The sequence below is a fragment of the Procambarus clarkii genome, chromosome 62 (genome assembly GCF_040958095.1).
Source record: "Procambarus clarkii isolate CNS0578487 chromosome 62, FALCON_Pclarkii_2.0, whole genome shotgun sequence".
NCBI classification, from domain to species: domain Eukaryota; kingdom Metazoa; phylum Arthropoda; class Malacostraca; order Decapoda; family Cambaridae; genus Procambarus; species Procambarus clarkii.
The window spans coordinates 23,358,164-23,430,252 of NC_091211.1; the positions used below are offsets into that span (position 1 = coordinate 23,358,164).

The following is a 72,089-nucleotide window of genomic DNA, read 5'->3' on the forward strand; positions in this document are numbered from 1 at the left end:
ATCAACTTTAATTTATTTTTCTCTGTTCCCTGAATAAATGACCAGAGCATGTCATGAGTTTTGTAGCAAAGAAAAACGATTCAGGAGCTGAAATATTTGTTTAGCAAAGGAAATGGCAACAAGATGCAACAAAAATTCATATGAAGGCGAATGAAAGACCCAATTTATATTTTAATGAATTTAAAATTAATTTTTTAGATATTTTAGTGCATTAAAAATTAAATTTTCAAGGTACTGTATACAGTGCTGTCACAACATTGTATACAGTACCTTGGAAAAGGATGACACTGACATCCGAAAATTTGATTTTTAATACACTAAAAAATTAAATTGGGTCTTACATTCACCTTCATTGAAACACTACGGCATTGTAGTAACTTTGTATTGTAAGAAATACAATACAATACTACGGCATTGTAAGAAATTGTTACCAACTGTTACAATGTCCGTGACTACCTTACAGCAGCGATGTTTACAGCTATGCTTTCTTTCTGAATAGGTGTAGGCTACATCCAGTTCTTGCACTGTAACTAAGCCAGATCTTGCTCTTATATGATTTTTTTATGACATTAAGTGGGAAGTAAGCCATGCCAGGTTTACGAATGCCACAGCGTGTTAGAAGGTATGCCAGAGCAGGGAAAGGCAAGCTATGGCAGGGAAAAACATGCCATGACACGGATTATGCTTGTCATAGCACGTAGACGGGATTCCAGAGCAGGGAAGGGCAGGCTGTGACAGGGAACGGCAGGCTGGGGCAGAAAATATGACCCATCGCCGTTTTCAGTAATTGGCATAGTTTCGGTATAAAGAGTCATAATTTGAAAATGAAAATAGGTGCAGAGTCAGAATTCGTCTAAAAAATCACGCTCAGGAGTCAAATTTCCCACATTTCAGATATTTTGAAAACTGCACGGGGGTTACGGCAAAATATAACCCATCGCCGTTTTCAGTAATTGGCATATTTTCGGTATAAAGAGTCGTAATTTGAAAATGAAAATAGGTGCAAAGAGTCAGAATTCGGCTCAAAGTATACACTGAGGAGTCAAATTTCCCACAGTTCAGATATTTTGAAAACTGCAGTGGGGTTTGGGCAAAATATGACCCATTGCCGTTTTAAGTAATTGGCATAGTTTCGGTATACAAAGTCGTAATTTGGAAACGAAAATAGGTGCAGAGAGTCAGAATTCGGCTCAAAAATCACGCTCAGGCGTTAAATTTCAGACATTTCAGATATTGTGAAAACTGCTCAGGGGTTATAGGAAAATATAACCCATCGCTGTTTTCAGTAATTGGCATATTTTCGGTATAAAAAGTCGTAATTTAAAAAAGAAAACAGGTGCAGAGTCAGAATTCGGCTCAAAACACCCGCTCAGATGTCAAATTTCCCACATTTCAGATATTTTGAAAACTGCTGGGGGGTTTGGGCAAAATATGTCCCATTATCGTTTTCAGTAATTGACATAGTTTCGGCATAAAAAGTCGTAATTGGAAAAAGAAAATAGGTGCAGAGAGTCAGAATTCGGCTCAAAATCACGCTCATGAGTCAAATTTCCGAAATTTCAGATATTTTGAAAACTGCAGGGGGGTTTGGGCAAAATATGACCCATCGCCGTTTTCAGTAACTGGCATAGTTTCGGTATAAAAAGTCGTAATTGGAAAATTAAAATAGGTGCAGAGAGTCAGAATTCGGCTCAAAATATACACTCAGGAATCAAATTTCCCATATTTCAGATATTTTGAAAACTGCAGGGGGGTTTTGGCAAAATATGACCTAATGCCGATTTCAGTAATTGGCATATTTTCGGTATAAAGAGTCGTAATTTGAAAATGAAAATAGGTGCAGAGTGTCAGAATTCGGCTCAAAAATCACGCTCAGGAGTCAAATTTCCCACATTTCAGATATTTTGAAAACTACAGGGGGGTTATGGCAAAGTATGACCCATCACCGTTTTCAGTAATCGAGATATTTTCGGTATAAAGAGTCGTAATTTGAGGTCTGACCTCGTCTCAGCTCAGTGCCCAGCGGAGAGAGAACCTCGCATCCTAGGGGGACCAAAACATGGATTTCCCCCCACTTCGCCCTGATGGCATCACCATATACTCCTAGAAGGGAGGCAGACACTTGGTGTGAGACTACACGTGTGTATCCACCCTGGCTGACACCTATGTACACTTCGGTGCTGATCAAGCAGGTGGGGCGGCCAATCACAGGGAAATAGCAAAATCAGTCAAATACAGGCGATTGGAAGGTCGATACACCTTTGTTTCCATAGCGTCTGAGATGCATGGCCCCTGGGGTAAGAGTGCTTTGGGATTTCTCAAGGAATTGGGCTCTAAGCTCATTGACGTCACCAGGGACCCAAGAGCTGCCAGTTTTTTATTTCAGCGCCTCAGTGTGGCGTTCCAGAGGGGAAACGCCTGCTGCATCTTCGGTTCCCGTCCTGAAGCGGAGGAGCTTCAAGAGATCCATAACCTTTAAGCACTCTTTGTATCAACCAATGTATATCATATTATATATATATATATATTATATATATATATATATATTATATAATGCACATCATGACCACGCATGGTGCATGCTGTCAGGATGACAAGCAGTTACTTTCGTTGTATTTACTGGCAAATACCAAACACTAAATGTTTAGAATGCTGGTAATTTTTCATTGCGTTTGATTCCTACTTATAACACTACCATTAAATATGAATAGATGATCAGCGAAAGCTTACTATAATGTCACCGAATTTTAATTCATGCTATATATAGCAATGAGAGATTTTAAGGAAGCTCTCAATTACGAAATATAATATATTTAACCTTTAATAGTTTAGCTATATTAAAAGTAGATTCATCTAGTGCATCGGTAACTTGTGAGGACTGCTTGAGGAAATTCTAGACGTCTGGCAGCGGGGTAAACAGGTCCTTGAACTTGTGGTCATCAGTGTGGCTACAACCTCGAGGGGAGGTGTACGTGCCATTTTCGGCTCCTACAATACCGTTACTTTATAGTATTGAGCCGTACAGTGAAGTGAGTGTTGATTCTGGTACAGAAAATACAGAATACGAGCTATATTCGTGTTGGAAACATTAGAGGGGCATTACCTCTGTAAATATATTCAATAAGTCGTTTAATTCTAATCACAGCATATCGGATATAGAAACGGATGTTTTGTTAATAAGGTGATATGGTTATTTAGTATTGAAACAAATGCAATTTAACACACACATATATATATATATATATAGGGAAGAATGTTTAAGATATACGCTATCTGGCGGAGAATGTACACAGACTCCCACTATACGCACCGGCAAGCATAGGAGTGCATGGCAGCATGTCCGGTTCTGGGTCATTCCATAAATATTGCGAGAGTGAGTGGAATATGTTCAAATATACCTTTCCCAGAGGAAGTTTGAAAATGTAAACAGAGATATAACGGTATAATATGCTGCAAAGTTTGGCAGCTACCATGCAAGGAACCAGTGCACGGCAATCACGTGTTGCAGAAGGAGACCTCTGATTATGTCTCTAAGTTATCTTTTCAATTATGAACGCAATATACAGGCAGCCATCTCGCCTGTAATTTATCCTGTGGAAAGAACTTTATTTGTCAATTTATCCAATGGTATACAAGTTACAAAAAAAAAAACAGAATATGGCGTGATTATTATTATTATTATGCACCCCACACCCATCCTGTGAGCGACGGTGAAACGGTGACGTCGCCAGAGGCACAAAGCGACCTCCATCCAGTAGGGGTTTATGAAGCTATCTGTACTCACCTCTCAGGTGACTACAGCCGAGAGGTCTAGAACTTGATGCTCCGCCTTGATAGCGTTGTTGTACCGGTTGTGTTATAAGTTCACTAGAACTTCGGTTTCAACCCTTTTTAACCCTGTCGTAGCTCAGTCGATTAATGCAGTGTCTGGGATGCTCCCGGACGCAGGTTCGAATCCTCGTCACGGCCTTTTGTGGATTTGTTCGGTTGTTATATACTTTCATTATTCTGGCATTCGGTATATTTTGTCGAGTCCGGATTTAATGTTGTCGTTGGAGGTGGCTTCCACAAATTATTGTAGTACAATCCACTTGACTATCCGCACAGGGTATATACGAACATTTCCTCTCATTTCTTAGACTCATTAATGTGAGTTTCCAGCTTCCACGTATGTCCTCTCGTTCGTCTTAGGACATAACTACCCTGGCAACTACACGAGATACATAACCATCCTGGCAACTGCACAGGATACATACCCACCCCTGGCAACTACACGAGATACATAACCAACCCTGGCAACTACACAGGATACATAACCATCCTGGCAACTGCACAGGATACATAACCACCTCTGGCAACTACACAGGATACATAACCAACCCTGGCAACTACACAGGATACATAACCATCCTGGCAACTGCACAGGATACATAACCACCCCTGGCAACTACACAGGATACATAACCAACCCTGGCAACTACACAGGATACATAACCAACCTGGCAACTACACAGGATACATAACCACCCTAGCAACTACACAGGATACATAACCAACCTGGCAACTACACAGGATACATACCCACCCCTGGCAACTACACAGGATACATAACCAACCTGGCAACTACACAGGATACATAACCACCCTAGCAACTACACAGGATACATAACTACTGTGACAAACTACACGGTCCCCCCCCCCTAATGTTCGAAGAACCCCCTTCCCCCCTGAAGTTGCCATTCTTTTTTAACCGGAATATACTTCTCTCTCCAATATACAATAAATGAAATTGCGTCACTGAGACACCTGCTATCCAGTGACGCAATTTCATTGGATCTGACACCTATATCGTTATAATGACGTCGGTGTGATGTCATAACAATGACGTTATGTAGCTTACGTTTAGTTAGGCCAAGCTACCGTAGGTTGGGGTTAGTTGGGTTAAGTTACCGTAGGTTAGGTTGGGTTGACTACTGACTGCACTCCTCTGTAGTAATTCCTGAATTGGACTATACATGTCCCGCTAATTCGTCTGCTTTCCCCTTTGGTGTTTTGCAGTATGCGATCTTGCACCTCAGTTGGTGGCTCTTTCGCTCGTCCCAAGCCGATGCGCTTGATGCAGACTTTGATACTTTGCATAACCTTCAAAGTCGCCATTCTCACTCGTACCGCATCATGACCCCTGTTGAAAGCCATGCTGCTTACTGTCCTTTGTATTCTCACTGTACGGATTGCACGCTTGCATGCTTCTATCACGGATTGCACGCTTGCATGCTTCTTTCTCTATGACCCCTCACTTACTCCTCATGAGGAGTAGTAGTCTTTTCAAGTAGTCAATACTACAACAATTGTAGTCTTGTGTTTATTTAGTTAAAATTACTTCTGCTCTTCCGTTTCGATTTCTGCTGTTCCATCCATCACGTAAATATTATCACTTTTTTTCTTGTTTTTTCCTTTTTTCAATTCAATTTATGCTTTGATTTCAGTTTTAATTTTTAGTCCAAGTGTTTTTCCCCACATCTTGCCAGAAACGCTGTGCGCATTAGTGGCTTTAGACATCTATCTAGAAATCCAAAATTCTGTTTAACTCTTCTTGTATGTAGGTACTTATACCTGAATAAATATTTATATAATTATTATTATTTATTTATGGTCCTTGTAAAAAAATTAAAGACGTAATCTTTGCGGTGAAGGCTTAATCTTCCCCCTCGCCCAACTCCCACCCTTTCTCACTGTTCTAAAACACCTTTTCATTGAACATTCTCAGTAGCTGCCACTCTCACTAGCTGCCACTCTCACTAGCTGCCACTCTCACTAGCTGCCACTCTCACTAGCTGCCACTCTCACTAGCTGCCACTCTCACTAGCTGCCATTCTCACTAGCTGCCATTCTCACTAGCTGCCATTCTCACTAGCTGTCACTCTCACTAGCTGCCATTCTCACTAGCTGCCACTCTCACTAGCTGCCACTCTCACTAGCTGTCACTCTCACTAGCTGCCATTCTCACTAGCTGCCATTCTCACTAGCTGCCACTCTCACTAGCTGCCACTCTCACTAGCTGCCACTCTCACTAGCTGCCACTCTCACTAGCTGCCACTCTCACTAGCTGCCACTCTCACTAGCTGCCACTCTCACTAGCTGCCACTCTCACTAGCTGCCACTCTCACTAGCTGCCACTCTCACTAGCTGCCACTCTCACTAGCTGCCACTCTCACTAGCTGCCACTCTCACTAGCTGCCATTCTCACTAGCTGCCACTCTCACTAGCTGCCATTCTCACTAGCTGCCATTCTCACTAGCTGCCATTCTCACTAGCTGCCATTCTCACTAGCTGCCATTCTCACTAGCTGCCATTCTCACTAGCTGCCATTCTCACTAGCTGCCATTCTCACTAGCTGCCACTCTCACTAGCTGCCACTCTCACTAGCTGCCATTCTCACTAGCTGCCACTCTCACTAGCTGCCACTCTCACTAGCTGCCACTCTCACTAGCTGCCACTCTCACTAGCTGTCATTCTCACTAGCTGCCATTCTCACTAGCTGCCATTCTCACTAGCTGTCATTCTCACTAGCTGTCATTCTCACTAACTGCCACTCTCACTAGCTGCCACTCTCACTAGCTGCCACTCTCACTAGCTGCCACTCTCACTAGCTGCCATTCTCACTAGCTGTCATTCTCACTAACTGCCACTCTCACTAGCTGCCATTCTCACTAGCTGTCATTCTCACTAGCTGTCATTCTCACTAACTGCCACTCTCACTGCCACTCTCACTAGCTGCCATTCTCACTAGCTGTCATTCTCACTAGCTGTCATTCTCACTAACTGCCACTCTCACTAGCTGCCACTCTCACTAGCTGCCATTCTCACTAGCTGTCATTCTCACTAACTGCCACTCTCACTAGCTGCCATTCTCACTAGCTGTCATTCTCACTAGCTGTCATTCTCACTAACTGCCACTCTCACTAACTGCCACTCTCACTAGCTGCCATTCTCACTAGCTGTCATTCTCACTAACTGCCACTCTCACTAACTGCCACTCTCACTAGCTGCCACTCTCACTAGCTGCCACTCTCACTAGCTGCCACTCTCACTAGCTGCCGTATTGTTTTCGGATGAGTCGAAGTTTGCCGATGTCATTGGCTTATTTTTTCTGATGTGTCTGATTTTTCCTTTTATGTGTAACCTTCTCTCTCCCTATTTTTATAGTAGAGCTCTATGCAGTTATGTTAATTAGTTGTAGTTGAACCCACAATGTTTTTATGGCCGTGGCGTCTTTTAAGCCCCACATCCCATGGTGATCTTAGTCCGTTAGTGTCGGTTCCTCACCATTATCCAATATAAGACAGTCGAGTTTTCCAGGTTCCCGAACTCAGAGTTCCTTTCAAGTTCCAACGATCTCGCAGATGCTGCTGCTAAGGAAGCTGTTTCTGCCTGTCCCAACTCCTAAAAACGAATCCCTTACTTGGATTTCGACCCTGTCATTCATAATGTGAATCGCAACTATTGGAGGGGTAGATGGCTAGCTATTGCGAGTAATAAATTACGTACGATCATATGTGATCTATTCAGTCGATTGGAGTCTTCAGTGAGCTGAGAAAGGCCTTTGATACTGTTAATCACAACCTCCTCTTATACCTAGACAAGAGACTCGACTTCAGCATACAACACATAACTAAGAAAGTCTCTAAAACAGTTGGCATACTCTAAAATCAGATATTATGTACCTAACGCTGCTCTCCTCTCACTATATTATGCACTAATCTATCCCTATCTTAATTATGGTATCTTTGCATGGGGTTCAACCACTGCAAACCACCTCAAGTCCATCATCACCCACCAAAAATCTGCTATCAGAACAATAACAAACTGCTTTCAGGCAACACTCAGCCCTCCCTTCCCCCTTGTTTAAATCTCTAAACATGCTAAACATCTTGGAAGACTAGCAAATGCACGGATAAATTATGGTTGGATATTTGGTTTTGTTATATCCAGCTCCTATATTTGTTGCCATGCTATTTCTTTATTTCGAACAGTCTTGCATCTCAATGTCAAATAAGAAAAGGAAAGATACCCCAGAGAGGTGATTTGGTCAAGTGAGAGAGAATTATTTGGTTTGAGGGCCAGCTGGGCAGTTTGCATGATATGTGGTCAGTCATTTTTTTATTATGTGTATGCGGGTTGGTGATGTGGGCTATGTATTGTGAAGAGATTGTGTGTATTTCTGGGTAATGTGTCATAGAGGAAAGTAGCGTGATATTCATGCGTGATATTCATGGTAGCTTGATATTCATTGGTCGGATGTTTCCTCTGTGATGATGTAGTCCTGTCAGTATATGTTAAAAATCCATTAAAATGTTTTTGAATACGTTATAGTTTCATTTGGTTTGTTTTGGCTTCTAGGAAGAGTGCAAGTGGTGTTTACGTTATGAGTGGATGTGTTAGAGTGTGGATATTCGTGCATGTTTGTGTCTGCAGGATCGAGCTATTAGCTCTTGGACTCCGCCTTTCTAACCAATAAAGTTTTCCTCTATTATATCTACTACATATATTTATCTCTTAACACACACACCCTCAGGAAGCAGCCCGTAGCAGCTGTCTAACTCCCAAGTACCTATTTACTGCTAGGTGAACAGGTTCATCAGGGTGAATCACCCTGTGCATTACCCAAGCGCTGTCCATTCAGCCGCGAGGCTGTGTATACTCACCTAGTTGTGCTTGAGTGGGTTTGAGCTCTGCTCTTTCGGTCCGCCTCTCAACCGTCTATCAACTGTTACTAACTACTTTTCCCTCCCCCCCCCCAACACACACACAGGAAGCAGCCTGTAGCAGCCGTCTAACTCTCGGGTACCTATTTACTGCTAGATAACAGGGGGCATCAGGGTGAAGGAAACTCTGCCCATTTGTTTTTTCGGCGGTGCCGGAATCGAACTCCGGTTCCTAGGTCCACGAGTCAAGAGCGCTGTCCACTCAGCCACCAGCCCCCTTCACTGCCTCTGTGTGTGTGTGTGTGTGTGTGTGTGTGTGTGTGTGTGTGTGTGTGTGTGTGTGTACTCGTCTAGTTGTGCTTGCGGGGGTTGAGCTCTGGCTCTTTGATCCCTCCTCTAAACCGTCAATCAACTGATGTACAGATTCCTGAGCCTACTGGGCTCTATCATATCTACATTTGAAACTGTGCATGGCGTCAGCCTTCACCACATCACTGTCTAATGCATTCCACTTGTTAACTACTCTGACACTGAAACAGTTCTTTCTAACGTCCCAGTAGCTCATTTGGGTACTCAGTCTCCACTTGTGTCCCCTTGTTCGCGTACCACCCGTGTTAAACATTTTATCCTTATCTACCCTCTCAATTCCTCTGAGAATTTTGGAGGTAGTGTTCATATCTTCCCTTACTCGTCTGTCTTCCAGTGTCGTGAGGTGCATTTCACGCAGCCTTTCCTCGTAACCTCATAAGGTCGGTGTTTTCTATGAAGCTTTTCAAGGTAAACTAGTATGTTTAGTATGTCACATGTGCACGTATTTAATAAGTCAATATTGACTGTAAGAAAGTGCGAGAACGGGTTGCGTAACTCATGCCTGTGTGTGTGTTTGTGTTCTTAAGTTTTTTCTCAAGCTTTAGTCCAATACTGTGGATGTTGGTGAAACTGGCATGTAAGTTCGTATGGGTGAGCGACAATAGTGTTCTAGTGGAATTGTGTTGGCGCGTTATGGTTGTTGACTTTGTTGAGTTTGTCTGGACCTGCTAGTTATATTACCATTGTGTGATTCGGTAGATTTCGTCTCATGCTTTACAATTTAAATTGTTGCAGCTCCTGTATGGAGTTGTGTGACGTCGTTTACATAGCGTATTGTCAGCGAGTTTATATACATGGGGTCATGGATGTCGTTTGTGTAAGAACATAAGAACATAAGAACAAAGGCAACTGCAGAAGGCCTGTTGGCCCATACGAGGCAGCTCCTATTTATAACCACCCAATCCCACTCATATACACTCATATGCATCGTGTATAGGATGCATAGAGTTGTAGTTAGGACAGAATCATGAGGGACACCAGCGTGTGGATTGAAATCTCTCATCTGATTAATTGATTGATGATGATTAAGCCCCCCAATAGGTGGCACGGGCCACCTATTAGTCTCCGTGGCGCAGTGGTAAGACACTCGCCTGGCGTTTCGCAAGCGCCTTGCCTTGGGTTCGAATCCTGGCCGGGGAGGATTGACCGGGCGCCAATCCTTAACTGTAGCCTCTGTTCACCCAGCAGTGAATGGGTACCTGGTTGTTAAACGATTCGGCGGGGTCGTATTCCGGGGAAATTAGGGTTAAGGACCTTGCCCGAAACGCTACGCGTAATAGTGGCTTTACAAGAATGTAATGTAAAACCAAACAATAAGATCATTATCACTGAGATTTGCCTGAAACGCTGTGCGTACGAGTGGCTTTAGTCATAGTATATACACTTGTGTTCTCTAGAAATCCAAGATTCTACTTATAACTCATTTTGTATGTATGTACTTTTCCGTAAATCAAATTATCATTATCAGTCCACCTCACTATGCCTATTCTTGTACAAGTTCTTCCTAATGTTCCTCCGACCTATCCGAGTGCTCGGATTTTATCCAGGGCCAAGAAGACACATTAAATCTGGACGAAAACACACAGACTGTAAAGTTACATAAAGTAACACATATTATTCGGTTGATACAGGTGAAAGATGACATGGAAAGCGGCAGCAGGCAGTGTAGCGATGCTGACGCTGTGGGTGACAAATGTGGTGGTGGATTACACTGCTGTGTTGAACATAATCCTCACCGATATCGTCCTGGGGAGTGTTCTACTGCTGTGGCAGCTGATCTTCCATCTCGTCACTTGTGGCTGGCTCCTCAGAATGTAAGTAATTCTGGCTTGGCTGCTTCTGTGTTGTAAGGTGCACTTAATGAACTCTTTATCCAAATGTTCATATTTACGTTGTTATTGGCATCTCTCATGGTGTTGATAGTATCAATTCAGTGTAGCACAGTGGTCTACGTCCTTGAAATATAGGTCTACAGCAGCAGTGAGTATGCAATATTTAACTATACAGTATGGCAATGCCTTGTACAGAACACAAATCCATTTTCTATTATACTGAACCCCATTCTTATTCGATATGTTTTAAATGGATAATATATATATATATATATATATATTATATATATATTATATAATATATATTATATAAATATATAATATAATATTATATATATATATATATATATATATATATATATATATATATATATATATATATATATATATATATATATATATAGTGTGTGCCGTCTCTAGAAACAATTAACAACTTCTGATATATTTCAGATTGTCAAACAAATTTAACAAGTGTGGCCTGACTGTGCTGTTTCTGATGATGCAGATACCATTCTTTCTGTAAGTACACTGTTTTGAAAGGTGTAAGTTGTTATACGTGAGATTACTGTACTTTATCCTGCATAGTATTTATTCTGTAAACATTAGAACACTTGTTATTATCGCGAGCCTTGCATTGTCATTTACATGGGAATTCTTCAATGTAGATTGAAGCACAGTGATCCACAGTGGACAACGCCTCGGATTCGTAGACCGGAAGTTCGGGTTCGATCCCCGGTAGAGGCGGAAACAAAATGGACAGTTTCTTTCACCCTGATGCCCTTGTTACCTAGCAGTAAATTGGTATCTGGGAGTTAGACATCTGCTACAGGCTGCTTCCTGGGGAGTGTGTAAAAAAAAAAAAAAAAAAAAAAAAAAAAGGCCTGTGGAGGACCGGGCCGCGGGGACGCTATTTTATTAGCCTGCTTTTTATCAACAAAAATATTCACCCATAAATAGCTATGTATTCTGAAAACAACAGTTACAATTTTCGACAGTATACAATAATACACCAAAAACTTCGACAAAATCTTGTAGATCTGAGGTAAAGTGAAATCGACACCAGTAAATCTAATGATTTGAGAAATACTATATAAAAGATTACACAGGGTAGATAAAAAAAAAATAGCTGTAAGTTCACCTAATAATCCCATCTCACAGGATGATTAGTCGTACATGGAATCAGGGGAGAAAATACAAGCCTCACTACAAAAAAAAATCAACTGACTAAAATTCAGGTGAGAACATACAACGTAATTAAGGAAGTTCTATTAGCCCCCCCACTAGCAAAATCTGGGTACAGCACAAGAATATCTTCCAATATTCCTGAGTATATGAAGTAATTACAGAGCTCAAAGTCAATACTGTATCCGGGAGCGTCCCATATAGTGGTATCTTCATCCCAAGTCACTGTATTCCGGGGAAAATTAGGATTAAGGACCTGCCCGAAATGCCATGTGTGCTATTGGCTGTAGAAGACTGTAAGCACTCTTGTATCCCAAGTCACTGACGACATACAGTATAGGCTTACATAGTTCTCTGGCTGGCCTATGCATCATTATTTCCTCTTTCACGAAAACTGTTTCCCCACCTTTTAGTCAGGCTTCTATTTAAACGTGGCATAACATGCGATTTTTACTAAACTTGGTTACAGGGTCAAGAATATTATAGCCCTTATGCGCGTAAGAAGTTAAACACTACAGTATATATAACTATAGTTGCAATGACTCCTTACATCATTGTAAACCAGCTTCTCAATCTACGTTTGATTAATGCACGAACCTTTGTCACAGCCTGGTATGTTCCTTGGCCCTCCGGCCATTAAAGCACCTCTTGCATATTAAGCGGGATGTGTTGGGCTTGGTACCCAACTCCCGCTACACACACAAAGCCACAACACTGATATTCACCTCGGCGCTAAGTAAACCAGAGGCGCCGGCGGCCTGGCACAACTGCTCACCAACTGAGAAGGGAGCAGCCCGTCTTCATAAACATTGGACAATGCTCGTTTATTAAGCTACCAAACCCCCTGTTTACGATTGAAAAACCACTTTCAAACATGATTCACCTACAATGACGTATGTACATTTCTCGAACAGGGCTTCATTCTCGTCCTCTGCTCGATTCCGACCTTTCTAAATGCTTCAATCACGTACTGCAAATACCAACAATTGCCAACGGAACCTAACCACCTATGCTAAGTTAGACCTAACTATTCAACACATTCTATTATGTAGTAAGTAATATTGACTAATATTTAAAAAATACAAATTTTGATTACGAAGTATTGTACGTTAAGACTGGCAAATTTTTTTTTTGGGTCAACCGCCTGTTATGCTAGCTTAGTCTTATCTTTATCAGTAAAGATAAAAAGGGATTATACAGGCACCAAATCCCGTTCATGAATAAAAAACGCTTTACACACTACTCACAATTAATAACATTCGAACATTTCTCGAACAGTGCTTCGCTGACGACCTCCGTTCGAATTGTAATGCAACACACCCACGTACTACAAATACAAATAATTACCAACAGAACCTAAGCACCTAATTTAACCTAACATAAACCCAACTATACACAATATGATAATACATGGAACAAACTTTAACCTTTAACAAGCCGCTGGCTTCCTGTCCTCATCGAGGCCACTAGTGCTAGTGACCCTCAGGAAAATTCAGGTAAATATAATATTGATTTATATTTGAGAAAATTCCTATCTTAAGTGAATAACATATTAAAATTGAAGAAAGCGTTTTTGGGGTCTGCTGCTGGATGGAATGAACATAGCGTATACCCATTCTGTGAGCGAGGGTGGAATGGATAAAGATGCCCACCACACACCCATCCAGTGAGCAGGAATGGGACGGACACAGACACACGCCATATGCCCATCCTGTGAGTGAGGGTGGTACTGATACAGAGGCAGATCATATACATCCTGCGAGCAGGGATGGACCTATACAAAGACTCATTATACCCTTCCTGTGAGCAGGGATGAAACGGATACAGAGGCACACCATATACCCAGTCTGTGAGGAATGAAATGGAATGGATATAGACAGATAGAACCCATTCTGTAAAAAAAAAAAAAAAAAAGGAGATGGAACGGATACAGAGATCATGCCCATCTATGAGCAGGGGTGAAAACGTTACCAGCAAATAGTGATGCATCTGCTAAATTTAACATAACGTTTCGTTCCGTCCTGGACCATTGTTAATTAAGGGGCAGGGAAGAACCACGACCTCATACAGTTTGCTAGCTCTAATTTGTTGATTTGTTGTGTATTTGTGGGTTTGTGGTACATTTGGTAGTTTGTTGTTTATTTGTTGGTCTGTTGTTTATTTGTTGGTCTGTTGTTTATTTGTTGGCCTGTTGTTTATTTGTTGGCCTGTTGTGTATTTGTTGATCTGTTGTGTATTTGTTCATTTGTGGTGCATTTGGTACTTTATTTGATAATTTGGGAATTATTATTTGTTGGTCTGTTTTGTATTTGTTAATATGTTGTGTATTCATTTGTTTATTGTGTCTCTGTTGGTCTGTTTTGTATTTGTGGTTTGTTGTTTATTTGGTGGTTTGTTGTTTGGTACCATGAAAGGAGAGTTGATTCTATATATGTTATAGTATTCTATGCAGCTAAAGATTTAGAAATCGCCTGTTTATCACTATCCCAATACAGAACTGATTCCAGGTAAAGGGATCATCAGAGAGGGTCAGATCTTTATCACATGTAACAGTGATGTGGTGGAGGCAGACTCCATACACAGTTTTAATGTAGATATGATAAAGCCCAATAGGCTCAAAAACTTGTACACCAGTTGACTGATGGTTGAGAGCGGGACCAAAGTGCCCAAGCTCAACCCTGTAATGGTTCACTTGATAAGAAGTTTCATTTTGTCTGTGATAATGGCTCGTCTAAATTATAGCATCAATTATTTATTTACAAGACAGTACATTGGGTTGAGAGAGTACATAATATTGATGTTCTCACATTCTTGCAAAGCCACTATCACGCATAGAGTTTCAGGCAGGTAATCTAACATACAAAGGTAAGATTATAAATAGGTACAATGTAGAAAAAAATTGAGTTCTACATAACTACAATATAATTTGATTGTACTGATTACACTGGTGAGTTTGCATGTCTTAACTATTAAATTTGGGGGAGTGGGTAAGTAATTATCAAAAAAAGGCACCGAGGGGTGAGTGGGTAGCACAAAATACCGTGTGAGTTTGAAGCACGAGGTAGGAAACTGTGAAGATGAAATAAGGTACGTTTTGGTTTTACTTTCAAAATAAAGCATTTAATATTTATGAATTATAGTTCACATGCAGAAGAACTGTGAATTTCATTTTAAACAAAAGTTTATCAATAGAATTCCAATTTTTATTGTGCAGTAAAAATGTTTCCTCATCTTTACACATCACAGGTTGTGTCGTGGAGCGTGGTATGGCCTGGGTGCATGCTTGGGCCACACCCAGACAGAAAAGTCACGCAAGGCTCTCCAAGCAAAATTTGCCTGTGTTTGTGAAATATGGAACTCCTTTGAGAAACTTCCAGTTGAAGGGCCAGAACACCGTGAGGAGAGTTGTGTTCATTCCCAGTCTAGGGTGATGCCTGTGGAGTCACATGTAGCCCTAGACACCAATGGAACTGCTAACATCACTTTTGAAGATCAATACGAAACTGAAGTCCCACTGAAAATGGTGGCAACCAAGTTCATTCAAAACACAAATCAAATTCAACTCAGTCCGGGTGCTCCCGAAGAGGTCTATGGTGGTGAACGGAGCGTGTATAAATACGTAACAAGAAGATTACGGGAGCTCTATGCAGATAAGACATCAGTTTCCTATCATATAGTAACAGATTCCACAAACACAAAAATAATTCATGCTTCATGTACAGATAAACGCATTTGTAGCTTGCCTGAGCGTGTCCTCAGTGAGAACCCTCGTATTATTTGCAACGATACCCACTATCTTTTGAATCTTCATAGGTATAATGGTTATGAAGTATATCCAATTACAAAACGATCGCTAGGAGAAGTCACCAGCTTCATTAACAGAGACCTAACAAAGTTGATCTGGCTTCCCACATGGCCCCTGACAGTGATCAAGTTCATCATCATAATGGATTTGTGGCAAAGACAAGGTACATTAATTATTAATTTTAATTTGTTTCGTACATCCGGTAGTAAAGGTATATAACAACATTGCAAGCACTGTGTAACATGTGCACATACAGTATGCACATAGCCCAGCCCGTCCACATAGCCTCATCTCAATAGGCTCAAGAGACAGGCTATTGGCTCAAGAGACAGGCTATTGGCTCATTGGGAAAATAAGCAGAGATATTCTTGGTTCATTGGTAAATATGCCCAGACATTTAGCCCAAGGGGTTAATAGGCCCAGAGACTCTTGGCTCATGGGTAAATAGGTTCAGAGATTCTTGGCTCATGGCATAAATAAGCTGAGACTTGATTTATGGGGTAAATGGGCTCAGAGACTAAGTTCATGGAATAAATAGGTAGTTGGCATCACTCTTGGCTCATGAAGTAAATCTATGCACTCATGCCTGAGTTAATTGTGTAATAAAATATTTGTTTATATGAAAAGTCATAGAATAGCCAGTCTAATATTACAGTACAATACCTTAGCATTGTGATTCATAAAGGAAGTGCTTGCTACCTGAGGATATAAGCTTTTTAATTATAATGAATACCACATATGCATTTATATGCTATATAATATGTAATCTAACTCAGGCTATTATTTAATTAATTATAACAAAATAGTGTGGTTGAAGAAAATGCTTGTAACAGAGAAATTCAACAATTTTGTTCCATGAACATAATAGAAATATTAGTCGTTTACAAGAATTGATTTCATAGTACAATATACAGTAATCATTATTCACTGTTATAATTATAATTATATTGTTGGTTAGGAGGCCTGGTTAGGGACCAGGCCACGGGGACATTGAGCCCCAAAATCAATGCAAGGCAAGGTAAAGTAGTAGCTGTTTCCATAAAGTAGTAAAGTGGTGTCCAAAGTCTAGATGACAATTACTTGAGAGTTAAATGAAGGAAAAAAGGGATAGAGGTATACATGCTAGCGGTAGTAAGCAGGTGTTAACTGTGTCTTTCCTACAGTGTGGTTAGTGCCCTCCATGGCATACGTTAGCGCAGTGCTTGGAGTCCTGACATGGCTGGTGACGCAGAGGTCTCTCTATCAAACAAACCATGACGTCCTGCTCCTCAGTGGTCTCAGGCTCTTCTTATATGGTAAGTTGTGAATAAACAAATGAAAGTTCCCTTACTAATTAGTGGTGTATGTAAACACACAAGTAGACAAACACACACTGTATAAACAGGCTTCTAGGAGAGGACTTTATGCCAAAGGAAAGTCTACTGTAGTGTTTTCCGGAGATATGTCAGTTACAGTGTATGGTGCCTCAGTGAGCCAGCCCATTGGTATACCAGGTAACTGTTCTGAGAAAAAAGGCATTTAGAAGATTAAATGTAAAAAGTGAGACATGGAGGACACAATCAAAATGACGGCAAATTCAGCTTCTTTTGGCATCACTTTTCTTATTTCTTTTTGCTCTTGTATTTATATCATAAATGATATCATCTAGGAAATTACGTACCAAGGGAAAGAAAGATCACACATGAGACTAGGAACAGTGAAGCAAATCTCACATTGTTGGAAACAGGAAAGAAATAAAGAAGACTTATCACATTAGGGTGCTGGTGGCTGAGTGGGCAGCATGCTGGATATGTAGACTAGTGGTTCGGGGTTCGATTCACGGTGCCAGCGGAAACAAAAATGGGCAGAGTTTCTTTCACCCAGATGCCACTGTTACCTAGCAGTAAATAGGTACTTGGAAATTAGACAGCTGTTACAGGCTGCTTCATATGTATGTGTGTGTGTGTGTGTGTGTGTGTGTGTGTGTGTGTGTGTGTGTGTGTGTGTGTGTGTGTGTGTGTGTGTGTGTGTGTGTGTGTGTGTGTGTGTGAAAAATAAAAAAAATAAAATAAAAAATTAGTTAGCAGTAGTTAGTAACAGTTGATTGATTGACAGTTAAGAGACGGGCCAAAAGAGCAGAGCTCAATCCCCCCACAAGCACAACTAGGTGAATACACTATATACAATAATTCAGAGGTATTAGCAAAGTTGACAAATAAAAAATAGGAATATTGAGAGTTCAAATGAATTAGGAAACACATGGAAATATTTCTTCAAGTACAGCTAGCGAGCAAGTGGGATGCATTAGAGGTGGTGATAGTGAAGGTTTACTCCATACATAACAATATTTAAAAATGTACATATGAAAAAGTACAAAAAGGGTGGAGATTATTGCACCAGAACAATATCTCAAGATTTGGGGCACATAAGCTTGAGCTCAATCCATGTAAACACATTTGTGCTTGCTCTGTCTTATGTCATCTAAATGTAATGAATCATTATGTAGACATAATGATTAATTTTTCTATCTATATACAGTACATATATATATCTATTTCTCCATATCCTGTGTTACTCCCTCCTTCTTGGTTGAAGAAACACAAAGTACTGAAAAATGCTCTCACTCTCATTTTTTTGTTTATATATTCTCCTTTCTTTTATTTACCTGCTTTCATAATTGTGCATTTTGTCATTATTACCGTGACAGTGATCACAACCTCTTGTCTTCCCCCCACAGTGGTGAGGACCATACTTTTGTGTGGTTCAGGCGTACTCATGGGCCTTTACCTCATCATCTTTCCTTACGTCTTAGCCAAGGCTGCAGGGTTCATCAGTTTTGTTGTTTACCTTGCCTTCATGAAAGTAAACAGGAATGTGGAACTCTTTGTGGATGTTGTGGAGAGGTATACATTTTACCCTGCACATAACCTTGTTGTGCAGGTGGGCGAGAGCTTTGTGTACTGCCTTTGGGCCATAATTGTATATTGTACTTCTACCTCGGGTAAGCATGTTTCATATAGTCTTATTTTGCTACTAATAACCTTCATTGGTCATGTGATTGGTTTGGTCTGGCTCTGGTTCATTAGATCACGATATAGACAGCCACTCCGTGACCCTGCCCAGGTGCTTGCCTTGATAAAGCAAATGGAATATGCTAGGACATAGAACTAAATTTTGTTCTTTTGAGATCCCCATTTATTGTTGTATTCTCTGCTTAAAGTTCATTAATTTGTTAAAATATTTTTAATGTTTAGCCATGACTAGTGTCAAAGAACACCTCATTGGTTCCTATATATATATATTCTCCATTCTCGTCTCATGATCTGTCTGTATTTGCATAATTTGTAATAGTTTGCGTTTTTAATGTTATTTTGTTAAATTATATTTTTGTAATACAATTTGCCTAAGAGTATTAAACTTTTGTAAATTATATATATGCTTTATTGTATAGGTGCTTTAATTCTCTGATGATTCCTTAACCAGGAATAATGATATTTGATCTAATGTATGTGTGAACAATTTTAAATTTAATGCTTTAATGAATGTGTGACACTTGTGTGTTTTCTAGACTTGGGATAATTAGTGAATCATAAATACTTGCATTTTCTCCCAACTAATTTTAATTATATTTTTAAAATTTATAATTTGTCAATACTGTACTAATGCTTGTATGTGAACGTTCCATTGATAATAGATATACTATTGTATGAAGTGGGATTGTCAGACTATGGAAGGAAATTGTTGTACAGTATATAAAATAACAAAATATAATTAAGATAATCCTTTGGTGTTAGCCTATATTTCATATGTAACAGTTAGAAAAGAAAAATGGAATATATTGGAAATACATTTTAGTGCAAAGGTGGTGAACAAAGTACTGTGAGTGAAAATTTGGAATAGGGAAGTTGGAACAGGAAACATGGAGTGTATTAGGAGCATAATAGGTTCATGTACAGTACTATACTGTAGATGAGAGCGGGCAATGAGTGCATAATCCACTACCATATAATTTTATCTTGTCAATTTCTTAGTACTGTAGATGCATATTAATGTAGTATTAAATATTATATATTTATAAGAGTAGCAATTTTACGACTTTTTTCAGGTACAGTACTCGTATTGATACATGAGAAACTTGCAATTAGTGAATAGTATACCTCATCATGGCCAAAACAAGTGATAGAGGGGCATTTAGAGAATCAGATACATGCTTAAAATTAATGACAGAGGTGTGTATGACAATTAAAATGCTGAATTTTTATGGAGCTGATGGGATGAAGTTGATACACATGGATCTTGAAAAACATCCATACTGTACTGTACTTAGTGGTGCATTGTGTTAAGGCTTTGTTTACATTATTCCAATCTTATTAAACCCCTTACACTGCTCCAATCACCAAATACCATTTTTTATCACTCAATTTGTTAACTTCTCAACATGCACATCTCGATGTAGTACTTTTAAAAAGAGCTACACCATTTAGGGGTTAGGAGTATGAGAAGGATATTATTAATATATAATTTTATGAAAATGGAGATTACACATGGATGGGAAATAGGACTACATCAATCAATCCTATTTCTTACAAGAAGTTAAGTCACTTTAATTAAAACTAAACTTAATCTACAAAGCTATTTAAATTTATTGCCATTAGCAACAATAAAAGCCTTAAAATTAAAGAAATCTTTATTTCCTTTTACAAAATAACAAATGATTTTTTGTATAAAATACAGATCTAGTCTACTTCATGAAAGACTAAATGTACACAACAATTCACAACCTGCAATGGTCGATGTGTACTGAATACACAAGGTGTTGAGAATTCTAAAAAAGATGAGCATGGATTATTAATAGCTAAAAAGACACTAATGGTGTGCATACTCCAGATCAATTCATTCAAAATTCAACCATTTCATTATTTCATCAATAAAAAGTAAAAATATGGCCTATAACACAATTGCATATACTGTATAACAACTGTTCACTAAATATGAAATATCTATTACGTGTGTGTGCATGTGTGTGTTGGTGTCTGCCTACCTGTCTGTTTGTATCTGCACATGTGTTTGTGTTGGGGGGAAAGGGGTGAGATGGTAAGGAAAAATTAAGAAAAATGTAGAGACAGTAAAGAAAATAACAGGTAAACAGAAAGAGGTCTGAGTAAACAAAGACACTGAAAGAAGTGTGCATAAATGTTCTCATATGACACATATTTTCCAACTGTCTTGGTGGACCTATCTGTGAGCAGACATTATTTATATTCTATCTTAAAGGAGGTCTGGTGGGAACACCATTCTAGCAAAAAAGTGATACAAATAATTTGTATCATAACAAATGCACCACAAAGGAATAACTTTTAATGGCTGAAGTAATTATCTTAGATTTCAGTAACAATGCCATATTTAATCCTATGTATACAATTACAAATGATTAAATGCAAACTTTAAAATTCACAAAACAAAATTAAATCAAGTACTGTACCTCACATATCCTAAAGTATGTTATAATACTGATCAAAATGACTTAAAGGTCTGTGTTTCATCATTGTGTAATTGTAAGCATAGTTAGTTGTACGCCAATTTTCTAGTTACATAATATTTATCACATTACAACACTTATGGCCAACTGTAAGCTATAGCTCATGTTTTGTCTGTCTACAAAGCAAAGCTATAGCATTTCCAAACGCAAGAATTTCTGGAACGTTAATCTCAAAGAAGTAAACTATAAACCTTAAGAAATAACAACTGAGAGCCTGCAATATATATATATTTTCATTAACCTTAACCTCTAATCTGGATTTAACTCACTTTTTCCAATAACATGAGCTACACAGAAAACAAAATAAAAAGGGCTACTGTGCCAAATACACTATACTGGCCAAAGCTTAAAATCATTCCAGGGTTTTCTCATAAAAAATTTCCTTGTTTGGATTTGCATTGTAGTGCCCTGCTCATTCACTCACCATTTACATCAAGCAAGGATAAGTGGATATGTAAAGACTATTCGAGGCTAAACATTGTGAATATTTGAGATATTCAATAAATAATGTTGTCTGTACATTGTATTCTCAGAGACCACTACAAAATTGCAGATGGAGAGTCACAATAATGTGGCTGAAGTATGTTGACCAAACCACACACTAGAAAGTGAAGATTCGATGACGTTTTGGTCCGTCCTGGACCATTGTCAAGTCGACTGTCACTTGACTTGACAATGGTCCAGGACGGACCAAAACGTCATTGTCTCTTCACTTTCTAGTGTGTGGTTTGGTCAACACTACAAAATTATTGTCACATTAATGTGTGGGCATACAAATGCAACAAATACTCTCATCCTCTCGTGAAAGCAAGTAGCTGAACAGCATTTAAAAGCACTTTCTCCCAATGAAATTATTCAACAGTACAATGCCTATTAATTGTTTAAAAAAGAATGGTAGTAGTAGAGATATTAGACAACCTATTTACTGACTGATGCTCTACTTCATCTTAATTAAGGAGAATACATTACATGATTACAATTTAAAACCAATTATAATACGCTTGTACAAGTACAGTAATTCATTCATTTAATAACAATTACATAAAGATGATTACTTATGTGAGGTTAAAAATTGACTATAAAAATATTCCATGCATTATATATTCAGTTCCACACAAGTTTGAATGGCATGCGAGTTCTTGTACGAAGAGTGCTGTTATATACAAGTCTTTGTCATCAGAAATTCTCCTAATCCCACTGAATTTGAGTATCATGAAAAGGTTAAATTTCTTATAAAATTTAACTGAAAAAATAGTTCTGGACAAAGCCATTGAAAATATTTTTTGTTCAGATTCTATGGTAAGCTTACAATTTGAGCTACCTCATTCACTGTACCCACAGCCTTGTAACTTGCTCCCAATGGAATAAACATTCTTGTTGTGCAAAACAATACCGTATTATAGTCAGTACATGAAATACTGTAACTTATATCAATACTATAGTACTAAAGTATAGTATACTATGGTATACATATAGTATATGTACTACATATATTATAGTTTGCATTAGTTAAATATGTGTCATTATTTAATATGTTCAAATCCCCTATGATAAAAGTAAAATTTGACTTTTTTTAATTCAAATTTACAAATGTAGATTAATAATTACAAAAATAAGGTTCTACTGTCTTTGCTACATATCAGTTATTAAGTGTGCAGCTGCTATGTATAGCTGTAATATACACTGGCAATATACAAGTCAACAACCATCATATTTTCCTTATAAATAAAAAAACTTTCTAAATACCTGTATGTGAATAATTTTGACTTATATTTTTGTTATGTATTTAAAAGTTTGAGAAACAAGCTAAGAAATCTAAAAACAATTAAAAAAATATATATATAAATGCAGATAGTCACAATAATGCAGCTGAAGATATGAAGACTAAACCACACATCAGAAGATGAGAAGACGATGACATATTGGTCCATCCTGGACCAATATCAAATCGATTGTGATATCACAAGCGACTTGATAATGGTCCAAGATCAGACCGAAACATCGTCGTCTCCTCATCTTCTTGTGTGTGGTTTAGTTTTCTTTTGTATAAATACCTCACTGTACAAAACAACAAACAATGTTCAGTGTTGCACTATGAAATTTTAATTAAAAGCAAGCACATCATATTATTTGTACATAAATTTATGATACCAGATAACCTGATGGTAATCAAAATGCATGATGCACAGTCATATGGATACGCAATTATACTGGAAGTACCATAAAAGACAATGTAGTTTGCTGTATGTGGTAAATTTTAGTCATATCAATTATTCTGCTATACTGTAGGTGACAATAAAAAAATATATATATTTATGTGTGTATGTGTATTTATGTATGTATCTCACTAGATCATCACCTCAGTATGAATACAGATGGAGATTTCAAACTTTTGATATCACTGAGAAAACATGTACAATATATTTCATATGAACGTATAAAATAATAACATTTGAAGTCAAAATGAGGTTAAATATTTTCTGGACTGAATATGACAAAAGGTCATAATTATTTACACAAAGGCTTAACACTATCTGGGTGAATAATGTGTTCGACACCAAGAACAAATGCTAGTCCAAAGGCAAAAATACCTACCACAATGTATGCTGCTGCAATAAGCATTAGGCCAGCTTCTCTTATAGTTCTTCTAGAGCCATTCACTTCATTTCTGACCAAAACAAACTGTAACAAACACATACCTGAAAACAAAAGGCACAACTGAATAATACAGTAGCCAACTACAGTAGTTATTTATAAATGCAGCATTAACACTTAAATGACTCAGCTAATTAAAAGTCCTACATCATAGTGTACATGAGAAAAGCTCCAGAGAGCCTCTGGGGTTCTACCCAGAAAATGGTGTTTCATTACATTCAACGTCGGGTTTCTGTGGGGGAGCCCCGTCGGCTTCCCTGGAGCTAACGACCCAAAGAGCAGGAAAAATAGGGACTTACCTGGAAGGTGGCCACACTGCGGGACTCATGATGACACAAGACCGCTGAGGGCCCAGCACATTAACGAGATATTGGGCAGGCAGGACCTTCTTTAACCTCCAAAACCCCCCGTACCTGAATGTCAGCCCAAGACCTGTTCCAGCCACAGCTGTGAACTTCAGAACATCATGGGCACAAGGGTAAACCGCAGGCTGGCTAGACTTGATAACCATGTGGACAACCTAAGAGACCCAAGACCTGGAACTGGGAATGAGAGATACCGGGTCAACCCACAGCGCATTCCCGGACACAAGCCGAGGCGTCCAGGTACTGACGTAAAGCCACAACCAGACACAACACATGATGCACCCCTGGCCTGACCAATCAAGCATTAATAACCCACAGGACCCTTCCAGAAGCCTGCCATCTCAATCTTCGCCAGAAGAGGGGGAGATGGTTGCAATCGAACAAACTGTCCACCAGGACCAAGAAAGCAGAAGCCTCTGCACCAGAGGAGAGCATGAAGCTCCTCAACCCAACCTCCAGAAGCCAAAGCCATAAAAAAACAAAGCCATTTTGAAAGTAATCATTGATCGAAGGGGCCACCACAAACTGAGGAGAGGAGAGAAAGGAGAGCACCCAGTCCAAAGACCAAGTTGGCTCAGGTGGCACATATATATATATATACTATATCAATAAAGTTATCAGTTGAGGGATTGTGGATGTCTCGTCTGGTGTTCTTCCAGGCAACAATGTCAGCCTGGAGGTCAGGCAGGCGACTGTAGGAACTGTGGTCCAGTGGGCACCGCGTGAAGAGGTCAGAAGGCATCTCTTCACGCCGACGTGAAAAGGTCCACATCCAAGGGCCCAAACATCTGTCAGAGACAACCGGATGAGTTGGCATCGACCGTCCAATCCGTAGACAGGGAAAGGAACTGTAACAGGCTGTACGCCAGGAAGTTGGACACACCCCTTATATGAACCACACGGAGAGCGAAACCCCGAAAACTCAGCAGAAGAGGCCCCTTGAAGAGATCAGCTCCAAAGAGCCAAGGACTGTAGAGACCCCCCTCACCGTTCAGGCAATGAACCACCAGAGAGCAGTCTGAATGGAGCCAGATCATAGAGCCTCAAGATAGCTGAATTCAATGCAGCACACACCACACCGCTGCGAACTCCCACACCGTGCTGTGAGCCCAACGAAAAGACAGAGCCCACTGCCCCTAGCTGGCCTGGTGACCACTGGTCACATAGCCCCAGCTGCGAGAGGAGGCATCCATGAACACATCGAGGCAGGGTTCCGGGAGGCGCCAAGGCACTGAACCCCAAAAAGCCTTAAGAGGAAGCCGAAGACCCAGCAACCGACGCAAGACCCCTGGTGGATGAACCCAGCGATCATGTGAGCGGCGGAAGGGATGGCCCCGAAGAACCAGAGCAGACACCACAGCTAAACCCGACCCAGCAGGTAAACGATCACAGCGATGTTCAGACTTCCACAGAGCTGCTCAAGCAACTGCCGAGTGACTTGGGACTCCCTCAGAAACAGGTTTACCTGGGCCTGAAGGAATAACTATGCAGGACACCCAGGCACTAGGATCACTTGACAAAGACACTAATGTCAAAAGCAGACCTAAGATAAACATGGATGTGAAGGGTGTCAGCAGTCTACCCATGAATAAGCACACAAACCTTTGTGCACCCCACTCAAAACAAAACCCCCAAACTCCTCCAACAACAGGGTCTTGCCGAGTCGTTAAAGACTCTTACACTACTCAGGGGAAGGCACTTTACACAGCAGCCTGGCCTCTCAGGGGTAAACTCTTGAACTCACCAGAGAAGTTACTATGCTAGAGCAGGGGTAATGGTATATGAGTGCTTAGAAAAGCACTGCCCTAAGCCCTTCCAAAATGCAGCTCAAAGCAAAGAATAGACCAAGTCCAAAAAAGGGTCGGTCGGCCGAGCGGGCAGCACGCGGGACTTGTGATCCTGTGGTCCCGGGTTCGATCCCAGGCGCCGGCGAGAAACATTGGGCAGAGTTTCTTTCACCCTATGCCCCTGTTACCTAGCAGTAAATTAGGTACCTGGGTGTTAGTCAGCTGTCACGGGCTGCTTCCTGGGGGTGGAGGCCTGGTCGAGGACCGGGCCGCGGGGACACTAAAAGCCCCGAAATCATCTCAAGATAACATGCAACAAATGAGAGTTGAAACACACATTCTTGAAGCAAATGCCAAAGCTGGGAATGTAAATGGCCAAGATGGCACTAAAGGCCAGGTGCTGCTGCTACTTGCTGGTGGCCAGCCGTAACCAAAGAGGGTTTGACCAAGTTTCTGAGTGAATCATTTGTGGAGTTATTTAGCTGTTTCAATGCTTCATTTCTGAATTTTGCAGTTGTCTGTATGGCTTCACTGTTCTTCTGGATACTTTCTTGGTGAGGGTGATCGTAACAATCCTTCCTGGTAAATCATACAGGACACATGGCTGATGTGAGTCAGTAGGTAAAAGCCATTTAAGGGAGATGACTTCAAAGAGCCACCGTTCAGTCCCTCCAGAAATAACTGACAAAACTAATGCCAGAAAAAAACTCATTTAGCGATATGAACACAGGAGGTAATCACAGATAGCGATTAGACACTCTTAAAGATTAGGGAGCAGAAAAGAATATTGATTTTTTTTTAATATTAAATTTATCAGGAAAAGTAAGGCGTCTAACAAACAATTCCAATTCAGTTCACTTGACCAAAATAGTTCTCCCATTATTTGCATTTGCTTCAATTACAACATAAGTATATACAAGATACACACCTGGGAACACAAAAATGAAGAATGCTGCAAGACTTCCAAGAAGTTTCACAACAACATTGAGATTTGGTGCGAAAATGGCCATCAGCATCGAACTCCCCCACAGGAGAAGTGCAAGCAACTGAAAGGAAAAACATATACAGTATACTAATTCTCAGTAAGTTTTGACACACAGTATGATAGACGTGCTTTTCTACCTTGACACATTTATTTTGATATTTCATGGAAGTTCTGAAAATACACATCTTTGTTTAGTAATTCTACTGCATCTAATGCTCATTAACACAAAACTGTATTCAAAGATATTTTAAAGTCGAGATCTAGGCCATCGTGTGAAGTACTGGAAGCAGTGAGGTTATAAAGTGCCATTTTTATTTATGCTGCATTCTCAAATTTAGTCATACAAATGCAATTTTAACAAGTACAACACATGATTAAAATCTGAGTATGCAGTGTTTGGGGTAAAATAAATACAATAAATACTGCCTACCTAATGACACTATTTTGTTAATATTTAGTAAAAAAAAAAAAAAAATTGGCATATATCACAGACCACTAACTAATGTCAAAGACAATTAAATCATGGTTTGAGTCTACAAGCAGTAAAAGAGGTTCTTGTAACTAAAGAGAATCTTGTATTTCGTTGTTTCCCCACTGACAAGCAAGTGTGTGAAGATTCCCTTTTAAATACTGTATACTGTATATCTGATCTCTGCAAATATAAAAGAATTATCCACAAAGATTCAAACATTAATGGAAATAGCTACATCATGATACAAAAATGATACATATAAGAAGTCCAGGAATTACCTTACGACGTACTGATTCAGTTGCATCAGCTTCAGCTGGAGACAGTGACCTCAGCTGGATATAAAGATCTCCCATTGCCTCCCTGTAAGAGTAAATGACTTAAAAGGATGCTTCATTAGGCTGTAATATTTCACATTCAGTAAGCAAATAAAAAAAAAGAGAGATTGAATGTAATGAAATGCCACTTAATAGTCAGACCTTGATGGCACTCTGAAACTATCTAACCGAAATGGCTCCTCTCTACTGAGTCACATCACTTGGGGGGAGCCCTACTGATGTGATAATACTAACCGATCCATACTAGTATTTAAACCTAACAAATCATAGGAGTGAAGCAACAGTAAATAAGGTATTACTAAATTTGGAATGGAGATAGGGTGATGAAAGGCAAGAAATGAAAGTCTTGGATGTACTTTTAAAATGACGATTCACTGATTTCAGAGGAAATGCTAGTCAGGAATCTTTTGTTCATTAAAATACTACCATTTAAAAATATAAATAAAAAGCAAAAATACCTCACGCAAAACAGCAGGATTGGGTAGGTTGTCCATGATTTTATGGCCAAAAGAATGACACCAATGAGAACTTGAGGTTTTCTTGCATCATAAGATAGAAGTACATCACCATTTACCAGCGATCCAAATGTTAGGTAGCCATAGTTAGCAGAAACAGTATATACAAGAAAGCATGCCACAATTGCAGCAATGCATGCCTGTGAAAATATAATAGTCAGTGCTTAGTATATTCAGAAACTATACACAGTTTAGGCATTACATATTCAAATATTAAACTGTAACTATCAGGAAGTTTCATTTAGTTAAGTGCTTACTGAGTTATACAGAACTAAAACAAAATAAAAAAAAAGACAAGTAGCATTTAGAGAGCTACAAGGCTCAAATGAATTTGAAATTATGTAATCAATTCATCTTCATAAATTACCATGCAAAATATTCATTGTATGTTTTCACATTCATACAATAAATATTTTGTAAAATAAACTTCAACTTCCCAGGAAACATAGTGAATGGAGAATAACTATTAAAAATATTTTTAGTGCAATGCGGTGAGCTAACCTTAATGAATGACGTTGCATCATGGGCCTTCACGCAAGAGTAAATAGGAACGCTGCTTACATGACACTGGTATCCAAAACATATTGTTGGGACTACATTAAACAACTGGAATCAAGAAGAAAATGTATCCGTAATAACAGAGAAATTGACATTCATAGATTTGTAAAGTACTGGTATAATACTAGTTTAAGTAAACAATAAAATGAAAGAACAGACATGTGTAAAACACATGCAAATCAAGAAGAAAACACCATGATATTAATATTGCATTCAATACATGCTTAACATGCATCTATTACTTGGTAATGAAGAGCAGAAAGTGTTTAAAACAATATACAGAAACATCAAGAGAGTAAATTTTAATAGTAGATTACATTTTGCCTGTAAGGACTTTATCAAATTTACTTTTAAATTCTGCCCTTTTCTTAGTAAACCTCTACATGTTCATAACTGTGACAACAACACCCACTTCTACTTTTCTACATGTGCATGTTTCCTAGATCTCAGTGCATATCATATATAGACACTGAAAAGAGGTCTTGCTAAATGTACAAAATGTGAAAAATTTAAAAATAAGTATGCCAGAGAGACATGTTTAGAAAAACAATGACAAACTATAAAAATGTTTACTAAAATATCTGGGTACACTGCATAACCAATGAAACCAAAGAAAAATGTAGTACTAATGAAAACACATAGTCAGGAGTAAAATTTGAATTATATTTTCCTTCAAAGAGTTATAGTAAATCTAATATACTGTATACACATAGCATGCTGCTTACAAAAAGGACGTAAGGACAGGCATCACATATCTGGGAACATGTTCAGAATTAAGCATGAATTAATTACCATAAACACTCTAAAATTTGTATTTACCAAACAACAGTTTTTGGCCAGTGGTAAATATCAATATCCAAGTCAAAATATCATGGTTTAATAGAATATTGTGAACACAGCAAAGCAATGGAAATTGGCTTTACTATGTCGATGATGCTCTGACTGCTTCACCAGTTTTAGGGACAAACTCAGAAGCACTCTGCAATCTAATGGTTAACACTTTTACTCCCTTGCCCTGTAAGTGAGAAGACCTATGTTCAAACCCTAGGCAGACTGAGACGCTTGGGCATCATTTCTTCACTGTGTGCCCACAGAAATGCAACAGTAACTGGGGACCTAGATGCAAAGCAATTAGAAATGTGCAAACCCAGTGTTCTGGGCTTCAAATGAGCAGAAAGAGGGAGAGCTCTTAACTGGTAAACAAGAGTAAGCACCTGCACTTTTAATGAATTGAATAATGTAAGAAAAAGTGTACATAATAACATGTGCTAACTGGAGTAAACCACAAGAGAAATAGTAACAAACTTAGATGACAGGATTTAGGTTCATTAGTTTGTTGTTCAGCCAACACTAACAATGCTTCATCATACACAGAAACCACAGGAAAGATCTCATGAAACAAAAGGACAGAAAACTATCATTAAAGAAGAAGAAAACATTAGAAGGAAGAATAAAGAAGCTGCAGCTGCTAAACAATGCAACACCATGTAGTAGAATCAAGGAAGCTTTAATAGCTCATTACTACTTGCCAAATGGTTCGTAAAAATTGAGACATGATATTTAGTCCCCATGGCAATGCGGTAAGACACTTACCTGGCAATTCACGACTGCTTTGGCCAGGGTTCATATCCTGGCCTAGGAGGATTGCCTGGGCACCAATCCTTAACTGCAGCCTCTGTTCACCCAGCAGTAAATGGGTACCTGGTTGTTAAACGATTTGGCGGGTCGTGTTCCTGGGAAAATTAGGATTAAGGACCTGCCCAGAATGCTATGCGTGCTAGTGGCTGAACAAGAATGTAAGAACTCTTGTATATATAAATAAATAAATAAAATAAATACAAATAAAAATATTGTTTCAACAGTCTAAGTCTCTGACCAGAGCTCAGGTCAGTCAGGCTGTTAGATGGTAGGTTAGACAGTCAGGGGCCAGATTCATGAAGCAGTTATGCAATCACTCACGAACCTGTACATCTTTTCTCAATCTTTGGCAGCTTTGTTTACAATTATTAAACAGTTATTGAGCTCCGAACTCCGAAGCACCAGGAGGATGTTTATAATAATAACAACAATTGATTGGGAAGTTTTCATGTTTGTAAACTGTTTAATAAATGTAACCAAAGCCATCAAAGATTGAGGAAAGACGTACACGTTCGTAAGTGTTTGCGTAACTGCTTCGTGAATCTGGCCCCAGGCTTCTACTGCTTGCAGTCTGATGTATGAGACACAACTTTGTTGATCATAAAAAATTGTTGAGGTGTTTATCAAGTTCTCTTTTGAACACCATGAGATACCATATATATGGAGGGCAATGAAAAGTTCAGGGCCCTTAATTGTTGATAGAATTATCTCATAGCATACCTATTGCACCTCTACTTTTCAAAAGGGCTATTTTGTACTTCCTGCCATGCTTTCTGCACTCATAAGGAGTTATTTCTGTGTGCATATTGGGAACCAGTCCCTCTAATATGTGAGAGTATAAACTATTATATATATATGTATATGTGTATCTCACTTGCACTCGAGAGAATTCAGATTTAGAGATTTTTAAGCTTTTCCAATAGTTTAGATGTTTTCTTGAATCGATTTTGGCAGCGAGAGATCTCTACACATTCTCCAGGTTCGTAATTTCTCCAGCTTTGAATGGAGTTCTTAGTGTGCAACAATATTCTACCCTAGAGAGCAGAAGTATCTTGAAACAAATCATCATTGGTCTGGCATTTCTAGTTTGAAAGGTTCTTGTTATTTAGCCTGTCATTTTTCTTGTAGTTGTGACAGCTACTTTATAGTGTTCTTTAAAAGTAAGGTATGAGTAACAAATGTTTACCTTGTGAAAGACTTGACATGTAGAAGCCTGAAGAGTGAGAGGTAAGAGAACTACTCTAAATAAATATACATAAAAGATATTTACAATATATATCACTTTAAAAATATTATAACTATCAAAAACATTTAAGAGTGTTTAATTTTATCTTTACCTGTGTCCAATGAGCATCGAAGATGACAACAGGGCCTGTTTTGTAGCTACCAGTATAGAATTCAGCTACTATTACTGCCACCAAATACCAAATTGACATGACTCCAACATAGCTGAAAACAAGTTAATTTTAATTCAACATACCCTTATACAGAACACACCCACTAAAAACATTAAAAAAATATGAAAAAACATACTTTGTCTTTATTGTCAAAATATTATAAAATTATCCAGACTGTTTTAGCCAGATAAAGATCCACAGAGCCAAAATATTTATATATAATGTACTGTATTGTGATTTTATAATATCCTATACTGTACTTACAGAAGTTATTGGTAATAGCAGTTTGGCCAATAAGACTCTTGCTAGTGCTTGAAGTCCCTAAGGATGATCTACTCAATCCAATGTCCAGTTGGCTCTTCTGATGTTAATAACAGACTAGGAAACCGTCTTAATTGAGATCCACTTTTAATTGGGGAAAAAAATTCTCAATTTATATTAGTGATCAGTTAAATATTGAGGGATGTTACAGACATGTATAAAAGTAACTACAGTATTTATAATTTAATTACATTCAAATTAAATGAGCAAGATGGAGTATGAAATGATAGGACTCGCCATCTATCAACAATGTCCTAAATGATAGGACATCAACACCAGTTAATGCTGAGGGAGGGAATTATCAGTGAAAAGTGCCAAGCCATTACAACTATATAGCACTTGGAAGGAGCAGGATAAGGATTTGGGATTGGACGGGGAAAAGGAATGGTGCCCAACCACTTGGATGGTCGGGAAGTGAACGCCGACCTACATGCAGCAAGACCGTTGCTCTACCGTCCAGCCCAAGGGTTGGTCATTTAATGTTGAAAGTTGGTTTTCAGTTAATAATGAAAGCTAACAGCTTCTCTCACAATTCGACACACAAAGGTTTTACATTTGTTTTACATCATGAATAACAACACACTAGCACACTTTTAAGAATCCTCAGTCATCTAAACTTTTTCACAATACAACGTATACAATACACAACGTATTAAGGCAGCAAAACATTTTAGCGAGTTGAAAGTAAAGATCACAGAAGATGCCCAACTCTTGGATGACAAGAGGCTGATGAAAAATATATTTGAGTGGGTTAAACAGGAGATGAAAGCAGTAGATGGTGAATGTAAATGAATGGGTTAAATGAGTGAACAGAGAAATAGAGGCTGTAAAAATGTTTAAATAACAAGGGATGGGAAAGGAGTGCATGGTGTTACAAGGACAGGAATACCTAGGAGCTGCTCACCACATTCCACCCTGCAAATGGCAACAAACTCTGTATTGGATAAAGGCACTTGAATAGATAATTGTTTTTTGTTAATAAGAGTGAACATGATAAGAGCAATTACATAAAACAATATACCTGTAAACATGTTAGCTCCAAATGACACAGTGATGCATGGGAGTAACTGGCCGAATAGAAATAAGATGAGGTAATTATCAGAAGAAATTGCAAAGCCAGTAGACTATGCAGTATAGCACTTAAAAGGCAAATGAGGACAAGAAGCTGGGGGTTTCAGGACAGAGCAAAGGAATGGTGGCTAACAACTTGGACCAATGGGGATTAAATGCTGGCCTGCCTGCAAGTAACAAGGTAGTCACTGTAGACACTAATCCAAGTGGATGAACAGGATAGCACATTTTGCTAACCATTGTCAGTGACAGCAATTATTATTATTGCATTAACTTATAATCATTATACTGTAATCTCCTATTTAAAATTAAAAGTATTAAAAAAGTGTTTACAATTAAAATGTAAAGGCCTCACACCCACCACTTTACTCATCGCAGTCAAGATCTTAGCCAGTACATCTCATTTTGCATGTTACGGTCCCCAACGTATAAATTACAAAGTACCAGTACTATGAAAATTAGCAGCTCACAAATACCCACATTTTCTACACAACAGTTGGTTTGGTTAAATGCATGGCTTCTGGTTAGGTTAGTCCTTTGCAATTTGTACATTGAGGCAAATGAAGAGAATGGGCTGCATGATCTAGCATGTTGTATGTGGTTAGTACACACACACATACATACATACAATAGAAATACATGGAAAAAGAAAGCCATTAGTAAGAACTTTTTTAAGTGTCAAGAGTAGTTAGTTAAACGGAATGTACTAGGTAGTGATGTGGTGGAGGCAGAATCCATACTCCATTTAAAATGTAGATATGATAGAGCCCAATAGGTTCAGGAATCTGTATGCCAGCTGACTGACAGTAGAGAGGCAGGATCAAAGAGCCGACGCTCAACTCATGCAAGCATAATTAGGCGAGTACAATTAGGTGAGTACATACATGTAGGTATTAAGTGAAGTAGCAACACCTAATTAAGTGAATTAACAAATCTCTATATACATTAGAGAAAGCATATCTACCTCATAAACCTAAGTCCGTCAATCCTCTTGAAACAGCAGGGAAAGATGAGCAGCAACGATGATGCTGTCATCGTAAACTTTCTGTTTAAGTACCATGTATGACAGAAATCCTTTCCCACAAATGATGCAAACACTGAAATTGTTGAAAAAATGGTTAATGCAATAATAGGAATACATAACTCCAATTACTGCACTTAAGTTACATGTGCTAAATGTACAAATTACTAAACAAGTGTTAAATATGGTATGTTAAATTAGCACCTTATCATACAAACTCTTGCCATTAAATCAAACATCTAGGCTTATTAGGTAGAAAAAACCATTAAGAAATAACTAATGCATCACAATGAATCCCAATAGCACAGTAGTCTACTTCCTCAGCTCACAACTGTTAAGCTTGGGTGAGATCCCCGGATGGGACAGAGATGGTTGGGCACACTTCCTTTCACCTGAAAGTTCTGTTTACCTAACAGTAAATAGGTACCTGGGAGTTAGACAACTGATGTAAGTTCCATCCTGGAAACCTTTCCAATCCATGTTGATACTAAGTCATTTTCTCACAAGACATGTACTGTTTATTACAGGTTATTTAAGATCAAAGATTCATCTGAAAACAGCAGATTTTGATATCTAAGCCACACATAAGAAAATGAAGAAACAATGTCCGAAACACAGTCATTTCTTCATATTTTGATGTGTAGTTTGGATATCATATCTTCAGCCATGTAATTGTGACTCATCGTCTGAATTATAGATTTTAATACTGTATTAAAAATGGAAAATTGATACCCAACCCACACATTTTAAAATGAAGAAACAACGACATTCCGGTCTGTCATGGACCATTATCAAGACATGTAATTGACTTGATAATGGTCCAGGATGAACCAAAACATCATCGTTTCTTCATTTTCAGATGTGTGGGTTGGGTATCAACTTTTCAGCCACTTTATTGCAACTCATCTTCTGCAATGGACAATTTGCTTAGAAGAGTATGCATTTTTCTTTGATCTCCATTCCTCCTTCTGTGACCTTTTTTCTTATATAACATCAAATGACTACATCGATTTAATACAGTACAGTAAACTTTTGAAAAATGTGGATAAATTTGAGTTAAAACATATATTCAGTAAAAAATATATTACAGGGAGCAACAAAAGTTACCATAATTAAGTCTATAAATATACCTGCCAAAATATTATGGTCAATCTTTAAGTGGCCACTATCAAATATTTAGACTTGCCTAATATTTAGTAATAGAGCTCAATATGTAATATGTAATAGAGCTCAACAAATATTAATGTACAGTATACTAAAATTTCATAACTGTCAAAACAATGTACTGCAGTACAGTACTGACAATTGGGAGCCTGAACTAGCCAGCTGTTGAGGTAGGCCACAACACCGAGCCCAAAGAGCCAAGGCTCCTGAAGGACTTTGGGAAGTCTGGAATGGAGGACACTCTGGAAATTGAGTTTAACCCAAAGTGGAAAGCAGGAAAGTGGAAAAAGGTGACTGATCGGCCCTGAAGCCCAACCAATTCCTGAACCACAGATGAATCAGAACATGCTAATATGCACACTTGAATCCAGGAAAAAGACCCATTTATACTGAGCTATGGACGATCTTCTTGATCACTTCACAGTCAAAACACACCCAAGAGAAGGAAAGGGAGCTATCAGAGAACGTCCCAAGCCATTAAAATTACATAGCACTTGGAAGGGATCAGGAAAACAATTTGGAATGGGAGGTTATCTTGAGGTTATCTTGAGATGATTTCGGGGCTTTAGTGTCCCCGCGGCCCGGTCCTCGACCAGGCCTCCACCCCCCAGGAAGCAGCCCGTGACAGCTGACTAACACCCAGGTACCTATTTTAGTGCTAGGTAACAGGGGCATAGGGTGAAAGAAACTCTGCCCATTGTTTCTCGCCGGCGCCTGGGATCGAACCTAGGACCACAGGATCACAAGTCCAGTGTGCTGTCCGCTCGGCCGACCGGCTCCCTAGGGGAGGGGAGGAAGGAATGGTGCAAAACCACCTGGACAGTCGGGATTGAATGCTGACTTGTATGAAGCGAGACCATCGCTCTACCGTCCAACCCAAGAGAGGCCAAGTGACCCCACCTTAGCTGCGTGAGGTACAGTACTTTGACCCATTCTACTTAGGGTAGTTCTTCAGAAATTACACTATCTTATGACACCAGATTGCAAACCACTGATGTGCTTAATTTGTCCACAGTCCAATTAGTCTAGTAAAAAAAAAAAAAATATGAAAGAGGAAGTATACCACACGAAGTTCAGAACATAAATACTCATCTTTTTTTCATATTTCTTTAATACATTCATTCATTGTACCTATAAATTTCCTGTCACTGCATCCTTTACCAGAGAAGAAGAAAGGCCATATGAGCCTGGCCCAGGAACAGCATCTCATACCTGGTTAATGACAGAATCTAGGGGGCCCTCAAGGTAATTTTCCATCTTCTAATAGAGAGTGAAATGTGGAAAACCCCAGTGGCAGAGGAGACACCAGTGATTCAAGGTGGGACACCAACCTATTTGAAACACCCATGCAAGTGAAAGGACACAAAATTTCAATCTCTGAGACACCCTTGAACATTTTCAAATGGCTATCAAAGCCTTCGTTGCAATCTGCATTCCGATGAAACGTGTACCATTCAAGTGGGTGTTCGGTGTACTATATTGAATTTGTTTAAACTTAGTTTTTACAAAATTAAAAAGAACATGTTAGATAGTTAAGCATATTAAATTAGAACAGTTCAACAAAAAACAATAATACAATCATTTTCAAACCTCTGTCAAATTGATCGCCAATTATAATGATGAAGGTAATACACGTAATGAAGCAGTAGACGGATATACATATAGAAGTCACCATGCTCCACCCTGGACTACACATGTGGAGGACCAGCTGAAGATTTAAACAATATTTATTAGTTACATAGTGTTTTGTCCCTGATACACATGAATCTTAATTGGTTTTAAATATATATATTTTTTTTTACTAAATAAAATGAGGGTGAAATTCTAATAGCTACACTTTGTTAAAGACTTATGTTCTTAATTACTCTCAACAACTGGGTCATATAAAAGAAAGCATAATACAGTACTGTAATGTATTTTGCTATTCTTAGCAAAGGAAGGTAGTAATACTGTATTGATGAACATTTTGATGGACAAAATATAGATTATGTCACAACAAAATTTTTCACATAACAAAATGAGCATTTGTCTTAAAACTAGGACTAGTGCCCAATTTGTCTCATCTTTTCTTGTTCCTCAGTTTTCTATGACATTTATAATCAGGAAAATGTTACTTAACCGAGAACCAATTTTTTCAGAATTTAAATGTGCTGGTTTGAAAGAGTGAACATAGCCAAATCTATGCTATGGTGGGCTATGTACTAAGTATCATAGAAATGCTAAATTCTTGAACAAAATTTTTTTTTCCATTTTGCATTATGTAGAATAATATTAAAAGTTTCGCTTTGTAGAAAACTTTATAATTGTGAGTATTTATAGTACAGAATATCACAAAAAACATTACATATGCAATTTGTCCTTAGACACGTGCTTGTTTCTCAGTGCCAAAATTCTGAGAATGCTTTGTGTGGAAAACATCATATGAAAGCCAGCTAATAATCTAAAACTATTTGACTAGATATATGAAGGGTTCCCTCTTTAAGAATTTGAAAATGACTAGAATAGCCAAAAATGATTGTAAGAAGGGCAGATCCCATCTTAGTATATTACAGGAATACTCAATTCAAGCCTAGATTGAAATGAATATTGACTGGGACAGTTTTTGTGATGGTTAATGTTTTACTACAAAAGAGTTTATGACAGTAGTGGCTGGGTGTGGTCCTGTTTGCATCCCATACTCAAAACAAAAAGATTTAATTTAATTCCAAGCAGCAGTCAATCTACTTGTTTATGACCTAATGTACTGTACATTACATGATATACAGCTGATGACGCTAAAGCTTCTCCAAAATGAGCTTCCTTCAATACCAAGAGTTCATGGCACGCTTTTAATATGATTTCAAATTAATTACACAGCCAAAAGTTAAAAATATGCTTCTGTAAATAGCCGAGAAATTACATTTGTTAATCTACAGTATCATATGCGAAGTTCTGCCTCTAAATGGATCACAATGGTGTAACACCATAAATGGTTTTATTTAATATTTCACATACAGGAGAGTCAGTCACACACAATATTGGCGGCACCAGGCTGTCGGCCTTATCAATTCAAAAGTCACACTTTTTCAAGCGTTAATTGTTCACAGGTTAAGTAGAGGTCAGGTCACATCAGGTAACCTCACTCTCTGCTGAGCTGATAATTTCAGACAGGTGACTGTTGTTTCCATCAAACAACCACTGTCCAGGTGTGGTAGGAAGATAGCCAGAGGTTATCTCCAGGTAGGCGGAGTTCAGTTCTTACCATTTTAATGTTGCAGCTTTAAGAAATAAACACTTAAATTTATAAATCTACTAACATTTGGAAACTATCAACGACTGAACTCATTCCCCGGAATACCTGTACTAGATTTTGAGGTAGCTTTTAATATCAGACATTTCTGTAAATGTAGACAGTACAAGCAAAGCAAGCACTCTACAAACTAAACTCAATGAACAATACCTGCAGCAAACAACTGAAAACTTAAAAAGGAACAAAATATAATATTTAGGCAAGAATTTTACTAACCTCTTGATACGTTTTACAATTGTGTTCATTAGAACATTTAGCAATAATGATGAGAGATCCAAGAGCAAATGAGGTGAATATCTGAAATTTAAAAACATCTTAAAACAATGCAGATTTTTTTGTTTAATAAGCAAAGTACTGTACAATAAATAAATGCAAATGTACATGGTAAATGGCAACATACAAATTAAAAGGAATTAGCCAACATTACTTTTATAGAAGAAATTCCCTCTCCATTCTAAAGTGAATGAACAAGGATGGATAGGAGTGGCTTCTAAGAAGTGTATGTATTTGCATTCTCTTACTGCAAGTGACAATTCATGAGGAATACCGCACACCTCGTCTCCTGAATACCTGACCTGGTCTCGCTAGGGAACAAATATATGTACTACTGCTGTGGAGAACTACTGGAATGTTGAGTTCCTTATTTATCAATGATGCTTTATATTTTGGCTGATGTAATGAATGGAATAGTGATAGTTTTAATATTTTAGTATTTTATACTTATAACCTTGTTTTGTTGTATTATTCATCATTTTGTATTAGTTTGGTGCCTCTCTACCCCACAAAACTGTGGATCAGGATAATGAAAATATATGCAACTTACAAATTGAAAGGAATTAGCCAACATTACTTTTATAGAAGAAATTCCCTCTCCATTATAAAGTGAATGAAGCTTCATTTATTTAACCACATGCATAAAATTAATTCTACATGTCAAAATATAATCAAACCTCAATCTGCATGAGGGCTGCATTCTTGGAAAACCTTGTGCAGAGTTGTTAACTTTATATAGCAACTCGATGTGTTTAAATTGCAACCTACTGAACGAGGTATGTAAAGAAATACAAAATGAAGAGCACATTATATCAGGTATTGTTTCACCTGTAACAACTGTCAAAAATACTTTTCGTTCTTTTTGTTCAGAACCTTATTTTCAAATGAAAGTCTACTCTTAATTGGTTTTCTACAATGCTGTTAGTTCTTTGTGCCCTGTTCAGCCAAGGAAAGTATACTCTGTCATTATGTCATGTCATACATATGCACATACTATCTATAAAATAGTCTAGGAACATGCCAAGCAAAATAAAAAAAAGAGTGTGCCTCGATTAATCTATTAGAGGTGTAGATGGGGAATGGAGATTGATGAGATTCAACTGGTTGGAAGTGGTGCTGTGGTTATGAGTATGGGCATATTGTGGGTGGTGTGGGACTAGGCCTATAGTCAGTGGTGTGAGTACAAGCATATGGTCCACATAGGATGATTATGGGCAAATGGTGGGTGGTTGAGCTTCAGTTCTTTGGTCCCACTTATACCATTCTAGCCTGAAAACATTTTCTATGTTGTTATCTGCCCTAGCCATCTGCAACTCTGTCACAATCCTCATCATTTTAGGTGTCTTTCACTCTTCACTCATCACTGTCGATTTCTTCTGGCTCTCTAAGTTCTACCACCACTATTGCTCTTTTCATTTCTAATAGTTGAATAGTTTCTTGTCACTTCCTGCCAAGCGGCTTCCTGCATCATCACTTTCTGCACTCTTACCCAATTGCCAAGTTATATTTACACATGTCCACAAATGAAGTTTGTCATGAAAAGGTCCCCCCTGCAAACTTGTTTTTCAGGTACCTGAGGATCTGTATTTTCACGCTGGGTATGGGATGGCTTATCTTTGTATGTGGTGGTTGGGGTGAAGCCTACAAGTGGTGTGAGTAGAGATGTAGGCATATGGTTAACCTTATGGTTTCCCATATTCAGGGACAGGAAGATTATTAGGCTTATTGAAGTCCCCCTGAAGCCAGCTATTGACCTTTCTCAGGATACAAATCACAACAGTTGCTTAACTCCCAGGCACCTATTTACCGCACAGTGAACAGAGGCATCAGGTGAAAGGAAACCCTGACCAAGCGTGTCTGTTTCGCCAAGGGATCAAACCAGAAATCTTCATGGGGTGGAAATCAGAGTGGGTTTGAAAAATAATTTTTGGTGCGTCACATACATCAAATGTAGGGCAATCTTGGATTGGAGGATCAGAGATAATTCAGAATTTTATTATAACAAAAATGTCAATATACAATTACTGTACAATTAAAATACTATTCAGTACTTACAATATGGATAAGATTGCCGCTAACAATTCCACCAGATTCATGAAAAGCTTTGGGAAAGTTTAAAAGCCCTGCACCTAGGGCTGCATTGACTATCAGGAACATTGCTTTACCCCAAGTGATTCCTAAAATGAAAACAAAAATAGCATAAGTCATAAGAAGTCAAAATACACATGATTTGTCATATATGGCAATCAATGAAGAAAATACTGTAGTAGATGATCTATGGTAGACCTCTTGCCTCATAATAATTGCAAACAATGATTATAGTTTTTCATCAAAGTTTAAATGGAATAGTACACAGTACAGTACTTAAGGACACACTGTAATGTGTATTGTGCATATAGCATGCAAGCATATACTGTACATACATACATACATACATGCATACATACATACATTTACATATGAAGTGTATGTATACATTTACATATGAAATTTACATATTGGTTAATGCATTTCAACACTTTTGAAAGGAAGGCAATCCAAATTGCCTTCCTTCCAAGCCAGAAAAGATACTAGCAAAATAAATTCTTGAAAAGCACATTTCCCATCTACCAGAACAAACAAAAGAGAAAAAAACACGTACCACTATCTTCCCCATAAATACTTGAAAGTTGACATGAAGCAAAGAGAACCTCTTGATGTTCATCGTAAGCTGCCTCTTGGTCTGCGAGGAGGGCGAGGTCATCCTCGTCGTGGAGGCTGTGGAGATAGTTGTGGTTGTGGTTGGGGTCGTGGACGTGTGGAGTCACGAGACCAACCACGGGACCCACAGACGAGGAAGACCCTGATTTGTTTCTAGATTTGGCGACTACAGCCGCCACGACCCCGTCAGCGACGCCTGCTTCAGAGTTTTCTGACATGGTTATTGTTAAAATCACACCCAACGATTAACTAGATTAAAAGACCGGAGTGGGAGTGGATACTCTAAAGAGCATCACCACCATCAGCTGCGTCTGAAGAATCTCTGACTCTGAGATTGTTTACTTAGCATCAGCTGAGACACACTGGGAGGAGACACTCACGCCCCCTGCCACAGATGCCGTGCCTGGCAACTCGTCACACACTCGCTACTCTTACTAAACCTTTATTCTCCCCTCAAAGTTTACTTGCTATATTCTTACATGTACGACCAACCATCCTACGAGATATAGATATTAAGCGAACATTCTTGCAAATAAATAAATAAATAATTAAGTGGCCTATGCAGCATCCTGAAATCCTGACATCATCCTGAAATCCTGGGAATCTCAAGGTTTGGGCTTATCAGACTCAGATGACAAACACTGATAGCTTTCAGACGTCAAACTTTGTGAATTTTGGTAGTTTCACTTCGAAGGTGACTTGACCGACATGGATCAGATACCTGACAAATAATGTCTACGATCAAATATCATAAATGTGCAATGGACGTGAAGTATATATACGTGTGCTTTTAGTTTACCAATATTACAAGGTGGGACGAGTCCCTATGTCCTACATATCCTCTCCAAATTATCAAAAACACATTCAAAACCAAATATAATGCCTAAACGTATGCATGTCTGTGTTTGAAAGTCCAATATATGGTATTGATTTTTTATTTACGTTGTCCTGAGAAGTCGGAGGATGCAGCCTGCGGTGTTGGATCTGCTGGAATTCACATGGAAGCCGTAGACTGGGCCCATCAGCAAGATTCTCCACCGAACGAATACCGTAGACCAGAGGGAGATTGTCGAGCATACCTGAGACCTTAGGGCGGCCTTCAATTGGCGATGGAATCGTTCTACCATCCGTTTTGTTATGGTAGGCCGTGCACCGATTGCGAGTGGTGCCCAAGAACTACTCTGTATGTAACAGCACCTCATAACTAACAAATTAATTGTTAGCTTTATAAAATAGGAATATTCTATGAAGTAGCTCGTGCTTGAAAAGCAATATAGACGACACTTTACTATAAACCTTTTCAATATTGAGGCTGCTCACACATTTAGTTGTACCGAAGGCCACGTTATTCGCCTCTATTTCCAAAGAGCACAGGGCTTAGGCAATAACACAGCCTAGATTAGATTCCCTTCCTTCTCTTGTAGACAATTTGGTTTTTAGAAATATAGACCTTGACACACATTCCCACAAGAGCGAAGATCCAGGCTGGATGCCGAGGCTTCATGGCATGCACTTACTCATCATGGCTCCATATCTCACTAGGTCTAGTATAGTCATACGGACTCTCACGTGATTACTCATCAGTATCTGTGCTGGTATAGCACAAAGGTAAGTAATAGGTTGGGTATCGGTAGTACAGTGACTACGTTCTTGACTCACAATTAAGAATTCCGGGCTCGATACCCGGGCGCGACAAAAATGGTTGAGCACGTTTCCTGTCAACTGATGTCTTTGTTCGCCGAGCGGTAAACACGTCTAATTCCGATTTTTATATTTAATTCTGACCACATTTCTTCTTCTCTAGTTGGTAAGGGTTGCGAACAGGACTCTTTCGGACTGTGGTAGAAGATCGAGCTCCATACCTCCGGCTGTGGTGGGCCCAGACCAGGCTTTGAGTATGGCTACCCCTTTAGATTCTCTCCCTTCCCCAACCTCTTCCTTAGCAGGGTCGACCTCCGAGTCCCCAGTGGTGACTACCACGTCACATGGAGTAACTTAAACTTTGATGGTTACTACAGCGCCTACAATTCATTCCAAGAGGTCCGTGGTGATGTCCTCGCCACCGTGTGCACATATTTTCCGCAACAGCTACTTCATTACAAGACTTGTTTGATCCCGCTACGTGGCCTAAATGTTTCGATCTCTACCGTGATGACTATACCCGCCCTGACGGTTTACAGACACAAAGACATCTTATAGACTCTGTGGATCCTCGTGTTCAGCTGATTCCCCAACCGGATTGGTACCCCGGTCGTCGAGGGTCATCTCTCTAAGGAGGTGGCTACTCGCCTAGCTGCTCGATCTCAAACTGGCGAACCCTTAGTTCGGGTTTCAAAGAACGTTTTATTGAATGCCAGCGTCGGCACAATCCTTCTTCCACCCCATGTAGAGACGGCGGGACAGAGAACTTAAGGACTGCTTTGAGGATAATTACTTACTTCAGGATATTGAGCATATCCTCGAGGCACAGGGTTATCCTATCAGGGTTGACGCGTTCACTCGACTCTCTCGCAATCGTCATCCCCTTAAGGTGGTCAAGGTAGCCTTTGATAGTCAGATCATCCCCTCCGGTAATTCTTGCGGGTGCCAGGTGCTCCGTTCAGGAATGTGCTCTCCACGACTTTGCAATAGGTATTGGAAGTCGGCTATGCGGTCTCGAAATGTGGTAGTGAGGTGTCTTATTTCTGTATGGTGCCTTAGACCATTCTAGGTCGGAATGTTCTTCTCCTAATACTTCCTGCATAAAGTGATGTGGTGATGCCCACTCTGTTTTACCGCGTTCTTGTATACAATATAAATCTGAATAAGCCATCCTCCTCTTTAAACACCGTAATCGCATATCTTTCCCTGAGGCGAAACGTGGAATACGCCTTCTTTCTTCCTTTTCTATCCCGGTTTCAGGATAATTGTATATTCTGCTTTCTTCTTGTTCGTTAGGCGTCATTTCCCTCGTTAGACTCCTTGGCAAGCCCGATAACATTTGCTATCACTCGCCTTATGTCCTTTTGTTTTCGTCTTGATTGATATTTTGCACCTTTTACATATCCAGCAACACATGCGGTGCTACATAGTTTTCCCGACTTGGCGCCTTCTTTTGATAATTACTAACTTTCACCTTGTCGTGTCCCTTGTTACAGTAAGGCTCGTGGAATAGAACTTTCCTTTAATAATCAATGAGCCAACTGGCCTCATAATTCTGAGTAACTCGGTCTAGGATAAAGTGAAAGTCTACGTAAAATCCACTAGTTTACTAGGGCGAACTTATCTACTGGACACCGCTTCTTATATACGCAAATCTCTCTGTGCACACTCACTATCAAATAACAATGAAGTGAATCAACACAAAGCACAAGTCATACCATCTAGATGTTACTAGGCCACAATAACCTAACAACATTGGACCACTAGTCACCTCAAGACTGACTGAAAGTTTGTGAACATGGTTGGGGTACAGTGACGTTACATAACCAGAGTGAGGTATAAAGTCTCATCATGAATATCAATACTGTATCACAAGTCAATGAACTTTCACTTGCCTTCAGAATAACTAAGTCCCAACTGGACTGACAAATGGCCGAGTCTAAAATCTTCGTGATGTTAAGCAGAGCCCACAATGACTGGAATTTATTTAGTATATGGAATATATATTTAGCCTATTTATCCAAACTCCGACAATGCTCGGTGGTCAACTTGGGCACAGATATTTCGTCGAATCACCTCACTTGGTGGGGCCACGTGAGCAACACAAATGCGCGAGCAATGTTATTCCGCTTGATGCACTTATGCATCAAGCGGAATAACATTGCCGTACTATTACTTCTTCAAGCCGCCCATCTTCTCGAGGACCTCGATGACATAGTATCCAACGATGCCCACCACAAGGAAGACGACCAGGACGGTGATCTTGGCGTCGATGCAAAGGACGCTGCTGCTGGTGTAGGAGATGAAGAAGCCGGCGGACGCCCACAGGCGATAGTTGCTGAAGGCCGCCTCTGACTTCCCGGGGAAGATGATGCTGTAGAGCGCTGACAAAAGATGAATGTTTCATTCATCATAAACGCATAGGACTAAATAAAAATACCAAATATGACAAAGAAATTCAAATAGCATCAGCTCAAGGATGTCACCTTGCTTCTATATTATCTTCTTAATATTTTTGCATTCAACTTGAGCATAACAGAATGACTACACAAGTGATGAATAAGTCTTCTGTGACCTCACCGTTGATTTGCGTCTGCCAGACAGCGTCAGCCGCCCCCCAGAAGCCGGCGATGACAAAGAACCACACCAGATCATCCGGATGTGGCCGCCAGTAGACCAGGGCTACGATGAGCCCAGAGTTGCAGAGGAACCCCAGAGTGAACACCGGCACTCGCCCCAACACCTTGACCAGCCGACTGAGCCCCACCGAGCACAGTGCGTCACACACACCGTAACACACTATGACATAACCCACCATGTGCACGCCCAGCCCGCACGAGACGTAAGCCTGTAACACAATGGGTCAATAATGGTGACTCGAGCTCAATGTTTATGTTTTGTACAGTAACAGTGCAGCATTTGGGTATATACAGATTGGCAATTACCGGGGGCAAGGTGACAATTATGGAGGACTAGGAACAATCACGGAGAGCAAGGTGACAATCACGGACGGCAAGGTGACAAAGCATAGAGGGCCAGGTAACAATCATCGAAGGCAAGGTGACAACCATGAAGAACAAGGGGACAATCAAGGAGAGGAAGGTGACAATCATGGTGAGGAAGGTGACAATCATGAAGAGGAAGGTGACAGTCATGGAGAGGAAGGTGACAGTCACGGAGAGGAAGGTGACAGTCACGGAGAGGAAGGTGACAGTCACGGAGAGGAAGGTGACAGTCACGGAGAGGAAGGTGACAGTCATGGAGAGGAAGGCGACAGTCATGGAGAGGAAGGCGACAGTCATGGAGAGGAAGGCGACAGTCATGGAGAGGAAGGTGACAGTCATGGAGAAGAAGGTGACAGTCACGGAGAGGAAGGTGACAGTCACGGAGAGGAAGGTGACAGTCATGGAGAGGAAGGTGACAGTCACGGAGAGGAAGGTGACAGTCACGGAGAGGAAGGTGACAGTCATGGAGTGTGACGTTTAGAAGAGCCCAGCCCCATTTTCTGGACTGATTATCATTCCAATGTATTGGATAAGCTGCTGTCATATATTATGGTGTAGAGAGACAAGAAAATTGGTCATGTTGTTGATGGGTGAGGGGCAGCTACAGCACTGAGGTGTTTGTCTCTCGCTAATCCTGACGTTACTGGAGTCCCGATGAACCAACAGGGCACCCCAATGGGCGTGAACTGTATTGGTTACAGACGTCTTAGTTTGGCCTCCAGGAAGCAGAATGTCAGACGCAGGTCATCGTAACGCAATTCCTCCTCTAGGCCATGACCATATCCTGAGATACCGATGTATCTCTGTCTGGATCTTTCCTACCAGCCGAGGAAAGACCGAGGAATGGAAGGAAGGAAGGAGACCCAGCAACCGAATTGCAAACCACGTAGAGTACCGTGGCTCGAGGGAGTCATTAATCATTGGAACCGAAGGGCCATGAGAATCACGAAGATCTTTCCCGCCAGGAGCACACATGTCAAGGAAATTGAGGGTAGGGTAGGCAGGTAAGTTATCAGCGCCTGTCACAGGAATTTCCATGTACCGGCGGTGGAACAGTCAAACTGAAGAAATGTGCTACACCCTGGCGGCACATTTCACCTGGAGGATCAGCTTTCTGCATAGCGCAGACAGTTGGTCGTAGGCCAACCAAGCCTTAAAAGAGGGAGACCCGTCACGTGTTCTCAGCCCTGTTTAGGTGTCGCAACACCGTCCTGTTTAGGTGTCCAACATTCATCCATCCAACACCACGGGCACACCAGGTAGGCCTACTGATAAGACTGAAGAGATTAGATTTGACGAAACACGGCACCCTCCCTCTTTGCTGCTCAACAACATACTAAACCAAGAGAGACATAGACACCTCCCTTGGGAAAGAGTGATCATGTCCTGTTGGAAATTAAATATATTTTGCGATAGAAGAGAATGGGGCCACTAAAACAGTTGATAAACTCGATGAAAGCTTAAAACTTAATGGGTTGAACACCTAGAGAGTAATGACATAATAACGGACAGACAATGTGGTTTTCGAACAAGAAGATCCTGTGTAACAAATCTACTTAGTTTTTATCATAGAGCCTCAGAGATACTACAGGAGAGAGGTAGTTGGGTTGACTGTGTATCTGGACCTTAAAAAGGCTTTTGACAGGGTCCCACACAAGAGGCTGTTCTGGAAATTAAAATATGCTGGTGGAGTGACAATGAGACTTATTTTATACTTATTTCCAGTGCTGTTTATACGACAAGCAGTACTGGAAACACACAGGATACTTACGACAGTATAGTCGGCGGTGAGGAAGCCCTGCTCAAGGCCACACCAGATGGTGAGGGGAACAATGAGCAGCTGGTACGGGTGCCGCAGGTGGGTGAAGGTGGCCACCAGCAGCTGCACGCTGCTCTTACCGCTTCCTCCACTACCTTCTATTTCTTTGAAACTGGTGACGAGTTAATTATATACATAAATCGTCTTCCCTCAGTTGATATTAAGCAATAATGTTTTATAAATCACTAGACTGAAACTTTCTCCACTCTCGCAAAACTAAATTACACCTGACCTTTGAGAGTGGGAGAATATTTTGCATGATTTATAACAAGACTTCCGACTGCTTACTGCCAAAGTCAGTAAGTTTTCAGATGGAAGCACAAGTTTAAAGCCAATGTTTTATTACAGACAAAGCTTCACTTAGGAATAGATCAAAAGAACTACATATATTTAGACGCAGCAGAGAAAGGGTTAAGGAAGGATACCGTACATTTTCTTATGTGTTGAAAGGAACCCAATTCTGCACAATGGCTTCGTTGATTCTTTGGCGGGAATCACCGTATTGGGCTTCCCTCTCCAACCTTTCCTCCTCCCTCTGTGAATGACTTTTTAAATTGTTCATTCTGTAAGTCCTCCATCAGTAGTGTTAAAAAGCTCCTCATTGAGTTGAAAGTTGTCTGTGAATAAGACTTGTCCTTAACCGGTGTTTCCATCAGCACTCCAGCAGGAACCTCCTGCGTTTAATCTAAGTTTTCAGCAAGGAATGTTGATGCCAGGAAGGCGCAGACAATCTCGAAGCGCTAGTTACAAGGTTTCTCCTTTACCTGCTGAGGGGATCCACGAAGACGAGGACAATGAAGCTGGCGGAGAGAGAGAAGACCAGGAAGATACTAGCCATGGTGTAGATCTGCCAAAGAGGCGGACCTTCCCTCCCGCCGGAGTCGCTGCTGTTGGAGGCATTGGTGGGTTCCGCGATGCAGAAGTTGTAGCCGCAGGACTGCAGCGCCGCTTTATCAATCTCGTTGGCTTCCTCCAAGCCCGCCGATAACACTGAGGGAGAGGAATTACTATGAAGGCAACAGTGTGTAATGAATCTGTGCGTGAAAGTACCCTTCAGAAGGCGCTAAACTGGGTAGCATTTGTTTATACATTTTTTGCATGTTTTAACACATGCAAGATTAGGAAGGTTACCCAGTATAGTCTGTCTTTTCCCCACATTTCCCATTCCACCTCTCTTCTTTTCCCTCTCATCTCCTCACATCTCCCACTCCCCTTCCCCTCCCCTTCCCCTTACACCCCCCTTCATTTCTTTTTCGAACCCCCCTTCCCTGTCAATTCTTCAATATCATCTCCCCATTACGGGCTCACTATAGCCCGTGCTACATGGACATTTCGTTCTGAATAGCTGAATCTAGAACAACTAAAACAACAGCTGGTTACAGAGTCAGAAAGAGAGTGTGCTGTGTCTCAGACCAAACAGGAGTCTGGGGGTCTGGTGGTGGGCATCACAGGGTAAGGAAGGCTGACGATCTGGTCTGTCCCATACCCACAGTCCATTACCCCTGCAAAGATGGGCGAGGAGTAACCCACGAGTGTAAAGGAAATTATAGTCTTACCAGAGGAAGCGATGATACTGCCCCACACCTGGGCTGACTGGAAGAACACGAAGAATATGCCGAAGAACCTTGTTATGACGATTTCACTCTTCTCGCCTACCAGCGTTGCGTATCTCTTCCCGGCCTGTGACACACAATACAAATTGATGTGTCACTTTTTACATTATATTCCGAGGACCTCTGATATGTGTCCACCATATTATGTATGTGGGAAAATCATCCATTTAATTGGCTCTTACCAGATGCTTTTCGTAATTAATAATAACGCTGTAAATGAAGAAAGAAATTTACAACTTTTTTAATAAAATGATCAGAATCTATGAAGAAAAATGCTGTAAAAATACATCATTTGAAGAAAGCTAACGCACTAGGTAGTAATTGTTGTCAAATAATATCAGAGATAACAGTAGTTTTCAGAAGAGTTATATAATTATAGAGGATCTTGCCATATATTTCTGAACCGCCTCCTGCTGGAGTTGGTGTAAAGTTTTTTTAATGTTGTTCTTCTAGGGTTTGTAAATGCAGTTCTTGACGTTTCTTTTTCATTAATTATCATTCCTTTAGGAATATAGGAACAATTTTTATATGTTCAAGAAGGAAATATCCATTATGAAATATTGCGAACCATATACAATTGTTATGCAGTGTTAGTAATAGATCTTGAAACGAAGACGTAAATGGCTGAAAAAAATTGAGAATCAAATCTGTTCATTATTTTTACGCTCTGCTTCTAGTGTCCTATACCCTGCTTCTAGTATCTACACCCCTGCTTCGTGGATCTACATCCTGCTTCTAGAATCTACACCCTGCCTCTAGGATCTATACCCTGCTTCTAGTATCTACACCCTGCCTCTAGGATCTATACCTTGCTTCTAGTATCTATACCCTGCCTCTAGTATCTATTCCCTGCTTCTAGGATCTATACCCTGCGTCTAGTATCTAGACCCTGTTTCTAGTATCTACACCCTGCTTCTAGGATCCATACAATGCAGCAAGTATCTTCACCATACTAGTATGAAGGTCCTTCGTGACTTACCTTGGTGAGGTAGGTACACTTGGAGGACCAGAGAGGTGCGGCTCCCAGGCCCGCGATGACGGCTGTGGGCACCAACGTGTAGGTCTCTGGATAGAACTGGGCGGCGATGTAGTAGGGGTAGCAGAGCATGGCAGCCACCATGGTGTACTTCTCCTTCAGCACCGTCAGTAGCCACGATGGCAGGAAGCAGCAGGAGAAGATATAAGCGGCGTTGAGGGCAGTCAGCGATTCCGTGCCATCCACCCTGCAGCAAAAGACCGTAAGGAACACCAGGAAACTGACAACGAAAATCCAAGGAAATAAGGAATTTAGTACAAAGAAATAAAAAACGTTGAATCGAACACACTGATAAAGATGGGCAAGTGCCCAGGATAAATGCGGATCTAGAGAGTAAACAGAGAGTACCAGGAAGGAAGAGGATGGCGATTTCCGCGGAGCATATGCTCTGGAGAGTGTTCTGTAGGGAAACTGGAGTGAGGGGGGAGGGGATGCGGTTCAAGTTCTACCTTAAGTTCATGAGCCCAAGAGGGGGTGGGGGGGGGGGGGGACGAGAGACCATCTTTCAGCCCTATGAACAAAAGAGCAGCAGTTCCGTTTCTCTAAAAAATGCTGCGTCCTGGGCATTCCCTCTGGATTGGCAAAATCAAAGCCAGTATAGACTGAAAAAAAATCATTCACAAATCGCTTGGTAAGATCTAAGTAACGTGGAGACTGACCATTTTAAAGTCACTTAACATAAAAATATAAATATGATTAAAAAAGCAAGACACAGTTCTTACCTTTCCACATAACAGTAATTCATAAAATATAATATCCAAAGATATATAAAACTCATGACCCTAACTAGGCTGGAATACACGACCTCCGTCGTTGCCCTTCATCAGTCCAATGACTCGAGGTGGTGAAAACAGACATAAAGTTGACAAATTCAGTACCAACGGTGCCTCAGAAAAGTAAGTAATCCTCTTTCATAATACTAATTCATATAGTAATAAATGTACAGGAACATTCAGAGATGTTCTCTTCAGGTAAAAGAATGGTATGCAATGTTTTAATCATTTCTATATTTTGAATGACCAAGAAAAGGGTTAGCTTCCCTGAGTTGGTTCTCTCTCACACACACAGACAGACAACACACGCTCTCAGTCCCTTTCTAGACATTCGACGCACACTCGTTAATAAGGCAATTAGGTAGTTTGACACTTGGACACGACATAAAATAAAAACATCTAATAATTATTTATGCTATCCGAATTTTATACGGAACAAAATTAAACTGGAATGTGTATAATAATGACAGTGAACATATACTTGTGTCACTTAAATAAATTACATTCACAGCATAGATATAAATGAATAACTGTACAATGACAAAGAATTTATCACTTAAGTTCTATGACGCGGAGTATATTTAACGTATCTGATATACAGTGAGTCGCAACAGTCACTATAAAGCATTCTTAACAGTACTTCATATCTGCAACTTATATAGATGAATAACAATGTGATATTCACAAATTGACGGAGTGCCACTTGTTGCCATGGAGTGCCACCTGTGACCACATAAGGTATACTCACCTGTTGATGGAGGACTGGAGGTTGGCAATGGAGTTGTGGCTGGTGAAGAGGAAGGTGAAAGCCAGAGAGATGATAAAGATGTTCTTCAAGATGGCAAACTTTTCCTTCCTCGCCTTAGCTGTGAGGTGCTTCCTGTCAGTCTTCCCATGGCTGTAGTTCCCCTCTGCAGGAGAAGCACACTATTGCAAGCGTTTTTACTCGTTCTCTCTCCCCCTCCCTACCTCCTATTCACTCTCCCATTCTCCCTCCCTTACATTCTCCTTCCCACTCCACCCCTCTCTCTCTCTCTCTCTCTCTTCCTACCTTAGTCCCTCCCAGTCTCCATCCCAACTATTTTCTGTTCTATTCTTTCCCATCCCAAATCCTTATCCTGACACCTTCCCAGTGCTATATAGTCGTAATGACTTGGCGCTTTACCCTGGCAGTTCCCTTCCCTATCCTGAGATTTATTTGATTTGAGGATTTATTGCCAAACAAAATATAGAAAGTTTTGTCAATGTTGAGGTTGAGTTCGTTGGCAGTTAGCCAAAGATGGACTTTATTTAGCTCATTATTTACTGTGACATTTAGAGCAAGGGAGTCAGGACTGGAGTAAATGAAGGTTGTGTCGTCAGCAAAAAGAATAGTTTTGAGGTGTTGGGAGGCATTTGGAAGGTCATTAATGTAGATGAGAAAGAGGAGAGGGCCAAGTATGCTGCCCTGAAGAACACCAATGTTAATGGGTAGGGTGGGAGAAATTGAATTATTCACAGAAACATACTGGAGCCTGTCAGTAAGGTAAGATTTGAGGTATTGCAGGGTGACCTCTGACTCCATAATGATGTAATTTAAGAAGAAGGTTTTGGTGGTTGACAGTGTCAAAAGCCTTACGCAGGTCCACAAATAACCCAACAAGGAACTCATTTTTATCAAGAGCTACATGTATCAAGTTAATCATACTAATAAGTGCATCGTTAGTACTTTTTTTTAGGGTCTGAAGCCATATTGACAAGAGCTAAGTATATTATGTTTGGCTAGATAGGAGTAAAGCTGCTTGTAGATTAGTTTTTCAAATATTTTTGACAAGTTAGGCAGGATTGATACAGGTCTGTAGTTGTTAACATCAGTGAGATCACCACATTTGTGGACAGGGGTTAATCTCGCTTTTTTATAATATCTGGTAAGGTTTTTAGTCCAAGTGACTTGTTGAAGAGCAATGCAATAGTAGGAGCTAAAGATCTGGAGGCTTTTTTGTAAATTAAAGTTGGTATCTCCTCAAGGGCACTAGACTTGGTTTTAAGGGAAAGGATTATCTTATTAACATCAGTGGAATTTCCAGGCGTTAGGTACAGAGACTGGGGATAGTTACCTGTAAGATAGTCCTGAACATCATTACTGGAAGATGGAATATCATTTGCAAGGGATGACCCAATGGAAGAGAAGAACCTATTGAACTCAATAGCAGTATCAGAGGCTGCATCAATTAACATCAACGGAGACTGTAATCTTATTAACATCAATGGAATTTCCAGGCGTTAGGTACAGAGACTGGGGATAGTTACCTGTAAGATAGTCCTGAACATCATTACTGGAAGATGGAATATCATTTGCAAGGGATGACCCAATGGAAGAGAAGAACCTATTGAACTCAATAGCAGTATCAGAGGCTGTAAGCTGACCATCGTTATTGGACAGGAGTATTGGTTTGTTATTTAAAATCTTCTTTGATCCCAATATTTGTGAAATTGTGCTCCATGTTTTCTTAATGTTGCCCTTTGTTTGGGTAAATGTGCCTCTATAACCCTTACCACTACCGCCCACAAGTTCGGTATGGGGTGAATAATAAATGAACTAATCTAACTGTGGTGAGGTGCCATGAGAACGAGCCAAGTGGCGCTACGCAGCTAAATCACCCGATTCTCGCGAGCGTTCCCAAGATCAAGAAACTGTTCAACGTAAGTGCCTCATCCTACCCTACCAGAAAACTCCACGTAACAGAAAACGGAACAGTATGTCAATTTTGCGAGCCGTTACCATTTTCTAATAGGATAGTTTTGGGGGTCTTATGTAAAGTATACGTCAGAGTGTGACGCGCTATAAAAAGGGCAGGTTGCCAACGCCGCCTGCAGGTCCACCTCTCGGCCTAGCTAGGCTCTCTTATATAAGCATTGCGTAATTAATCACAGATATGCACGGCATCTACAACTTTTTGCCATAAGGTTTGCTCACTGATACTTACTCTCCATGTTATGAAAGTCAGGTATGAAAACAACTGTTAGATACGGATTTGCCCGCCAGGTATAGCAGCCAGATACGGAGCACCTCGATCTGAAACACGAACAACTGATTCCAATGGCAGGTGTACCAACTCTCCAATATTTCTGCATGACTGATAATTCGTTCACTAAATACATGTATATTTATCCAAAATCTCTTTACATAATAATTTTGATAAAAAATAAAAAGTAACTTACATTACACTACAATGTAGTGTAGTGTAGTCGTCTTCTGAAATGATTCAGTTGTAGTGACTTCAGTACCCCCTACAACACGGCTGAGGGTCAGAGAAAACGTTAGAGGAGCAAGAGAGTCAACCGACCAACACAGAAACAAGCAGACAGCCACGAGACGAGACGCTCTCTCGCTCCCTCCTTGGGTTTATACAGCTTTAGAATATACGTGTATGGATCAGAGACTTGCGTTTGCTTAACCCTAATTGTTGGTGGATATTAGAGCTCTAAATGGTCTTACCACATATAAGTAAGAACTGCAAGTCTGTGGTCTCAATCCTCTACGTCCACACAGTACTGCATGTGGATCACATGGTGGGTGCCTGGTGGCTGAGAAGATAGCACGCTGAATACGTATTCCTGTGGACCGGGGATCAGTTCCCGCCGCCGGCGGAAACAAATGGGGTAGAGTTTCTTTCACTCTGATGCCCCTGTTACCTAGTAGTAAATAGGTACCTGTTACACGCTGCTTCCTAACAAATGCAATAAGTTAGGCAGGGTGTGTGTGTGTGTGTGTGTGTGTGTGAACTCACCTATTTGCGTCTGCAGGATCGAACATTGACTCTTGGATCCCGTGTGTGTGTAATTACCTAAGTGTGTGTGTGTGTGTGTAATTACCTAAGTGTGTGTGTGTGTGTGTGCGTGTGTGTGTGTGTGTGTACTCACCTAATTGTACTCACCTAATTGTGCTTAGAACAATGAGCTCGGCTTGAGCTCTGGCTATTTGGTCCCGCCTCTCAACTGTCAATCAATTGATGTACAGATTCCTGAGCCTAAGTGTGTGTGTGTGTGTGTGTGTGTGTGTGTGTGTGTGTGTGTGTGTGTGTGTGTGTGTGTGAAAAAAAAGGTTGATGGACTGTTGAGAGGCGGGCCGAAAGAGCCAGAGCTCAATCCCCGCAAGCACAACTAGGTGAATACATGACTTGCTGAAGATGCACAATATACAATAAAGTAAGAATATCCTGCATGCGAAAAATGTTTGGCAGCGTTGGTGCGGAATATTAGTGATTAATGTTTGTCAGTGTTACTGAGGACCTCCTTCATGCGAGGAATGTTTGTCAGTGTTGATGATGAATAATTGGCAGTAGTAGTGAGGAATATTTGACAGGATTACTGATGAATTCGTCTCACTGCATGGTCGACAACGTCTGGATAACGTCCTGTGCCTTGACGTCTTACTGCATGGTCGACAACGTCTGGAAAACGTCCTGTGCCTCGACATCTTACTGCATGGTCGACAACGTCTGGAAAACGTCCTGTGCCTCGACGTCTTACTGCATGGTCGACAACGTCTGGAAAACGTCCTGTGCCTCGAGAGACGTTGTCTAGGCCAGTCGATCACTGTTTACTAACCCAGATCACGCTTACAGCTGCTCCTCTGATTGTGACGAGTCACTCAGCAGGAAAGTCATAGAAAACGATTTTCAGTGACTAATATTTTCTAGAGCATTTTTCTTAAAGTGTAAGAAAGGATACAGGTAACTATTATAGTCTTGGACAGTGCTAAAACATGTGATAGCTTAGTGCACAGATTTGATGTGTAAAACTAAAGAGGATTGGGGCCTGCATGAACTTGATTTGATTCATTAAAAACAAGTACAGTCCAGAATACTGGTCGGTCCACTTCAGTGGAATATTCACACACGTTCAACGATATTTAATAGTTACTCCCAGAGGCCCAATAGAGATAACTGCGTAGTTGTACAGATTATATAAAAGATAGTGAAGAGACACGAGAGAGAATGCAAATAATAGTTTTTAAACTTTTGAAATTAATTATGCCGGAAACGCTTTGCGTAATAGTGGCTTTAGGCATTGTATGTACTAGCACTACCTATAATTCAACCAATCTTTGTAAAAATTTCTTGTATGTATGTACCTTACCTAAATAAACATTTTATTTTATTTAAACATTTTATTTAATTAACCTACGGATGAGCTTTGCAAGTCATTGTTGTTCAAGAAAAACCTCAATGGTTGTCTCTTGTGTCCCTTGTATCCTCCTTACATAAGACAGGCAAGAAAAACATGATATATAACTCCTCGATTAAAAAAGAAGTAAAATCTTTTACTTGACTTGTATAAGTTATTACAGTTAATACGCAAGGAAATTTCTCAGTAAATTGAGGGTCGCGCGTCTACAACTACAACACACAAATGAGATCAATAATGTAGTACCCATCACGCGCTTGTCCCAAGTCCTTAGACAAAACTTGTGACGCGGCAATGCATCGAGAAGCAAACTTAATACACCCGACCCATATATATCTTGCATCCACACTATACGTCATAGAAGATCTGTGGCTTGTCTGTTTGTATTTTACAAACTCTACGAAATTTACGCACGACACTGTGTTAATTCAACTTCCTCACTTGAGCAAAAACTTCTGAACAAGAAGTGCTACATGTGACCACTAGGGAGATGTTCCTTTGCTTCTTAACAATTGAAATGTATTGTAAAAGAATGACAAATAATACAAAATGACACGTGAAATATATATAGTTATAGTAATCACTGTATTCAAATCCTATTTAATATCTAAAAAAGTTTCTTACGGTTAGTTCGAGATTAAATAAGTAATTTTCAATAGAAGGCGCTGGGCCCTTAAGACCATGTAGAACAATTGTGATTAGAAAATCAAAATGACTCCTGGAACGGCAAGAAAGCCTCAATGAGCTTCATATATGGACAAAGCATTGACATCTGTTCAAAAATAGCCATCTGTAAATTTTGAACTTTGGAATACGAAATTTTTAATGCACTGAATCTCAATAACATAGATGTTGGGAACTTCAACATATGAAGGCACCCGTTATTGTGACAGCATTAGTAGACGATGAGTCACAATAACGCAGCAGATGATCACACACTCAACCCACACACTCAACCCACACACTCAACCCATACACTCAACCCATACACTCAACCCATACACTCAACCCATACACTCAACCCATACACTCAACCCACACACCCAACCCACACACCCAACCCATACATCGGAATATGAAGAATTTACAAATTGGGTGTAAAATAGAATCTGTGTCGAAAATTGTGATGGAAGAATCACTCTCCTTCTCTCTCTCTATCCACTATCTCTCCTTCCACGACTCTGCCCCTTCCTCCACTACTTTCACCCTGCTTCCATTCCTCTCTCCCTCTATTCTTTCCCTCGTTCAATCACTTGCTCCTACTGCCTCTCTCCAGCGTTCTCTTGATTTTACTACTCCGTCAAAAAACCAACCTCCTAACCCTAACCAGAAAAATATGAACCTAACCAACCCACCTACCCTATCGAGTCCGATAGATAGAAAACATAGATATTTGTGAGTCGTTACTTTTCATAGTAGGTTGCATTTGTAACGTTGGTTGCCATAACGACGAGACTCACCGGACTGAGTGAACTCCACGCTGATGATGGCTGGGAAGTCCAGTCCTGTCCTCCCCTCCTGCCTTTCCATCTGTATACAACACAATAAGTTAATCAGAATCGGTTCACACGTATGTAATGTGTACACACACACACACACACACACACACACACACACACACACACACACACACACACACACACACACACACACAGATTACCCTAGATGAAAGACTCAGATATAGAGGTGACAGCAGAGGAGGTAATGAAACAGTTGACAACACTGGATGCAACTAAAGCGGTTGGACCAGACAAAGTGTCATCGTGGATACTAAAAGAGGCAACGCAGGCCCTCAGCGTGCCTCTGGCAAGGATCTCTAATGAATCACTTATGTCGGGAGAATTGCCTAGTTGCTGGAAGAGGGCAAATGGTGTATCGATTTTCAAGAAAGGTGATAGGAAGGAGGCACTTAACTATAGACCTGTATCATTGACAAGTATCCCCTGTAATATACTTGAAAGAATAATTTGGCTAAGATTGGTTGCACACCTGGAGAACGTTAGGTTTGTAAACAAACATCAACATGGGTTCTGGAAAGGGAAATCTTGCCTAACAAACCTTTTGGAACTCTATGATAAAATACCGAGGATAAGACAGGACAGAGAAGGTTGGGCAGACTACATATTTCTGGACTGCTAGAAAGCCTTTGATACAGTACCGCACATGAGGCTGCTATTCAAACTCGAGAGGAAGGCGGGGGTGGGAGGAAAGGCCCTAGCATGGATAAGGAACTACCTAACAGGAAGGAGCCAGAGTTACGGACTGAAGAACAGTGACGAGTGGGGTACCTCAAGGATCGGTGCTGGGACCAATTCTATTTCTAATATATGTTAACAACATATATTAGAGTTCTATATGTCCGTAAGTACTTTCGTATATTAATACATCTTCAGAAAGAACTTGAAGATGTATCTGAAGGAATCTGAAGATGTATCTGAAGGAATCTGAAGATGTATCTGAAGGAATCTGAAGATGTATCTGAAGGAATCTGAAGATGTATCTGAAGGAATCTGAAGATGTTATATATATATATAACAGTACTTTGGACAATAAACGGTTAGAAAGACGGGGATCCAAGAGCTAACAGCTCGATTCTGCAGGCCCAAATATTAAATGCACACTCTCACGCTCTTTTTTCCTGGCTCCCACAGTCTAACCACAGAGTTTAACAAGGTATAGGAAGAACTGCAGAGAAACAACAATGCACATTGTGGGATGATGCAGCGAATATGAGAAAAATTATCATATTCTCTGCCATACATACAAATGAATACTATTAAACACTAGCAACACACAATATAAGGTACAAAATGGCTTATCTGTTAGAAAGTGTACTTACCTTCAGGCAGGGAACCCACAAGTGGCCTCCATCTACCAGTAAAGAGTGTCGACTGCGAGAGGTTCCGCCTCTACCTGCTTAGATCTCCAAGCTAATAAAGAAAACGGAACCTGAGGAAATACAATGAACATAACCGGCACACATAGACACAATAAAGCACCTAAATTACTGGGATCGTCTCAAAGCTCTCAAAATGTACTTCCCGAAAAAGGAGACGAGGTATCAAATAATATATACATGGAAGATAGTGAAAGGCCAGGTCCCAAAACTCCACAGTAGAATAACAAGATACTTTAGCGAAAGACACGTAAAGAAATGGAGAATCGAACCATTGAAGAGGGACAATTGGCACAATCAGAGAGCACTGTGTGACCATCAGAGGTCCACAGCTGTCCAATACTCTCCCAGCAAGCATTACAGATATTGTCGGAACAGAGGTGGACTTCTTCAAAAAGCAGTTAGATAGGTTCTTGCAAAAAGTGCATGACCCACTGGGTTACAATGGGGCTGCGGGCCTGCAGGCCGCTCCAAGCAGTATGGAAGTCATACTGGGAATGAGGTCCTACTGGGTACGTGGTCGTACTGGGTATGAGGTCACACTGGGCATGAGGGGCCCTGCAGCCCTCCAACATCAGACCTGTTGTACTAAGTAATCACAAGTCAAGACTGGTCCCAGGAAGTAGAAGAACGTAGAAGTTCTTCTACTTCCCGACTGGCTCGGGAAGTAGAAGAACGAACGGAACCCTCTCTAGGTATGCATCATGTGGAGAGGTAACAAAAGAAGAAACCTATCCTGTGAAGAGAGACTAAGAAAACTCAATTTGTACTCTAATGCATTTCTTGCGAATTTTGTAAATGGATAACACTTTTAAACAAGAAAGATATAAATGGAGTGCGAGACTGTCAATCCAAGTTAGAATACAATACTTTGAATTTATGTTACATTGATTTAGATTTAGAAAATAAGCAATTAATGATTCTGAAATTTAGTTACAGATCTATGGACAGATTTATGAAAAAAACTATAAACACCATAGAAGCGAAACGCACTGCCATCGAGTTTTGCTGATATAAACACAGCTGTCTGAGGCGATAATCCAATGACGTTTAATCAACCTAGACTCAGCAATATCAAGCATTATTTCATGGTTACATAGACGTCACTACTCCTGCTTTGCCCAAGGTACAGGGAAAGGAGGAGGGGGTCATTACGTGAACGCCAACTAAGATACACTGACTTGCGACTCTTGGCAACAGCTTCTCGACCCAATCACTGGACCGATTTCACTTGAGGGAGACGTCAGGCAGGTGTTTCAGTGCTCACTTGCTCAGCATTCAGGGAGGTGACGCTCATACGCTTGTCACCTCGCAGCTTGTAATAGGGTTGCAGTGACTGACTAGAAATAAAACTTAACTGGAATACAGTACCTGCCTGAAATACAACAACATCCCTGGAATACAGTATCTGTCTGGAATACAGTATCTGTCTGGAATACAGTACCTGCCTGAAATAGAGTACCTGCCTGAAATACAACATCCCTGGAATACAGCATCTGCCTGGAATACAATACCAAGTGTGTGTTTTTTGTAACGAAATGACACACTGGTAGCGTAGTAGTTTAGCACAACTCTCTTATATTTTAGTATACTATCATTGAATATACAGCGAGAAGCAGGACACAGCCGTGTGTACATGGCTTGTACAAGGTCACCCGATTCGTCACCACTCTAAGCCGCAGTAACTTTCGTCTTGTGCTTTGTACCCAGTTGCAGAAATTTAGCTTACGAAATGTCTTTTCTTAAGCTTAATGGGAAATTTAAATATAAAGGGAATTTTTACTTCTATGTATTTTGGTCATACACTAGTGAGAGCATCGTGTTGTTGTTGGTTGTGAGGTTATGAGCGTGATTGTGAGGGGTTATGAACGTGATTGTGAGCTTATGAGTGTGGCTGAAGGTCACGTGACAACACAAGATCTTAAGTTTACATCCACTACAATGTTTACATTGAGAAGTGTGTTATAGTGAAGCCGTGTATTAACACCACACAGTAGTAATTTTTCGTAATTAAAACAATTAATCAGCTAATATTGTGTGTATTCACCTAGTTGTATTCACCTAGTTGTATTCACCTAGTTGTATTCACCTAGATGTTCTTGCGGGGGTTGAGCTCTGCTCTTTCGGCCCGCCTCTCAACTGTCAATCAACTGTTACTAACTACTACCTAACTTATTTAATCCCCCCCCCCCACACACACAAACCCCAGGAAGCAGCTCCGTAACAGCTGTTTAATTCCCAGATATCTATTTACTGCTAGGTAACAGGTGCATCAGGGTGAAAGAAAATCTGCCCATTTGTTTCTGCCTGGTCCGGGAATCGAACCCGGGCCACAGAATTACGAGTCTTGCGCGATGTCCGCTCAGCTATCAGACCACCTAAATAATATAGCAACATATAATATAACACACACGTGTGTGAGTGTGTGTGTGTGTGTGTGTGTGTGTATACTCACCTATTTGTGCTTGCGGGGGTTGAGCTTTGTCTCTTTGGTCCAGCCTCTCAACTGTCAATCAACTGGAGTACAGATTCCTGAGCCTATTGGGTTCTATTATAACTACATTTGAAACTGTGTATGGAGTCAGCTTCCACCAGCCTGTGTGTGTGTGTGTGTGTGTGTGTGTGTGTGTGTGTGTGTGTGTGTGTGTACTTATTACATTTATGTGAATTAATTCTAACCTATTGTGTTTTATACAGATGGAAGAGAAGGAGGAGAGGACAGGACTGGACAACGCAGCCTTTAACAGCGAGGAGCTCGCTCAGTCCGGTGAGTCTCTACGTTATGGTAACCATCGTTACAAATGCAACCTACTATAAAAAGTTACTACTCACAAATATTTTTGTTTTCTATTCATCGGACTTGAGAGGGTTAGGTGGGTTGGTTGGGTTCATACTGTTCTGGTTAGGTTAGGAGGTGGATTTTTTGACGGAGTATAAAGTCAAGAGAACGCTGGAGTGAAGATGAGGGAGCAAGTGATTGAACGAGGGAAGAGGAGAGGAAGAGAGTGATGGATGTTGGGGGAGAGTGGTGGAGAGAGAGAGAGAGAGAGAGAGAGAGAGAGAGAGAGAGAGAGAGAGAGAGAGAGAGAGAGAGAGAGAGAGAGAGAGAGCGGTGGTGGGAGGGAGAGTGCTTGAAAGCAGCAAAATGCTGGAAGGAGAGAGAGTGGTGGAAAGACATTGGAGTGGATAATATCCCATGCGAGGAGTTGCTATTTACATCCCATTTTCCGCACTCAAGAATCTGTCACTTCAATCTTTTTTCTCTCGTCTGGGACTCTGGGCCTCCAATTTGAGATGATATTTTGAACACATTTTGTATACACTCCAAATTTATGACTTTTATTCATTTGCAAACTTCAGCAACATCACCGTCATTTCTACACTTCTCGATATAAGTTCAATGTTACTTTCCTATTCAAGAGACTGCAACTTGGCCAGGAACACCCAGCCTGTTAGTGGCTCTAAGAGACTCTTTCAATTAATCACCAAAATTAGCAATACAATATGCATCACTCTTGAGTTTCTTGATGTTCAGGTTAACCTTCTCACCCAACTACAGTCAGTCATTACAGTCTCCGTGGTGTAGTGGTAAGACACTCGCCTGGCGTTCCGCGAGCGCTATGTCATGGGTTCGTATCCTGGCCGGGGAGGATTTACTGGGCGCAATTCCTTAACTGTAGCCTCTGTTTAACGCAACAGTAAAATGTGTACTTGGATGATAAAACGATTCTTCGCGGCAGGGGATCGTATTCCAGGGACCATAGGATTAAGGACTTGCCCGAAACGCTACGCGTACTAGTGGCTCTACAAGAATGTAACAACTCTTGTATATATCTCAAAAAAAAACAACTTATATTTGTATAGGATAATTTGTGTTCCAATGATTTATGTTTTTGTGATTTAGTGATGAAAATGGCAGACGTTAATCGGAATGACGTTTCAGTCAAGCTAGATAAAGTTGTAGAATAATGGTAGTATATCAATAGTCAACACTTCTTGATATAAAATCGAGAATTCACATTTAGCATATTTATGTTTTGGTTTTAAGTTTATATTAATCATTACATCACTCTTAATGCCTTTAATGCCTTAATTATATAATGCCTAGCACTCTGGATGCCTTTATGTGATAAAGTTACCAATATCTCTATAGTTGATTAAATCTAATGAAAATGTCGTATACCAAAGTTCAAAATTTATTAATGGTTATTTTGAATAATGTTTTGAATTGATGCCATACTTAGTACAATTATGTTTTTATTGGACAACAGTAACTTGATAAACTTACTTGTAGGTTAAATGAGTTTAAAATGTTAAAAACTGTAATTTCGACCTGGAAAATTCGGTTACTTAAGTAATTGTATGAAACTGATTTGACTCGTTCACAAGTCCCAATCTCCGTTAGCTTACACACTAAATCTGTGTATCAAATCATCAAATGCTCTAGCAGTGTCCAAAGCTTCAGTATTACATGTATCCTCTCCACCATCGAGACTTGTTAATTTATACACTACTCTGGAGTTATTAAGTCTGATGTACTTCCATTATTTGTAAAAACCTTAGTACATATTTGTTATCGAAGTTTTCTAGTTTCTCAAGAAGGAATGTTTTCAAAGATCTTCTCAAAAAACAGAAACCAAGGATTTTGGTCTACATGTGTCTACTGATATCTTGCTTTTCTTCGTGTGGATAACTACAACCCTGGCTTCCGTTGTCAGGGTTGCCAGGTTTGGAAAAACCATGTTAACCCTAATGTCTTATTCCTCTTATTAGACTTACACTGTTTTAGTGTTATATTATTTGCATAGTTTCGTTAAAATTTAAGACAAATTCTCTATAAAATATAGGTCACTGCAGATTATTTTTTTGGCTATTTTTCTGTTGGGTGTATAATCACAGTCAGAGGAGCAGCTCTGAGCGTGACCTGTATTAGTAAACAATGATCGCCCGGCCTAGACAATGAATCGTGGAGAATGGAACAAACCCTGCTATATTAATATTAATCAACACTGACAGACATTCCTCGCCTGAAGGAGGTCCTCACCAACACTTTTAAACATTCCTCACCAATATTGCCAAACATTCCTCACAAACACTACCAAATATGTATAATTGATACATCAAAAGTGAAAACCTAATGTAGTGGTACTGTATTGGGTTTATACAATATACAGTCATCATACTTATACACAATCCCCCATCATCTTGCTGAACGGAAGGGAAGGGAGGGGGGAGGAGGCGATATTTACCATAATTACATTAATATTTATATAAAAAATACGAGGTTCTCACCAGACTGTTGCCAACCTCAGAGCTACTTTTACCACATATTTCAATAATAATAATAATAATAATAATAATAATAATAATAATAATAATACAAATTTCTTTCCAGCACTCGGCTCCTAGGAAAGAATCCTAACTATATGGTCTCTAATAATATATTATATTATTCTAATATAATATATTCTATTATATTAGAATAATATTCTAATAGTTATAGAATCCTAACTATATGGTCTCTGTATTACGTACCATATTACGTATATGGTACGTAAAACAGAGAGTACGTACTCTCTGTACGTACTGCAGGACGTACTCTCCTGCAGTACGTCCTGCAGGAGAGCAGGAGGTACTGTTCTCCTGATCTTGGGATCAGGAGAGATACGTCCAGGTACGATCAGGTACGATCCAGAAACTTCCGTCCCAATTCCACAGTGCTCTTGAGGTCTGATGTTTACCCAAAACTTCAACCTTCCTCCCAACTACTCAAAACACACTCTCTGGTATCTGTAATTCTCCTTGTTGTATACACTGGTGACCACAGGTCACACGAGGTATCTTTGTTTCTCACATGTGACCCCAAGCAGCCTAACACTCCGACATGTAGGCGATTCTTGCTATCTGACCTCAGATAACAGTTCAATGGTCAAGCCTACCCCCTGGGACTTCTCCACCTATACTGGTTCAACAAGGGTGATTGATCCCATGGTGTACTACGGGTAAAACGAGTAAATAAGCTTGCAATATTGTGTTTCTTCTGCAGAAACAAGAGAGACGAAAGAGCGACATGTGGAGGTCGAGAAGAGTACTGGGAAGGTCGGCAGGAAAGACCTCACGCCGGAGGAAAAGAAGGAAAAATTTGCCATCATGAAGAACATCTTCCTCATCTCTGTTGCCTTTACATTCCTCTTCACCAGCTACAACTCCATGTCCAACCTCCAGTCCTCCATCAACAAGTGAGTATACCATACCACACATGGTTGCAGGTGGCACTGCGTGGCTACAGGTGGCACTCCATGGTCACAGGTGGTACTAATCAATAAGTTAATATCGCATCGTTATAAATTTATATAAGTTGTATATATGATGTAAAGAATGTTTTATGGTGATATAAGGTGTAATTATTTGTGTATCTCGGCGCTTACTTTGCAAGCTAGCGTATGTGTGTGTGTGTGTGTGTGTGTGTACTCACCTAATTGTGCTTGCGGGGGTTGAGCTTTGGCTCTTCTTTGGCTGTGTGTGTGTGTGTGTGTGTGTGTGTGTGTGTGTGTGTGTGTGTGTGTGTGTGGGTGTGTGTGTGTGTGTATGTGTTCTCGCTTGCGTGAATGAATGAGATTGGGTGAATATAAATAGGAGCTACCACGTATGGGCCAAAAGGCCTTCTGCAGTTACCTTCATTCTTATGTTCTCATGTACTCACCTAGTGGAACTACTACCACTACACACACATCTACTACTAGATGTGTGTACTCAACTAGATGAACTCGCACAGTCAAGCAGTATCCCCTAAACTTCGCCTTTACTGCTACAAGTCATTTAATGCAATGACTCCCTTTCCTCATCACTCCATACTTTATTTAGAAATTATTTATAGAATTATACTATAATCTCGTCTAACCAATTCCATTAGGTTACAACCTCAACTGGACCAGCCGACCAGGAAAAATGCAGTCCTCACGACAGGCATATACAGCCCCGCTTCTGTGCCAGGTAAGTCCACTACGGGCTTACCATAGCCCGTGCTACTTGGAACTTTTTGTTCCGAGAAGCTAAATCTAACAAAGGAACAAAACAACATTTCGACAGGAAACCCACCTCATCTCTTACCTTTTCATACTTGGAATATATAATGTTGTCCCCTGACAATATATATTCAATTTCCATCTGCCTCGAGAGTGCACTACTTACTGGTATGTGAAGCTACTGAAGTCCTGCACATCTAACTCAACATTAATCCAACGACAGCAGCTGCATTAGATGCACATTCCACAGCCACTACAATGATTAGAAAAGCCGTTAAAGAATGGGACTCACTAGTGAACATTCTGCATCTACATCCGCCACCAAGATAATGTTATTAAAACACGACTAAAACAGAAGCGAAAAAGAAACAGGGAAAAAGGAGGAAACCCTACCTCCATTTAAAACTTTGACCCAAATATCAGAGTAACAAGGTTATCGCGAGTAACCGAACTCAATTACAGGCTCACCATAGCCCGTGCTAAATGGACATTTCACTCTGAGAAGCTAAATCTAAAACAATAACAACAACATGCCTCGGGAGAGGCTAAAGAGTCCTTTAACATAAGACGGTCTTTGTTCAATATGCATCTAGCAAATTTAAAATATTAAATGAACATTGTAAAGCTACTTTGCAACTTTCTTAACAAGTAAAGAACATAATAATGAGTAGATTTGTGCAAGAATTATCGTAGATTCCTTCTCTAGTCAAACACTAAACGAAGGCTCCACACAGTTTTAAATATGGATATGATAGAACCTAATAGACTCGGAAGCCAGTACATCAGTTGACTAAAGATGGAGAGGCGAGACCAAAGAATCGAAGCTCAACTCCCGTCAGCACAATAAGATGAGCATAATTAGGGGAGCACACAAGCCATGATTTTCTGTTATTGCTGCAGGGTGGATGGGACGGCCTCGCTGACTGCCCTCTACGCCACTTATATCTTCTCCTGCTGCTTCCTGCCGTCGTGGCTACTGACGGTGCTGAAGGAGAAGTACACCATGGCGGCCTCCATGCTCTGCTACTCCTCCTACATCGCCGCCCAGTTCTATCCAGAGTTCTACACGTTGGTGCCCACAGCCGTCATCCTGGGCCTGGGAGCCGCACCTCTCTGGTCCTCCAAGTGTACCTACCTCACCAAGGTAGGTCAGGAAGGACGTTGACACCTGTGGGAACTTTCCACTGTTAAAATCCATATTGATGTACTACTGATGTATGTACTTAAATTTATAGCAACTCTTAAATTTGATGTGATGTTCCGTTTCCTATTCGTGGGTCCTCGGTTAGGTTAGGTTCTGGCAATTTAGTTTAGTGACGTTGTGAACGCAAGAGAGGATAGGCCTTTAGAGCTGTTGTTTGATGAAAGAAATTCAAATTTTTTATCTCCAGTTATAGGAACAATTAGAAGTATTATTTTTCACATTCTAATGGACACATTTCAGAGTTCTTCGTAATACAAAGTTGATATATTAATTCGTATTGTGTATCACAGGCCGGGATGAGATACGCCGAGTTGGCGGGAGAGAACAGTGACGTCATCATAACAAAGTTCTTCGGCATATTCTTCATGTTCTTCCAGTCTACCCAAGTATGGGGCAGCCTCATCGCCTCCTCAGGTAAAACTACAGCTTACGTTTACTCCCGTGTAAATATACAGTACATGTACAAAAATCTCCACCACTAATGTTACCTATATATTTGTACGAGAATGTCTGCCTGTTTGTCCTAGGTTGGAAGCCAGATCCGTGGGACTAACCCCACCCTACTTTGCAGGAGGAATGGTCTGGGGTACGAGACACACATAGTTTGGCTGGGTTCGGTATATTTGTCTTATTAAGAGGGGGTAAAGCCCAATAATGATACCCCCATCCACAATATAATTGAAAGGTGGCTGACCGGGTCCCTAGAATTCCTCACATACAAGTGAACTCTGTGTATAATGGAAATTTCTGTCTGTTCAAGGTCCAACAGGCTAAAGAGGGAGGGGGGTAGAAAGAGGGGAGAAGGGGGAGGAAAGACGGGGAGGTGGAAAGGGAAGGGATAGGGGGTGAATAGGGGATAAAAAATGGGGAGATGAGAGGAAGGGGAGTGGGGAAGGGTAGGAAAGGAGGACAGAGAAGACAGGGGAAAGAGATGGAAAGCAATGTGGGGAGAGGGGAAGAAAAGAGGGGGGAATGAGGATGGAGGGAGACGAAGACTATCCAAGGTATTCCTTGAATATCCATTTAGTTTAGCATCTTTTGGTGATTATTTTGTCTCGTGCTTTTCATGTTGTCTCCCACTAGCGTAACATTTCACCTCCGTCAGTATTGTCGGTGGGAGTGGAGGAACCCAATGGGACGCATAACACAGAGTTGCTTTCCTGCGGTTACAACTTCTGCATCGGGGAAATCTCTGATGGCTCCAACAGCAGCGACTCCGGCGGGAGGGAAGGTCCGCCTCTTTGGCAGATCTACACCATGGCTAGTATCTACCTGGTCTTCTCTCTGTTCTCCTGCGTCGTCGTCCTCGTCTTCGTGGATCCCCTCAGCAGGTAAAGGAGAAACCTAGTAACTAGCCTTCGAGACTGTCTGCGCCTTCCTGGCATCAACATTCCTTGCTGAAAACTTGGACTAAACGCAGGAGGTTCCTGCAGGAGTGCTGAGGGAAACACCGGTTAAGGACAGGTCTTATTCACAGAAAATTTTTCCCTCAGTGAGGAGCTTTCTTAGGACTATTGTCAGAGGACTTATAGAATGAACAAGTTAATAAATCAGTCACAGAGGGAGAGGGAAAGGTTGGAGAGGGAAGCCCATAGCGATGATTCCCGCCAAAGAATCAACGACGCCATTGTGCAGAATTGGGTTCCTTTCAGAATACAAGATCATTTACGGTATCCGTCCTTAACCCTTTCTCTGCTGCGTCTAAATATATGCTGTTCATTTTATCAATTCTTAAGTGAAGCTTTGTCTATAATCAAACATTGGCTTTAACTTGTGCTTCCATCTGAAAACTTACTGACTTAAGCAGTAAGCAGTCAGAAGTCTAGTCATAAATCATGCAAAATATTCTCCCACTCTCAAAGGTCAGGTGTAATTTAGTCATGTGAGAGTGGAGAAAGTTCAAGTTCAATGATTTATGAAATATTGTTGCTAAATATCAACTGATGAAAGATGATTCATGTATACAAATTAACTCTTCGCCAGTTTTAAAGAAATAGAAGGTAGTGGAGGAAGCGGTAAGAGCAGCGTGCAGCTGCTGGTGGCCACCTTCACCCACCTGCGGCACCCGTACCAGCTGCTCATTGTTCCCCTCACCATCTGGTCTGGCCTTGAGCAGGGCTTCCTCACCGCCGACTATACTGCTGTGAGCATCCATTGTCTCCACTTGCCTACATTTACTCTCCGACTTGAGTTTTCAGGGATGAAGTCCAGTTACAAGGCTCACGTGTTTCTGGTTGTCGGTTGTCGTCGATTAGCCTCAATAAATCTAATCTGTAACCAATACAGTTGCTCACTAGTCATATATTCAATAAATCTTCTTTACAACCCAGCCCAGTACTTTCTCTGATTTGTGCCCAGTACCCTCATCACCCCCGTGCTCCTGTTCTCTTGCTGTTTAGGGTAAACAGTTGGTTTTAGCCAGCAATATGTTTGTTATTGTTATTAAAATGTATACATGAAAGCACAACCTTGGGTGATTAAACAGTACCTCGTTATTCTTTACTGTTTCCTCTGTTTCTTGATTCTTTAACAACGTGAAGTTGACTTCTCTCAGCCTGTGTATTTATTATTTTATATGTACTATTTGTGCCTGTAGAATCGAGCTATTAACTCATGGACCCAGCCTTTCAAACCAATCTATATTTCCTCTATTATATCCGTAGCAGCAGTCTAACTCCCAGGTACCTATTTACTGCTAGGTGAACAAGGGGCATCAGGGTGAAAGAAACTCATCCATTTGTTTTCGCCTCGGCCGGGAATCGAACCAGGGCTCTTAGGACTACGACTTCCGAGCGCTGTTCACTCAGCCGCGAGGCCTGCAGAGTGTATGTGTGTGTGTATACTCACCCAGTTGTACTCACCTAGTTGTGCTTGCGGGGGGGGGGGGATTGAGCTTTGGCTCTTTGGTCCCGGCTTTCAACGGTCAATCAACAGGTGTACAGGTTCCTGAGCCTGTTGGGCTTTGTCATATCTACACTTAAAACTGTATGGAGTCTGCCTCCACCAGGTCAAGCTATACCTGATCAACCAGGCTGTGACTCATACGTCAGGCTGCGAGCAGCCGCGTCCAACAGCCTGGTTGATCAGTCCAGCAACCAGGAGGCCTGGTCGACGACCGGGCCGCGGGGACGCTAAGCCCCGGAAGCACCTCAAGGTAACCTCAAGGTAACCATATCATTTCCTAATGTGTTCCATTTATTAACTACTATGACACTAACATTTATTTTCTAATATCTTTATGGCTCATTTTGGCACTCAATTTCCACCTGAGTTTCCTCGTGCGTGTGCCCCATGTGTTAAATAATCTGTCTTTGTTTTCCCTATAAATTCTTTTGAGAATCTTGTATGTGGTGATAATGTCCCCCCTAATTCTCCTGTCTTCCAGCGTGTGTGTATGTGTGTGTGTGTGTTTACTAGTTGTGTTTACTAGTTGTGTTTTGCGGGGGTTGAGCTTTGCTCTTTCGGCCCGCCTCTCAACTGTCAATCAACTGTTTACTAACTACTTTTTTTTTTCACACCACACACACACACCCCAGGAAGCAGCCCGTTACAGCTGACTAACTCCCAGGTACCTATTTACTGCTAGGTAACAGGGGCACTTAGGGTGAAAGAAACTTTGCCCATTTGTTTCTGCCTCGTGCGGGAATCGAACCCGCGCCACAGAATTAAGAGTCCTGCGCGCTATCCAGCAGGCTACGAGGCCCCCTGTGTGTGTGTGTGTGTGTGTGTGTGTGTGTGTGTGTGTGTGTGCGCGCGCTTGTCCTGTTAAGGGGTTTGTACTCCTTTGTGTAATCACATAAAAACCACTATGTAACTTGTGCTATTATCTTCTCCCTATACATGATTAGGTTTAAAGTAGGTTAGGATAAAACAGCGTAATATTCTCAAACATTTGAAATATTAAATTCGAAAACTGTTTGAGTATCCAAATAGAATTTCACATTACAGAAA

General features: G+C 40.4%; 4 protein-coding genes across 6 annotated transcripts in view; 2 read left to right on the plus strand and 2 right to left on the minus strand.

Moving 5' to 3' along the window:
- The first annotated feature begins 2,892 nt into the window (after positions 1 to 2,892).
- On the plus strand, positions 2,893 to 21,635 carry LOC123766517 (uncharacterized). Of its 2 annotated transcripts, XM_045755734.2 has the most exons (6): positions 2,893 to 3,029; positions 10,706 to 10,888; positions 11,357 to 11,425; positions 15,335 to 16,056; positions 17,057 to 17,188; positions 18,610 to 21,635. In XM_045755734.2, exons 2-6 carry the CDS (start codon positions 10,713 to 10,715, stop codon positions 19,035 to 19,037), a joined length of 1,527 nt encoding a protein of 508 aa, XP_045611690.2. In that variant the 5' UTR covers positions 2,893 to 3,029; positions 10,706 to 10,712; the 3' UTR covers positions 19,038 to 21,635. The 2 variants fall into 2 exon arrangements, with proteins under 2 accessions (XP_045611690.2, XP_045611691.2); XM_045755735.2 differs by lacking the exons at positions 2,893 to 3,029; positions 10,706 to 10,888; positions 11,357 to 11,425 and adding an exon at positions 13,651 to 13,801.
- Positions 20,547 to 42,351, minus strand: LOC123766516 (sodium-coupled neutral amino acid transporter 7). Of its 2 annotated transcripts, XM_045755733.2 has the most exons (11): positions 41,899 to 42,350; positions 41,313 to 41,434; positions 39,201 to 39,281; positions 37,286 to 37,403; positions 34,475 to 34,607; positions 32,059 to 32,170; positions 29,027 to 29,131; positions 28,469 to 28,665; positions 27,954 to 28,035; positions 27,147 to 27,264; positions 20,547 to 24,110 (listed from the first exon to the last, which is right to left on the minus strand). In XM_045755733.2, the coding sequence occupies exons 1-11, from the start codon at positions 42,173 to 42,175 to the stop codon at positions 23,920 to 23,922; spliced, it is 1,536 nt and encodes a 511-aa protein (XP_045611689.2). In that variant the 5' UTR covers positions 42,176 to 42,350; the 3' UTR covers positions 20,547 to 23,919. The 2 variants fall into 2 exon arrangements, with proteins under 2 accessions (XP_045611689.2, XP_069164435.1); XM_069308334.1 differs by lacking the exon at positions 39,201 to 39,281 and having other exon boundaries at positions 41,899 to 42,351.
- A 2,839-nt stretch (positions 42,352 to 45,190) lies between these two features.
- On the minus strand, positions 45,191 to 59,972 carry LOC123766518 (UNC93-like protein). Its single transcript, XM_069308336.1, has 9 exons — positions 59,853 to 59,972; positions 58,474 to 58,543; positions 52,593 to 52,755; positions 51,015 to 51,258; positions 49,979 to 50,102; positions 49,187 to 49,412; positions 48,375 to 48,534; positions 46,179 to 46,446; positions 45,191 to 45,982 (listed from the first exon to the last, which is right to left on the minus strand). The coding sequence occupies exons 2-9, from the start codon at positions 58,541 to 58,543 to the stop codon at positions 45,771 to 45,773; spliced, it is 1,467 nt and encodes a 488-aa protein (XP_069164437.1). The 5' UTR covers positions 59,853 to 59,972; the 3' UTR covers positions 45,191 to 45,770.
- Positions 59,973 to 60,775: 803 nt separating this feature from the next.
- The window catches only part of LOC123766519 (protein unc-93 homolog A), a 15,055-nt gene continuing 3,741 nt past the window's right edge, over positions 60,776 to 72,089 (plus strand). The window contains exons 1-7 of the mRNA XM_045755737.2: positions 60,776 to 61,426; positions 62,607 to 62,676; positions 65,956 to 66,148; positions 67,835 to 68,078; positions 68,429 to 68,552; positions 69,244 to 69,469; positions 70,122 to 70,281. Coding sequence (XP_045611693.2) covers positions 62,607 to 62,676; positions 65,956 to 66,148; positions 67,835 to 68,078; positions 68,429 to 68,552; positions 69,244 to 69,469; positions 70,122 to 70,281 — 1,017 coding nt within the window. The 5' untranslated portion in view covers positions 60,776 to 61,426. The remainder of the gene's footprint in view (positions 61,427 to 62,606; positions 62,677 to 65,955; positions 66,149 to 67,834; positions 68,079 to 68,428; positions 68,553 to 69,243; positions 69,470 to 70,121; positions 70,282 to 72,089) is intronic.

Coding starts and splice junctions, on each gene's coding strand:
- LOC123766517 (XM_045755734.2), top strand. CDS start 10,713: ATGACATGGAAAGCGGCAGCAGGCAGTGTAGCGATGCTGACGCTGTGG. Junction 10,889..11,356: donor TGTGGCTGGCTCCTCAGAAT/GTAAGTAATTCT, acceptor GATATATTTCAG/ATTGTCAAACAAATTTAACA. Junction 16,057..17,056: donor GGATTTGTGGCAAAGACAAG/GTACATTAATTA, acceptor TCTTTCCTACAG/TGTGGTTAGTGCCCTCCATG.
- LOC123766516 (XM_045755733.2), bottom strand. CDS start 42,175: ATGTCAGAAAACTCTGAAGCAGGCGTCGCTGACGGGGTCGTGGCGGCT. Junction 41,435..41,898: donor TATTTATGGGGAAGATAGTG/GTACGTGTTTTT, acceptor TTTTCATTTTAG/GAATCACTTGGGGTAAAGCA. Junction 28,666..29,026: donor ATGCAACGTCATTCATTAAG/GTTAGCTCACCG, acceptor ATATTTTCACAG/GCATGCATTGCTGCAATTGT.
- LOC123766518 (XM_069308336.1), bottom strand. CDS start 58,543: ATGGAAAGGCAGGAGGGGAGGACAGGACTGGACTTCCCAGCCATCATC. Junction 52,756..58,473: donor CGTGGAGTTCACTCAGTCCG/GTGAGTCTCGTC, acceptor CTTCTCCTGCAG/AGGGGAACTACAGCCATGGG. Junction 49,413..49,978: donor CAGTATCATCGCTTCCTCTG/GTAAGACTATAA, acceptor CCTCTCCCTCAG/TGTTATCGGCGGGCTTGGAG.